General features: G+C 40.7%; 1 protein-coding gene across 1 annotated transcript; it reads right to left on the reverse strand.

The window, feature by feature from the left end:
- Positions 1–3,496: 3,496 nt before the first annotated feature.
- Positions 3,497–30,278, reverse strand: STRBP (spermatid perinuclear RNA binding protein; the record flags this gene model as incomplete). The annotated part of the gene is made up of 16 exons (XM_079544619.1): positions 30,067–30,278; positions 26,184–26,349; positions 23,602–23,746; positions 18,279–18,370; positions 17,768–17,863; positions 16,839–16,950; positions 16,001–16,098; positions 15,450–15,561; positions 14,795–14,887; positions 13,776–13,975; positions 12,030–12,188; positions 10,925–11,059; positions 9,985–10,125; positions 7,882–8,005; positions 6,195–6,239; positions 3,497–3,573 (listed from the first exon to the last, which is right to left on the reverse strand). The coding sequence occupies exons 1-16, from the start codon at positions 30,243–30,245 to the stop codon at positions 3,497–3,499; spliced, it is 1,974 nt and encodes a 657-aa protein (XP_079400745.1). The 5' UTR covers positions 30,246–30,278.
- Between the last annotated feature and the right edge of the window lie 41,811 nt (positions 30,279–72,089).

A 72,089-nucleotide genomic window follows, 5' to 3' on the forward strand; every position in this document is an offset into this window, starting at 1 on the left:
TTAACTGCAATATATAGATATTCCAATACCATTTATATAAGCAAAGACATTTACCTTTCAGTTATTGCTGATTACTGATTCACAATCTTAGAGTATCAATAAACAAATACTTAGAAGGAAAAAACCCAACTAGTAAATAATAGCAGCAAAGATCCTGATCTGGAGATTGACCAGATACTACATTTTCCTATCATTTGGTGATAATTTTCAGAGACACAAAAGCAACTATTTCAAAGTCAAGTTCAGGCCTACCCTTTTTGTGCCTCACATTAATGATGTGGTAAAGAAAGAGAGAGAGAGAGAGAGAAAGAATAACTTTTAGTTATATTTTGGAGAAAAATATACTACATTTTCCTGGCTTTTTGCTACATTTCATGTGTGCTGACATGTACAATGGTACAAAGCACTACTGCTTCAGAATTGACCACTGTAAGTCTTTGTAGCAATTTGTATAGGAAACATGCAAATAACCATAGTATTAAAATTCTAAAATACTGAAGTGTGGAAAGTCAATGCAGGATTCACTGCTTAAAGCGAGCGCCCTGCTGGGTCTTGTTTTGTTTTTCCCTCCCCCTTAAGCCCACCCCTTCTAGACCAATCTTTCTCTCCTAATGTAAAGAAAATAACCAGAAGTATATACACATCTATTGCTATGTACCCAAAGAAAGGACTGTGGCTTGGAGTATTGCTTTTCATTAAATGGAACAAAGTTCAAGAAGTGAGAAAAGCACTTTGGAAGGAAAAAAAAAAAGGAAAAATTCAGATTCCATGTCTGAAGTTGAGAAACCTCAAAACGAGCCACTTTTGTTCTTGCTTTTAAGACATGTACAAAATGCCATTTCGAGCCACACAACCTGATGGTTCTAGAAGTCAGAGAAGAAATCTTGAGGGCCCAAGTGAATAATAAAAGGTGCGATGCTGAGAGGCTGGCAATAGGGACTGTCAATGAAAAAACCACCTACAGTGGGAAAAGAGCAGAGAAGCAAAACTTCATGTTAATTTCAGAGAGTGGCTGAAGCTAAAGCTCCATTTAAATTTCTCTGCTCTTTCAGCTGCAAGTGGAATTTTCATTGTAAAATGGGCACTTTGAATTCTGTGAAGGTATTGAAATATCTAACACTGTCCAAGGTTACCACTTTCTAAACAAAGAACTGACAGCTCATTCATATTTCCAGTAAAGCAGAGAAATGTAAAATATGCAGCAAGGGGGGCAAGTTTACAATGTGGTTAGTAACTCCCAACAAATGACAAAAAAAAAAAAGACTTTTATCAATTGTCTGAAATGACTGCCATCATGTTGGAAAAGAGCATAGCGCCCTCCTTGTTTTGAAATAAGGAACAAGTTCTTTGGTATACAAATGTTTATTGTATACAATTGGTTCAGACATTATTTTGTTAGAAAATTTTACAAATCTGGGGATTATTGAAAAAGAGAACAGTTGCCAATTGGGAACTCCAAAACGGGCCGGGGGGAGGAGGGGCGGGAGGGAAAGGGGAAAAACGTGTGCAGAGGAAATATTCCTTTAATGAATATTTGATTAACAAAAATGGGCTCTTATCAGCCATGCTTTTTCTGCTCCGTGATGGCTTCCTTTCATCCATAGGCCAGCAAAATGTGTTGGTGATTTATGAGCACCACTCAATTTGGTTACATCCTCCAGACCCTGCTCTTTATTTCAACACTAATGCGTGTATGACAACAGCAGGCTCATCGCTGCTTGTCAGTAGATCTTCATTTTTTATTAAAGTACCACCAGCACCAAACAAAAGTGAGAGCTACAGCAGAAGAAAAAACATTTAAAGATAGAAATATTTCTAAGCACAAATACTTAGCTTCACAGCTGCAGTTAATTCTAAGAAGAGCAGCTTGTTATATAAGCCACCCCTTATTAAGCTGTTGTGTAATTTCTTTCCCTGTAATGGAGGGGATGGAGAAAAGGAGGAACTTTACATTGCTTTAAGCAGTTCTTAGATCCTCTTCATAAATAAAGCACCCCTCTGCCTCAACAGCAAAGTCTGTTGGGGAGCAGTGCATAAGACAGTCTTGAAAAGAGCATGACCTAAAGCAAACCTCTGGAAGAACAACTGGTGAGGTCTGAGAAGTACGACCGCAGTGCTGCTTATTTTGTGGGGGTGATACCTTAATAAAGACTGCTTGAAGCCTACAGCAGGTTTTGTGCATAATTCTAAAATACATGGAGACAGCATGGAGCTGGGACCTGTCTGGGATCCCAGGACACGTGTGCATGCTCCTTAATCTGAAAAGAATTCATTTGGTTTGAGCACTAACTTAAGAAAAGTACTGGCCTATGGCTGAAGTGTGTCACTTTCCACAGCAGCACTCAACAAGAACTGGGACAATTAAATAGCAAGTTTTCATGGGGACCTTGTTGCTGCTTTAGATTCTTGTAAATGTAAGGGGAAAAAGGAGAACCTTTTGTTTTCATAAGAAATTAACAAATAAAACCCTTACTGAAAAAATAGTGAATGGAAAATCAAGGGTGGGCAGACAATCTTAAGAGTGAAGAAGGCCACAAGAACAATTGCATTTTTTTCTTTTTTCTTTTTTTTTTGTAAAAAACGAAAGGAAAACAAGCAGTTTTTGAATTCTAAAGAATCTGACTGTAATGTTATCGTTGTCCTTTCTCTGGGCAATACGGACTTAATTGTGTATAGCTGTAATTACATAATGAGTCCTTTTGTGGGAAATTCCATTGTTGTTTTTCACAGAATGTAACCTAACACAAAGAGACAGTCTAAGATTAATTCCCTTTGTTTGTTTTTCAGTATTCTGTATACAAATGAAAAATCTTGGATAATTAAGACTGAAGTCACTGAGAATTTCAGTATGCTGACTTTAAAGGTTCTAAGGAAACTCAGGTACTGATGCTTAGCTCTATAAAATAAAACAATATCTAACCCGTATTTTACTAAGTTTATTACAGACCATAATATTTACAAACTTGTATTTTAACTGTGAAGTTTCTGTTGTGTGGTTGTTGGTTTTTTTTAATTTATTATTATTTTTTAAAGAACTACGCCCTACTTTAAGACTTTAAGGAACCCTACAACAAGTACAGGTCATTAACTGAATCTGTGCGACTGCATTAGGAAACAGGCAGTACTCTTGTGTTACAACAAAACAGTTTATTTGTGATCAGTGTTTTATATTCTATACATCCTTCACAAATTTAATTTTACATAATTGGATACTTCATTTAAAACGTAAGGTTTAAGCTTCTAGTTCTTCCCTATAACAGAAGGCTGGTATAAGTTATTTGAAAATGAGGTAACATTTCACAGAACATTTTTTTTCAAGTTTTAGAGAACTAAATTTGCATTTTGTTAAAATCAAAAAGTAGGAAAAAGATGTTTCTTTACAAATGACTTTGCTCAAGTATGTGTTCAAAGGAAACAGGATAAAAAGGCTTTTTTCTTCTAACATTCTGTACTGTACTGTGTTGTTCAATCAATAGGAATTAGCTTCTGCCATTTGCTAAAAGAATGAGTAGTGGGGAACAGGATAAGTTGGGAATTTCATAACTGGTAACAGAACCATTCTCTTGGGTAAACCTACAGAGAGAAAAAAGGGAGAGGACTCCAAATAAGTTCAGTGATCCAAGAAAGTCAGATAAGAGCTTATAATCACGTTTGCATTAACCTTTTTCCAAATCAATCAGTGTCATTTTAGGGTGCAGAGTCTCAGACAGTAACATTTCAACACTTTGTGCTATTTCAAACAGATGGTTAGCATTAAGTTTGCTTTTATTTTTGTCCCTGTATTTTGTAAAATTAAGCAGTATTCTCAAAAGAGAATGTGTTTTGTTGAAAAGAGATTGAATTTTAACTCTCATTTTGAAATAGCTTCATCTCTACTACCTCATTCTGTTTTCTAACTTCATAGCCCAGTTACAGCTGCAGATATTCTAGACAGGAACTGCTATGCATAGAAGAAAATTCACAGGGAAACTGCATTTCTGATAAGCATCTGTGTAGATCAGTCAGAAATCAAGCACCTACAGTAAATTCTGTATCTTCTTTGTTTTGCATTTGCTATCCTGTATTGAAGTTGCAAGTCTGGAAAGATTAATATATGCCTGATTTCATGATTATTATAGAGTTCTTGTGGCCTCACAAGCTTCTGCACAATTAAATGCTTTTTAAAAATATTCTTTCCTATTTATATACTAGTTTTTAACCTACGTATCCATTTAGAAATCACAAAGCAGCAACAGCAGGTATTCCAGAGCATCAAATGATCAAAGTGAAGTTTCCCAACATGCAACAGCTTACAAAGGCAGAGAGACGTTTACCTTACAGCCAAAAAGCATTATCCCAGTACTTTGCATCACAGTCATCAGACATTAAAAACAGAAACTCTTTATGTGAAAAATGGGGGCATCCAATTCCACAACGCTTTGAAGTCAGTGATATGTCACATATACACAAATAAGTGATTAAATCCAGCTCCCAAAATAAGCATCATGAGAAAAACATGAAACAGAAGGAATGAAGTAAGGAATATAAGAAGCCGCAAGTGAAAGTCACTGCAGAACATTGGTAACAGTTCTGTCTTCAGCTGGGAAAGGATTTGTGTTATGTCACTATATGCTCTGGCTTGTAAAAATACATATGGGCAGTTATCTAGTGATGTAGGCTACAGCCAGTCACTACAGGTTGGAAAGAAGTAAAGGGATTCTTTTTTTAAATGCATGCCATGAAATAAGCTATAAACTTAATTCCCTTTTATTTTCCCTTGAAAAAACATGAAAAAAAGGTCAGTGTACAGAACACACCAATAGGAAAGCACAGCTGTCAGCTGCCATTTTTCAAAGCACTTGGCCAGTCAGTGAGACAGGATTTGCAGAGCTAGAGAGGTTTACTTGAATTTACAAGGGAGAATTCCACACTTGTAAGTGCAGCCCACTGTCCACTGTACTTCCCCTTTCCACTGTAGAAGTATAGAATAGGACCAGCCAGTCTTAGTCAAGCAAAGTGAATATTTTCAATAAAGCAGCACCATTTTTCCGATGCTTATAGCTCATACCTCTAAAAGGAAGTGATGAAATAAATATTTGAAACTGTTTCTAACTTTTACAATGCTATCTGGGGAGTTGGTATTTTCCAAGCTATACAAATTGGAAAGGAACAACTATTATAAATATGACAAAAGCTAGGAAACAGGAATGCAAGTGTGGTTTCCCATGTGAAAAAAAAACTGCAGGCCTTGAAATGTACCCAGCTTGTCATCTGAGTAGCAGGATTTCCCTCCTGCTCTGTGACAAGTGAGGACACTGGTACCAGTTCTAGTAGATGCAGGGTTTGTTTTTTTGTGTGCCAGGACATATCACTGACTCCAAACTCCTTTGCTCCCATTACCACATAAACCTCATTCAAAGTAACCAAAAGGGCCAGATAGAGATAAATCTGCTATGTTAGTCTAGCATTAAAAAAAAAACAAAACACAGGTGAGTAGGGAGAAGTTGAAGTAAGAAAAACCGTACCCATCATTGCTAAATTTTAGTTTATTTTACTGTCTTCATGAAACCAATCCTTTACCAGCCTGATTTTACTGCACTTCTTAGTAAAAAGCATTGTGGCAAATGACCATATACTACCATCCTTGCAGCCTAATCACAGTATAAGCTACACAGAATCATTCTGTTTGTCCCAAGTAGCAGTGGTTTTAGCCTGCAGCAAGGGGGTGTGCTTGTTGGGGATTGGCTTGTGTATGCACACAGACTGTACTGGATATTTCATGGAGTTGCCTATAGTATGGGAGCTTAGTCCACAAGCCAGTTAAACTTGTAGACAAATATTTTGCCAATGATTTTAATGTCACTTAGATAAATATTGCTCAGAGATGCTGACATAGGCCCTTCGGTAGTCTTTGAATGGAGCACAGATTGGCTGTAAAAAGTAAGAAAACTACTTCAGTTTCAGTATGAGAGGGAACAGGCAATTAGAACAAGCAGTCCTTCCACAAGATCAGGCAAAGCATAGGCAAAAAAGCTACTCCAACCAAAAAAGAACCACAAGGTTATGGCATAGAAGTGTTCTTGTAGTCACAGTTTAAGAGCTTTAATCTCTTAAATTTCTACTGTAAACCCTAAGCCAGCTTGGACTGCCACATTTGGACTGGCACAAGAATTTCTGTGTATTTTCTAATTTGTTAATTACTGGGCTGTACGTACCGTAAGCTGGTGCAGCTGTACTGTACCCATACGGTGCTCCATAGCCTGCAATACAAACAGATGAGGGATGCATTTCATTTCCCCTGGTAACTGCAGACAGTTGGTATTTGCACACCAGAACACATGTACCCTTTCTGGTACATAGCTTTTCTTCAACTTCCACAAGAAGGAAGGTAGTGCTAGATGCCTGTGGCAGATGCTGTGTCATTATCAGTGAAGTTCCTATGTGAATTCAGCACTTTCTGATACTTGACAGCCAAAAGAAAGTTTCAGAAAGAACATCTGAACATCTAGATGCAAACAGAACAGGAACCTTTTTCCAAAGAGGTAGGCGTTACTGCGGAGTGAGATACAGAAACAGTGCATAACACCGATCTTATAACAACATCTCAATAATTGAGGCTTTACAGGCTGTGTCCCTCACCTGCTTTATCTGGTGGGATTACTTGTCCATCACAAAAAGCAACAGATTTCTGAGAAGAGGATGAAGAGAAATATTGTGTGTCGGCCAAGACCAATAAAAGCTTAAAACTGCAATGACTGGGAAATTAAACCTATTCCTGGAGTAATTCCATGCTGGCAAAGAACATGCCCCTGACAGGTTCAAGTGTCTCATAAATGACTCCTCAGGCAGAAAGACAGTTCCAAAACCAATGTTAACAGCCATTAAAAATGAATTACTGTTTTTTTAATATTTATGATTACATCAACATGCAGGAACAATGAAGACATCATGCTGTTTTACTGCGTTCTACTGTGCCAAGAAGGAGGTCTACCAAACAACAGGGCTTTGCTATTGGTTTGTGTGAATAGCTGAAATTAGAACTCATACTGTAATCTGAAAAGGAGAAAGTGAATATTAAAATTTTCTTGCAGTTCTGTAACACTTTACACTGCGTGTCTTTCAAACCTACTTGCAATCTTGCAAACAAACAAACAACCATCCGTCACTATATTAGATGGGTCTAGTGAGTCTAGTAGCTGAGCAGCTAACCTTTCCAGCTTAAACAATTTTGCTTCTGATGGTTGCAAACCTGCCCTGAAGAATCAGCAGTAAGGTAACCTGATTAACAACTCAGTTTCTCTATACAGTAAGTATGACACACAGATGTGAACTGCGAGGCCTCTACATTCCAAAAGATCCAGTGCTCACCGCTAACCAGAACAGTACAACCAAGATGATAAATTAACATCAGCCAGGGTACAAATGGAAATTCTTTTAATTATTTTTTAATCACTACAGAAGGTAATGCTAGAGGCTGTGCTTGTATGCCAGATTTCTATGGACAACTTCTGGGATCACAGTGACTCCTAATCGTGCCAGATTTATCCCTGCAAGAAGTTCTTAAGAGGGCCACTCATAATGCTAAAGGTCCATGTCCAAGAGATTCCTTACTTAGGAAAAAAGCTTTGCGAATTGTGCCATAGCAGAGAACGACGGAAAAAAAAACAACAGAATAAAGCCCAGAAAGCTATTGTGGGGATAGCTGTTTTCTCTTACTCTGTGTACATGGAGTTCCAGGTTGCAGACTTGTGAAGGATAAAGTACTGCCAGTTTTGGAGCTCTGATTTATTTAAAACCCCAAGAATTCTCTCTTTTGCTTTATCTCAGATGACTGAAGCTGAATAGGTGACTAACACACAGAATGGAAGACACCAGCAGGCAGAATTGAGTGCCATGCCTTACCTGGTGTTAAGTATCCAGTAGCAGCAGCTGCCCCAACAAATGCACCTCTTGTTAAAGCACCTCGTCCTCTACCTCGCACAGCCTGGACTGCTGCAGAAACAGCTGTATTGACAACTCCTTTAGCCTGCTTGGAGTAATAATAATACCAATTCAGAATGTTAAACACTGCTGGAAATACAGGACCATCTACATTAAATCACTATCTTTCTTGAATGTCTTTAACCATGCATGATGCACTGTCCTTGCTTAAGGCAGAGTACAGAATGGAAAAGTTATGTCAAAAGAATGACTGACAGAAACTGAGTCCCTTCAGCAAACACTTTCTTGTTCTAAATCAGGATCGTGTTCACCTTACTCAGACCTTGTAGTCAGCATGATCAGGCTGTGTTTCATTTTCCAGAGTTCTGGTTGTGTGGTCTTGACCTACCCCAGTCGTTTCTGCACCTTTCTTTGGTATGCCTCTCTGCTGTCTTTCCCTACAAACTGCCTCTTGCTGATTCACAAAAAGGCCTTTGCTTTTCTCCTACCACCCTGAATCCATGTATCTTCAGCAGGGTCAGGACTTCACTGCAAAGACAAATCACCACCTCACAAACACTAGACTGCTTTAGATCAGCATTTTCTTTTCCACTGTCAAAAGATCTCAGAATACTGCAAGGAGTTGCAGAAACTGTTACTGCTTACTGCATCAGAGCAGAGCTTAGTGTTACTAGATGCCCCCTTGGCTGTCTTCTAGAAACACTGTAAAATCCTGCATATCCTGTCTGTGGAACATTATCCTATGAGGTAGTGTTTTTCTGATCTTGTAAACTTTCAGCACAGTAATGAAAATTGAAATACTCCTAACCAAAAGTCTTAGTAAAACAAGGAGGATTGTGATTAGTAATAGAACGAAGACAAAAAGAGTTGACTTGTCATTTAAGTCTATTCTATGATACATTCTGCTCCTGAAATGACAAGAAAATCCTAATGTTAATGTATTTGTACAAAAGAGACCCAGATGGTAGTTGGTAATCCTCATGGTTTGTTTGGTTTTTTGTTTTTTTTTTCTCCTCTGTCAGCAGTTCTCTGTAGGAAAGACACTTGATAGTTTCTGCTCTGTTCAACCTTAAACTTGAGTGATCACTGGGGGCTGTTAAACCTAATGGACAAGACCAAGATTACTTTTTGTTTGTTTTCTTAAATTTTAGAAGTGTTCTTCACTAAATGAAATCTCATTTGCAAAGTCTTGTACAGAAATCTCGGCCTACTCCAGAAGCTAGAATCATAGAATTACCAAGGTTGGAAAAGACCTAAAAGATCATCCAGTCCAACCGTTCACCTATTCCCAATAGCTCCCACTAAACCATGTCCCTCAACACAACATCCAGCCTTTCCTTGAACACCCCCAGGCTCGGTGACTCCACCACCTCCCTGGCATCCATTCCAGTGCCTGACCACCCTTTCTGAAAAGAAATACTTCCTCATGTCCAGCCTGAATCTCCCCTGCCGTAGCTTGAAGCCATTCCCTCTGGTCCTATCACTGATGACACGAGAGAAGAGGCCGACCCCCAGCTCACTACAACCTCCCTTCAGGAAGTTATAGAGAGCCATGAGGTCTCCCCTGAGCCTCCTCTTCTCCAGGCTGAACATTCCCAGCTCCTTCAGCCTCTCCTCATATGGCCTGTGTTCCAGACCCCTCACTAGAAATAATGCCTTTGCCAAACTACACATGATTTATTCTCTAAGTCTATGTATGTAAGTGATGGAGGAGCACAGTATGCTCTGACAAAGTGTAGACTTCCATGTTATCACTCAACCACTGAACTTACTGTATTTTCTCCAGCTCATCACCACCTCTTTATGCCACCTTTTCTACTGTATTTCTTTCAGTTTAAACTCCTTAATAATATGAAAACATTTCACAGTGGCAATTAGTACTGTGTGGTCCCAAATATCATACTGTGTTGTTACGCTACTGTAGTTACAATCAAAGAATAAAAGTCAGAAGCCTTACTGTGAGCCCATAAGACAAAACACTGAAATTACTTCCTGTAGAGACTCCTGTATCATAAAAGACACAGAGCTGTGGTAACAGAATGCAAAGCAAGCAACAGTTCTTACCTGGGGAAGAATTTTCTTCTTCTTGTTGTTTGCTGCATTAGGTCCAGAAAACAGTTTCTCAAGTGCTGCTAATGCAGCGCTTGCTTTTGCTACTTTCTTATTTGGGCCTGCACCTCTGAATTTCTGGCCATCTACTTCTACCTGAAAATCGAGATAAGAGTTTATGTCTGTTATATACCCTTGGGAATATCACGCTATACCTGCTGGTCAGCGATGAGACAGCTTCAGTAGTTAAAAACAAGAACTCTGTTGCTTCTGAAACATAATAAAGAATACTGAAGTGATCACATGAACCACTGTTATCACTGAATCAGGAACCTAGAAACTACAACTAGAAGTAAAAGAGGACCAATGTATCTACTCGATAATAAATTTAACCGATATGCTTTAAGTTCAACAAATAAGTGATGCTGCTTGGAAATGGGATTTTGGAGTCAAATTTTGATGCCTCCCTCATCTTTAACAGTGCCTCATATACCAACATCTTTGCTTACACTATACTCATACTATTTATCTGAAGTGCTACCTCATACCTCTTCTAAGGCTCAATGCTACTTCAAATATAGCAGAAGTAGGTGAAGACAAACAAATTTAATCTCTCCCAGTCATTTCAAATGATACTGATGACAACAGAAGATGCAGACTGTAAGGTTACCAAGCATGTTTGTAATGCTTGCTAATCAGATTTTTTTTTTTCCAGGCTGTGGATCTTTTCTCCTACTTATGTCAAGATATGATATGGTTTAGGGCTTTCGAAGTTCAGCTTTAATTCTCATTTTGTTTTCCTAGAGCACAAGAGATTCTTCTGCAAGTCAGGGGAGCAGTAAGAGATACAAAAAGCAAAATAAAAGCAAATCTAAACTGTTGCAACAAGCAACTCCAAGAACTGAAGCAGTGTTAGTAAAATCGCTTACCAACTCTCCAATTCTGTTTTGCTCACCTCCATCACAAAGCGCTTGTCGTGGCTTCCCCCTGTTTCAGAGATGAGCTCGTACTTCAGACCTCTTCTTTTTTCATTGAGCTCCATCACTGGATTTTTGCCACTTGCTGTCAGTATAGGACCCTGAGTTCTTACCTAGAGAGACATTCATGGGGTTGATTTAGAGCCTTATGTCCTCAAACAGTGGACAGATATCTGCAGCATTATAGCACACAGTGTCAAGCGGTCAGCCATTTGGCAGCATTTTCAATTTTTAATGCCTTTGCAGTAGCATTTTGTTCCCAATACACGTCTCACCAGAATTTCCAGGAGCAGACTTGTATCAAAGGTAACACTGCCTTGATAACATGATGCACTAGAACAGGAGATAGAAACTCTCTTTTCTAGCACGATAGCAAGGTAGTGGTTTCAGAGCCTAGTCTGGTATCTACATATCACCAAGCATCACACCAGCTGCACTCAGAATTTAAACCCCCAAGGTATCCAGGACTGAAGTCATGGTGTCAAGTTCCTTGAAATCAAATGCTGATACAGGGGATGCTTGCCTTCACAACCTTGCACACTTCTCTGCTGCTTGATCTAATTACTTTCTGGTGCTACTGAGAGCTCTGACTGAGGAAGTTTCAGCACAGGTCACATGTTGAAACAAATATATCTGGAAGCAAGGAGGGTTGTGTTTAGATCTAAGTGCACCAGCATGTGAGCCTGCATTATAGTGCACTCAGCTACAGGAGCAGATGACCACTCACGAGTAAAGAGTGATGGATTGAGAGAAATTTCCAAACACAAGTTCTAATTTTAAGGATCAAGAGTTCTAGTGCTAGGAACTGTCCTTTGAAAGTAAATTAATATACTAGAGGCCCATACCACCATGATTTCAGAGATGTTCAGTCAGGACTGCTAAAATTTCTGGTAATTTGAGGAATACTGTATTTAAATTCAAATAATCAGCCTGCAGCCTATGGCAGGACAGGTCTGAGCCTGGAAATTCTTCAATTTCTCAACCACTGCTGTAATTAATAAGTCATCCTCTTCCAGGAAGGAAAGAAAGAAACAAAAACCACTGTATCTCTTCATCACTTTGACTTTTCTATGGACTACTCACCTCTAGGGTAGCAGAGGTGTCAGCTGTAGAATTTCCAGTATTATTGCTTGAGATTGAAGACACTGTTTCATTTTTACCTTCGTTATCTGATTTTTCATCAGAACTCACGCACTCAACATCTGCATCAAAACCAGTTGGATAACCCATTGCTTGTAAAACCTACAACAAAAATACAGGTAATTGGCTGTAAAATAGGTACTAGTACAGAAACAAAAACAAACATAGAAGGCTGATCACAAAGGAAGAATGGCCACCAGACTCTCAGTAAAGGCACAATGCTTAGAAAATGTATCTTTCACACTGAAATGGAGAAAAGCAGAGTAGCTATAGGAAAAATAGTCCCAGGTTTCCAGAAGTAGAATCAACACAAACAGAAATTTTTGTCTCTTTGTGCTGTACATTTAGCTGAATTTTCAGGGCTCCCAGTTTTCAGAAAGGTCAGATCTAGAAACTGAAACGTTAAGAGTAAGCTCCCTTTTCAGTATGGGAAACCAAGGCCCAGATTTGCCTGGGGTGTAGGGGGAATAGTGAGAGTGGGGTGCTGGCCAGGGAAAGCTAGTCTGTCACACCATCCATTTGTCCTTGGCTTGAATCAGGGATGTTTTTAAATGCAGCCCAGGATATGTGTGTGGAGATAGGGAACAGAGCTGGGTAGGTACCAGCAAAGATCTGTCAAACACGGAGAAGTTCATGGGCAGAGAAGTTACAGCCCTTCAGAGCAAGCCTTAGCTCCCCTTCCCCACTCCCTCTCTTTTACTTCCCTGCAAACAGCTGCAGGGAGTGAGGTAAAATAAAGGCATGAGGAAGAAAGTCAGGAAGGACACACATGCAGAGCTGCCTTTCCTGAGGAACAACACATTCGCTCAGATACTTTTGGACACTTTGAACTTGAAAGCACAAAGGACAATGGGATTTTCAATACTGAAATCAAAAGAAAGCACAAAGTTGCCAGATGAAGCTTCTGAAAAATGCAGTTCTTCTTAAAAACGCACAGAATGACAGATGCACTTGTTTTTACCATAATTGCAGTTAAGAGGTTCTCCTACAGATAATTCATGTGAAAGAAACTTCCCTTTTTCCAGAAACCCAAGACTTGGTCTGCTTTAGTATCTCAGCTACCTCCTTGTCATGCAGTAAAGGTGCTCACATTGGGCATTCCAGTCTACTAATGTTTAAAATACAAGAGCTCTGACAATGTGCAGCACCTACAAGAAGTCAACCAGTGACTGTGTTTCAGTCTCTTACTGAAAAACTGACTGGAGACCAACCAATGTGCATTGTGTTTACCACTGTGCATGAAGGTATTCCAATACTGAAGACAAAAAACATCTCCTTGTTTCAGGGAGTTTAACTGTCTGTGAACGGAGAGATTTGGAGAAGAAAGGGGTCTAAGAAGGAGCCACCAACATACTGTCTTCTAATCAACAAGAGCAAGAAGTAAAACGAAACTGACACACAGACACCCCTCCCACCGCTGATGCAGAACTTCAATACCACATTCAGTCCATGAGCTGACATGTAGAGCCATGGGAGATTTTCCTTCCACACTGTTTCTAAACTATTTCCACTATTCTAAAATCAGTGATGCTTTTTCATCCAATTGCCCAACCACGTTCTGAGTACATAGGTAGTAACTCACCCTCACTCAGATAACTTCATTTCACTAGCATTACTGGTTGTGACAACCATGTTCCATGCTCTGTGTTCCAAGATCTGAGGTTAGCTGATTACTTTAGGCTGCCTTACCTTCACTGCCACGTGGAGCTTGGCTGTTTTCTTAGAAGGTCCTGATGCTTCATATGTTGTACCATCAACATCTACAGACATTGTGAAGACTGGGGCATGGACTGGACCAGACTGGGACAGCAGCTTATACTGAAGCCCCGGCCTGATTTGGTTCAGCCTCATCAGAGCATTCATGAGATCTATTGCTTTACTATCTAGTACTAAGTGGGGGGAGAAGAAAGGAGGGAGATTAACAGGATAAATGAAGAAATGAAACAGTTTGTATCAGTTTGCATTTAAGTGCATTGTTGGTATAAAGGTGAAAACAACCTCCCAGTCTCTTGAAGATTAAGGGTAATCACAACATTTATGTCTGCAATAAGCTATTTCATGTTTGGGTAACTATAATTATCCATATTTTAAAATGAATTCAACTCTCTTACAGCTAACTGTATTCTTCCTGGCCTTTATAATAACAGCTTTGTAAGTAGTGAAGAACCAGACACAGAACTGGCACCAGTGGTAGCACAATCAAAATATCCTTTAGATGTACCTAGATATCCTCTAGATATAGATATCCTCAACGCTGAGATCTTTTTATTCTGTGCATAAATTCAATGTCAATGTTTTGTAGATGAAGCATTTTATGTTTTTCTTGTGGGAGGCTATTGAGAGACCAGTAGCTATCTCAAGAAGGGAGTGCAACAAGGCAAACCTTCACACTGCAGTATTACTGGAGAAAAAACAGTAGAGTGAAGCAATCAATAAAATACTTTAATCATTTAGGAAACCTAAATTTTTCCATGACCTGACAGACTATTCCATTTAAAACACAAGTGACTGGGTTATTAATACATGTCGGGAGACATCCAAATACACAGTAAGAACTGTGTAACACTTGCAGTGCTGGACAATAGCAACACCATTTTTTGTTCCACAGACTGTTTCACACACTATTCCACTCCACCACAGAGAAGCTCTTACACCAGTTCCTATGTATGGTGTATCTTTGAAAACAGAATGGAGAAGTGTTCACTTACTTTTCCTCAGATTACGCTTCATCTTTTTATTTGGATCTTTATCATCCCCAACACCATCTTCAAATGGTCTCTTGAGAGCAGATGAGCCTGTACCTAGGGTATCATGAATGTACTATTAGAAAAAGAAAATTCTGAAACAGGATTCACAGCAGTCCCATACTGTTCTTTCCATGTTTATAACTATGAAAACAACCCTCAGCCTTCAGTCAAAGCTTTCTTACTTGTACATGTGGGCCAAAAGTAGTTTATTACTCATTGTACTAAGCCATGGAAGATATCTGTTTCCAATATTATGTACCATATAAGTAATGAAATTCTTGTTACGGACATTCATTATATGCTTTTTCATCAGTCTAAATTCTCCCCTTCCCCATCATAAGAATCATAACTACTATTTATCTTTAGGTCCCAAAATGACTTTGTGCTTAAGGAAAACTGTCCATACCCTAGCTATACTGCTACTACTCTGTTGGTAGTCTGGAGAAGACAACTTCCACAACAAATAATTAAGTAAAAGACAAAAACAAACAGAAATTTAACATAAAGAAGAGCTTTTGCCTTACGTTCATAGCATGTAACTCAGAAATTTTGTTCATTCTACATTAATTCCTAGTTTACTTCCAAATTAGTAACTTTTGAAGCAAACAATACTTACCTTCTTTGTCAGCTACTGACCAGGAGTATTTCTGAAATGACTTATTTGATGGGAGAGGATCCATTTCCAAAACCTTATAAATCTGACCAAAGGCTGATAATCTGAGGGCATGCTACAAAGTGACAGTAGAAATAAAAGTTACATCACAGCGCTGCTTTTTCCACAGTTGTCTACATTTCTAGCTAGGTTTGCAAACAGTCTTTTCCTTTATGTGGAATGACAGGTGTAGAAAAATGTTTATTTATAAAAATCTAAAACTCTTTTCCATAATAGAAAGTGCAGGCCACATTGACAGGGTGCCTACTCTAGGACTCTGGGCTGTGAGCACTTGAGATAGGATGCAGAAGGTGTGCACACAGTGGGCTGCTAAAGGATTTACTTCATCTCTGCTAAACTCTTGCACTCATATCATTTCATCTTCTCATTGTAGGGCACTAGAAGAACCATTGGGACTGCTTTTAAAATATGCCACCCTGTCAGAGAATAAATTGAATTAATCAGTTGAAATCTTCAGTATTATAGCATCTAGCTCTTGAGTATGAGTTCTGTACCTGAGCACTGTGCGTAATGGCTTCTTTTTGCTGAACTGTCATATCAGACAAAGCATCTGTTGGCTCCCGTTCACAGGGGTCATGCAGACCAGGGCCTCCTGTGAAGGAAGATAAAAGGAGATTATTGGGAGTAAACATGAAACAATATGAAAATAGTGACTGTTGGATTTTGCATGTGCTGGTCTCTATCTTCAGCAGCGCTCCTTTTCCAAGAAAGGATTCAAATATCATAGAAAGCAAGCTAACCCTTGAAGCAGGAGGCCGTGGTACTAATCCTTGTAAAAATAAATGCATACGTACAGCTGTGTGAACTAGAAGTAGGAGGTTTAACAACAGTAATGATTTGGGTACATATGCTGATTTCAGTTTAACAATAGAAAGCAGGTAGTCATTAGGTCAGTATTTATACGTAACCCCTTAATGAAATAGAAGTTTATTTGTAAGCAAACCTAGCATTTCCCTAGAGATGTTCATGGCCAGGTTGGATGGGGGCCTGGGCAACCTGATCTAGTGCCTGATTTAGTGTTTGGAAACCCAGCCCATGGCAGGGGGTTGAAAGCTGATGACCTTTGAGGTCCTTCCCAACCCAGGTCATTCTGAGATTCCCTATGAACTCCTAACTGCATTGGAAGTACTTCATTCAAGCAGTTATGACTGTGCAACCTTCCTTTTGTCTTTCAATTTTAAACAAGAAGTCATTAATTTAGCTCCACAGCAGGCAGGGAGCACAAGGTAGACATTTTTCACCTAATCATACAGCAAGCAGCAGCATGCTGTTAGAAGGGTGAGGGCTGCCTGATACGTCTTTTGTATTGCTGAAGTTAATCCAGCCCCTTACCAGGAAGCAGAATTCCAGATGCCAAGCACTCCATCACTCGTCGTAATGCTTCCCCAGCGCCCAAAGGTCTATTACAAGTACCTATAGATTTTTCACATATAAGCTCGAGTGGCTAGAAGACATTAAATTACGATTAGTATGGACACAAGGGTAACTGTATCTGTAGTTAAAAAACGAGAGGTTGAGGGGAAGAACATTCACATCAGTTTACTCCAATTTTAATGCACTACGGTCCTAACTGCAGATACTGCCATTCCAGCACATGTAATATTCCCTGCTCTGAGTTTGTTACCTTCTGAGGAGACGAATGCTCTCCATTAACTGAATAGGAAAGTCTGAAAGGATGAGCCTTTTACAGCCAAATCAGGAATATTCTTCTCCTGTCTAAGGGATATTCAAGGGGGTTGGACTTGATGACCTCTTCGAATCCATACAATTCTTTGATTCTGTGATATCAGTTCTACATGAGAGAAAACACTGCCTTCTGTGAGCCCTTAAGTGTTCCTTTCTGGACGTGCAGAGTACCTGGCCCTCTCCAAACCTGCTAACATGGAATAATGTGGTCTGATAGGACCACCATCGCCGTTGTAGCAGGGGAATCTGAATAGCTGAAGTTGGACGTAACATGGGGAGTTCTGTTGTAAACCCGTAACGGTGTGCAGTTCCCCACAGTGTCATTCCTCCTTCCCTAATAATGGCACACCTAATAGACTGAACAAATATTCATACTCTTTTTCTTCCTGTAAGCACATTCCTATGCAGGCAGCAGTTAGTGGAAAGTTCAGAGAGTTGGGAGAGAAGCTAAAGGGAGAGAAGCTAAAGGGAGATACGTCATACAGCGCACTGCTTCCCCCAGTTCAGACACTGCTACAGCCCTTAAAAGAAGTCTGAGATCTGAGCAGGTTGCCTTCAGCTCTTTTTGTACTTACCCATCCTTTCAGTGGTGCCCATGTGGGGACTCTGTTGCACAGATCCCGCAGAATACGCAGCACAATTACACATGATTTTAGTCCATTTGCCCTGGCCTAAAACAAACAAAATGGTTCCAGTATACCTGCAAAAAACCTTGCCTTCACTTTTGCTTTTCTTTTTAAATGCACAGAGTCCCAGGATAGGCTTTTTTTTTAAAATCATAACTATTTAATGCTTAATCAGACTCATGCAAAACAAGAACAGTTATAGAAAATAAAATATTTCAATTTATAGAGAGATAAAAAGGAAGCAAAACGTCAAGATTGCTTTCGTAGTCTCACAACAACTCTAGACCAGTTGGCTGTGTACCTGTCATGCCTGCCCTTATACAGTACAGCACTGAATTCCAAATTGCAGACCTTTGCTCTACTAGGGACTAATCAGAAATTAAAGAGGCATTAAAATTAAATATCTCAAATTAAACCTCGTAAGGCTACAGTAACAACAAGGTAAGAACAAATAGCCAACCTGAAACCATTTGGCGTGCCGCAGAGACGCCAAGGCCTCCAGGCATTTCTGCCTGTCCAATAAGTCCGGAGGATCTTTCATCGCAACACTGTCTACTGGTAAAAATGGGATAAAAAGAGACAGATACAATTTGACCAAGGGGTTTCTGTCACAATACAAAAAGAGCGGCAGCATCTCAAAGAGGTAATAAGACTCCCAGAATTTAAGTGCACTGTTATTTAATTTAAACAAGCTCTTAAAGGTAGTAAATGTGCACGTGTGCAACAGAAGCAAAGGCATTCGCTCCTTATAATAGTAATAATAAAGATGGCCACTGCTATAGACAATCTGGGATCTTATTAAAAATGTAGAACACATTTCAGGGCAGAAAACAGCTATATAGCACTTTTTTTGGTTGTTCTTTCCCTTCTTTGTGACTTTTAAGTGCACAAAAATGGCACAGGATTTAGGAGACAAGCTTCTTTTGACAAGGGGAAGATTTTCGTGAGAGGGGTAGAATATAAAAAACAGTACAGAGTGCTCTGAGGTTATTGCTGTGCAAGCGTTGGTGATTTTTAAGAAATTGAATTTATTTGAAATATTTTTTATTGAACAGTATTAGCAGTATTGAACAGTAATTCACTGACAGAAATATGTAAGAAATGCTAATGAGAAATTTCTGCAGTTTGATTAATTTCTCATATAACCAAAACATAGGAAAGAAAGAAGTTCGGTAAATTACAGATACATTTTGAGAAGTAGCCCCCACTTGTAAAAATCTTCACTCTCAACAGCAACCAAAAACAAACAGATGAAATTCAAAGAAGGATTTTAGAGACAAGACATTTTCTGTTGAGCTTTACACTTTCCTCGCATCTCTTCCTCTTTTTTTGATGCAGCGTGCAAAAGACTGCTCTTAGCAGTCACATCCAATTCTGAACAAGGAATGTTGTAACAGCCCTTTCCTCCCTCGTTTTTATTTTTTCTTAAAAGGAGCAATCAGCTTCCAGACTTTCTGGAAACTACAAATGACAGATTGTACATATCGGAGAGCACGTAGATTCAGATTTTCTGTGACAGGAGAACATCAGAGTGGAAGAAAAATGAATTCATGGCTCAGCTGTAACTTGAACATGTTGTTTTCCCATGAATACACAACTATTCTTCAAAGTAAATATTTTGGAAAAACTAAAACAACCTTTTCATCATTGCTAATGGACAACTCTACAGCCTGCAAGAGAGATTATGAATGTCTGGATGAAATAAAACATCCAGTCCAAAATCTATGCTGGATTCAGTATCCAGAAAGACTTTTAAAATATCAGGATGTTAGGAGAAAAAGTACAGTGGGTTTGTACGTTGCAGTAGGTACTTTTCCATAGGCTTCTTTCAGTGGCATTGTTTGTAAGTGGAATCACACCTTTAACGTTAAGCTGCTCCACCTCCTGTGCCCCCAATGGGAAGGTTACTCTGCTTAAAGCACATTATGTTACAACGGATAAAAGAGCCCAAGGCCCAAAAAAAGTGTAAAACTGAACAGAACCAGGTGTCTTGTCTGATAGTTCATAGCTGCATCTTGCACCTGCTTGTTCTGCTGTCAGCAGAAGACTTAAGTGCTATAAGCTTATTTTCTGACCCTGATGAACTTCACAGCAGATATTTGCATTGTTTCTTATTGCCCTCAACAACACCATTATAATATTGAGATTAATCACTTCTCTTGCACGTTCTCCAAATAAAAGCTGCAGTCTCAAGGTACTTGATTGCTATGAGAATACAAGGTCACTTACGAACACAAAGCTTGCTTCTAAATTTTGCAGTTTCATTTATTTTCAGGAGTAGTTTCATGGCACGGTTACTAAATATACATCTGTGCAGTTGCATAAAAAGATCCTTTATTTTGGACAATAAAAACATCTGCTTAAAGCTCACATATTTTATAAAACAACTACTGTCAATGAATGATCAGAATCTTATTTTAAAACGTTAGAAATAGCAAAGATGACTGACTGCAAACTCATTAGATTTTGTCAAGATACAGTTCATCGCCAAGCTAGTCTACTGCACAAGACTGCTACAGCACGTTGCATCAGGTGGCAAAGAAGTTTGTTTGCCTTAGAACTATAAGGCCACAGACAGAATACGTCAGTCATTCCGGTGAATGAAAAGGCTTTTCTATTCTCTTAAGATCAGTTTTCAGCAAACTGAAATCTTAATTCTGCAGTAGGAATAAGACCATTTCAAAAGGCCTACATCAGAAATAACTTGGGGAATTTTGCTGATTACAGTTTCAGTACTGGTGTTCTGAGTACTTTGTGCAGATGCTGCAGTCAGCCAACTTCTGGTGCTATTAAACAGGAGGATGAAGAGAACAGGCAGTGAAGAGGGTGAGCAGCTTGTAGCAGACTGCCTTTCAACATCCTCAGGAGAATGGCATGTTTCTTCATGCTCTGCCAGTCAGCAAAGTGAGACCCAATCAAAATTTTTCAGGTGTGGTTGCAAAGCTTTCCTTTTTTTTTTTTTCCTTCTGGTTTTAACAAAAGCAACGACACAAGGAGTTTAAACAAGTAGATAATAATAAAGCCCTGACATCAGCTCACACACTGCAACATAGAACCAATCTTCAGTAAATCTCTCCCCACTTGCTGTATTTACTCCCTCCTTACAGCGGCTGCCAACTTCATTCACTTAAGTCAGCCACACAAGGAGTGTTGTGTTCTCCACAGAGGCAAGGTTCCTCTGTTCTGGAGCATCACTGGCTGCCAGCTAAGGCAGGTTGTTTATGTAGAAGGTGCTCAGTTACAGAGCAGGGTTGATTCCAGCACCACTTTGGTAACTGAACTGGTTTATTATTACATAAAATTAAGCGACTATTGCTCAGTAGCAGGAACTGATTTGCCAGGTACAGCATTCTGGTTTGGAGAGCTTAATTTATATTTGATGTTATGGCTAGAAATTAGTTTCAGTTTAATCTGAAGCAAAATGCAAGCATTTAGATGCTTATCTTCTTAACATGAGAAAGCAGAGCTTTATGGATAGCCATTTGAGAAACACTGAAATGCACGCGCGCACACATACACACAGTAGTCCACTATTTATTTTTGCTAACAAGCAGCAAAAACAAATAGGGAAACACCACAGTTTAAACATGAACACTTTTCCAAAGAGGTGGGGACTGAAGAGAAATCCAGAAATGTTTTTGATACATTCTGACATCAGGGCATGAAGGTACACACAGCATTCCTACAGAACAGATGGGAGCACTGAGAAGGAGGCCCATTGCCCTAACCTCACTGATTTGGTTAGAGGAGGATTAGTGGCTCACCACCGAACAGTGAAACCTTGGTCAGTTTCGTGCGGGCTCTGCACCCCGGCGGAGGCTTGCAGGACGCCTGGATGCAGGCAGCCTGTCTTACACTAAAGATGAAAGGCAAAATGACAAGCATTTAATTCCTTCATCAAAAATACAGCATGGAATAAACTTGGATCAGGTTTTAAAATTGCACAAGGTTGTAATTAAGTTTGGTTGGCATTTTTTCCAGGAGTATTGAGGAAAAAAAAAAAAAAGGCACTATTTTCTTTGGAGATCAAAGTATTTTTAGATGCAAATTTCTCTGAATATTTTCACTTGGTAAAAGGGACTCAAAGAATTGCAAATATTGTGAAAAAATATGAATTTATATTTTCCACTTAATTTACACATCCGTATTTGCATACCTTTTATACAGGGAGACAATACATTTGCTTCACTTGGGATGAATCAGTGTCAAAGAACCTGCGCTTCAAAACAAGATCCATTTACCCACCTATTCTTATCAGCTTTACAGAAATAACAGTGTAACACTGCTGCAGAGGCAGTAACACAGTTTTATGTTTTGAAAAAATAGAGTAGTTAAGATAGGAAGCTATTAAAATTAAAATCCTCGTTCATTTTGGGATGAATTCCGGAGTCATAAGAGTTCACTGCCACAACAGCATCCCTTACTTTTTTTGCAAGAACATATTTGGATGGAAGTCTTTGCAGAAAACCATCACCTTGTGGGCATATTACAAATGCCTTGTCATTAAAACTTGTTCTGCACTTTGTGCATCTCCTCATAAACATCCATCAGCTGCAGAAACAACAAGCCTGACCAATGTCTTGTGGAAAGCTGAAGAACAACTGAAGTAATATGCAGTTTCTTTTTAGTGGTCTTGCAAAAGAGCATAATTACTAATTTGAGAATAAACAGACACTGCGATTAGGAAATCTTTGCCGTTCATCTGTTTTGTAAGATGTTTCTGCATCCAACTGCTGCCAGAGTGCTGAGTTTCCTTTCAAAATGAGCCTTCCTGCCCTTGCCTCAAAAGAAAATGAAGAGAAACTGACCAACATTTCATATTGTATCGGTAGTTTATGTGGGAGAGGGGAGGAAGCAAAGGACTTGTGGCAAGTCTAGAATGGGAAGAGAGCAACAGGGAGTTCCCTAGCCCACATGGGCCCAGCTGCCTCAGTTGTCATGACAGAGAATGGCCAGTTGGTCAAAGGTCTGACATCATCCAGTGGCAAAGTCTCTAGGGATTGGCTTGGGAAGCGAAGCAGAAATTACTGACATGATTTAAAAAAAATAGAATGGCTACATTTGCTCTTCTCTATTTCTCTGTTTCCAGCCTCATTGATGCTACCAGTCAACAGTTCTTGAAAAAGGGGCTTATGACTAGATTGGAGGTCAGGCAGTTAGGGAGAAGGAGTAGAAAGAAACTAAGTTACAGTTTTCTAAATCTATTTTGCACCAAGGATGTGAGGTACAACATTTAATTCAGAAGCAAAAGTACTCCATTATAGCACCCTAACTTCAATTGAATCCAAGTTAGGAAACTCTTAAATCTAGAAACACACATATGTATCAAGAACAAAAATCGAGGGTCAGGGGAATATGCTTGCAAGCTTTGCAGGAAAGTTATTGTATATAAGAAGAGAAACAGTTTAATGAGTTTTTCAAGATACTGGGAACCAATCCCACTTGACTGACTGAATTTAAAAAAGGACTGTGCAGCGCTGGGGTGCTCAAGAATCAACTAGCAAGACTGAAAGAAAGGAGAACTAAGATATCATTCTGTATCAAGTTAACACTACCAGTATTGCTTGCACATGAAAGCTAATGCATAGTTACATGACAATTAAGTGACTGTTGTCTTCTTAAGGCATAAGTAACGTAACCAACTGTGGCAATAGCCAGTCTGGTTAGTACAAAATACACAATCAAAAACCTACTTGCTAATTAACCCTGTGCTGCACAGTCAGGGTATTTAGATAGAATTCAGATAGAACACTCTTAAAAACAAGTTAAAACGCTCCGTGTACCTCCTTCCTTCTTCTCTGCTTCATCTCGAATGAGAGGGGACGTAAGTATCACCTTCAAGGTTAGCTTGGGCTCCTTTGTGTTACGAATAATAATAGCTGCCTCATTTACATGCTCCTCCACGAGATACTTCTCTTCTGTAAGTTTCTGAAAGTCACCAAGAAAGATTTCAAGAATCTCCTAGTCAACTGAAAAACTGTGGTTTCTGTACCTGCAACACACCTCTGGAATTAACGAGAAGGCTACAAAAGATTGCAGTAACAAGTATGGCCCTGCCTCCCTCAGTGAAAACAAACTGAAAAACCCAGTAACATGCTTGAAAACAAATATTCTGCAGTAATTTAATTACAATGCTAAGTAGCTTCCCTATCAATATATTGTATACAATCGTGTATTATCACATCCCTATCAATATATTGTATACAATCGTGTATTACCACATCTTTATTTTAATCAGAAACAGAAGCCAACTTTTGTAGCTGCTATTATGGGAAATAGTAACATCTACTATTAGTCTTAGAAAGTGCATGCCTGTCCAGTACTGCTTCCTCTAACTGTAGAAGCTCTTGTGTGCAGTATGACCAACACAACCGTAACTGTCAGCACACACGGACAAGAGCCTCCAGAACAGGATTGGCTGACAAAGTCCATTTCTTACCAACTCTAAGCCACTCTTCAAATCCCAACGGATAGTTTGGAGAGGTGCTGAAATCTCTGCTGATTCTTATCCGCACGCAATTCTGACGGCCTGTTTTGCAACAAAACTGCCCCTTGCTACACTTCACACTACTTTTGGTAGCCATGGGAGGTACTGAATCCCTGTCCCTTTATAAATAACCACTGACATCTTTTAGAAACTCACAGTTGCATTTCCATCTTGCATTTTTCCAAACACAAATATATTAATCTTTCTTCAGAGGTTTAAGGTGCTCACTCTTCTGATTTTGTCTCTTGATCTCTTCTTCACACAGCACTTGAAACTGAATGCAAGACTCTGCTGTTATCCAGTGCACTCACTGACACCAGCCCCAGAAGAGACTCCTGAGAATGCCTAGAAAACCTGACCTTCCTCTCCTGACAGCACATCAGTAAGTCAAGAGTGTCTTTCAAACTGATGTATTTTCAGACATTTTTCTCTTGCTTAATTACTACCTACAAAAGAATTTAATGTAAGTTGCCTAATAATTTGTCCTAACTAACATCAAAATTATCTCAACTGATCTGTATCTCTCACCCTTAAGACCTGCACAGAAAACTACAAATTAATTCTAAAGCTAACTCCTAGTATTTGTATGTTTCAGCAAGATTATGAGGTTAGAACATTAGTAATTGGAACATATCTAACTACTTTTCCTGTTGAGACTTGCACCCCAACTCCAGTAGTGTTGAGATGAAATCACTTAGGCATCTGCTCATGGTTAGCCTACAAGGCAAAATAAAGCAGAAGCTAATATCTCTGTACATCAAGTGCAGGTTTTGCCCACTAACAAACCTACATCTTCCTTGTCTGTCCTTGTCTGGCATGTCTGCAAAACCTCCTTATTGTCGTGATAGTTGTAAGCTGGTTTCATGATTTAGATCCCTCTTACCTCAACTTTAAAATAAAACCAACAACAACAAAAAAAGCAAACCAAAAATCCCAAGCGTACACCAGCTTTTCTTATCACTTTCAACCTTTCTCAACTCACATCATCTGTGGACAGGGAACAAACATAGTATTTACTATCTCATATCTCTTTATGCGAACAAAGGAGCAGTGAGAACCAACAGCTGTCAGAAGTGGCAGAACACATATAGTCTATGTGGAAATAAGCAAGGCAGAAAAACAGATCAGGAGAGAAACGAATCCTCTTTGGATCTGGTTTGGAGAGAGGCACTTGCTGTGGAGTATTTTGGGGCACAGTTTCTCAGTAACAGCGTATGTTTCAATCTGGATTGGACTTAAAGGTATCTGGATTGGACTTAAAGGTATTAGCTTTTTAGCTGCTTTGAAGAGACCAGTGTTAACTCTTAAGTGCTGGATGCCAAAATTAAAATGAAATAGCCATAAATAAAAACAGTTATAAGCTCATGAATAAAATAAGCTAAAATGAGCGACCATCTAAATTGACTTTTTTCTCACTTCAGATGTACAGTGGCACTTATTTTGGGGAAGCCTAAGGAAAGCAAAGCTACTACAGTGTAGAACTCAAGAAGTTCAGGCAGGGAAGCGGAGAACAACAAGGACCGCATGCTTGAGCAGGGAGTTATTTCTGAGACTACTGTTAGCTCACATTACTGATTGGAGCAGAGAACAAAAACCAGCAATATTAGTTACTAAATAGAAAGGTTAGCTATCAGAATGGGAAAACTGACATCATAAAAAGGGATTAGGACAGCACCATGAGCAAGACATTAAATTCTGTGAATAGCTACTTCATAACAACGCACTGGAGATGTGGTCTAGAGGTGCTGTCCTAGATTCAAAGTATGCTTTTTAATCTTTAACACATTTCTCTTCTCCTGGAAGGAATTACAGTCTTTACCCAAACACATCTTGCAGTGCTATCATTCACTGCTACAGGACTACCCTGAATTAACTCACCTGAATTTGAATGGGGAGATTGTCTTTGACTATACATAATAAGGTCTTTGTGGGTTTTTCTTTGCACATGAGAACCAGCTCCAAATCCATATCATCTTTAATCAGCAAACCCTTTGCAACCAAGCCAATTCTCATAACACCACACAAGGTCCGACCACTCTGATCCCTGGAAATGAAATAATTCTGAGTAATTAAAATGGTATTTTTACATATTCAAAATACTTGTATTATGCTATAACAGTGAGGAGACAAATGGATGGGACTGATTACAGTGCTGAAGTGGCATATTACTTATCAGAAAATTAAGCATAGAATGCTTTTATAAAAGTGGTTCCTATGAAAAAAAATAATCAAAGCATTGATTTGCAATTCACATGAGTGCAGAAGATGCCTAGCTCAAGTCACGAAGCACAAAAAAAAGCAAAATTAACTGTCTGCAAATCTGCCAAAAGAATACAGTAATTATGATCTAGACAAGCTCTGACAGAGTTCCCATTAGCAGAAGTGATCTGAGCTGTCTTTTAGCAATGCTCCAAGTTTAAACACGGCCGTAGCCCTTCATAATGTTTTGTTTAATTCATATAGTCAAACCTTTACCTTAAAATTTATATCAAAAATTATTATTATTATTTTAATTGTAGCACCTCCTGGAAACTGATTTTTCAATAAAAGTCCTGGTTCCAGAAAATCTTCCAGGCCTAATTCCTTCAACAGGTCTCACCAGTGAAACCTACAGCAACAGAGGTTTGAGTACTAGGCACTAGATTCCAGTCCCCAGTAACGCTTAGGGAACATTTAAGGACCACAGCAGACAACTTGCAAAGCGATGTGAGAACATTTTAGTTCTGAGTATTGAGAAGAAAACTGCAACAAAAACCAGTTTAGTAGGCTAAAGAAAAACCATAAAACTTGCATAATAAACAGCGAGGAAAATGCAAGAAATGCACCTTTGACAGTTCAAAACCAGCTACTGCCATGACTCATCTCACATACTGTGGCACCAACTAGCGGCACATCCCCCTTACAAAAACAACAGAAAGCACATAATCAGTAAAAGCAGTAAATCATCTCAGCCAGTAAGGCAGCATCCCTGTTCCTGTCATTGTTACCATCCAGTAGGTTAGACTGGATAAAAAAAAAAAGCAACAAAGCATATCACATTGTAATCCAAGATCATCAAATAGATCTTAAGAGATCCTACGCTTTACTCGATCAATAACATCATCCAACCATCCCACAGACTTTGCGCAAGTACTTTAAGTGGAAATGCTGCAACAGGTGTCTGCACAAACAGAAGAAAGGAAGGTCAGTCAGCAATCCCACTATCCCAGGAACAGTCAGAAGCAAACAAGCTTCGGCTTTTTTTAACTACTGTTACAAAAGCAAACAGTATCTCAACTTCTAGCCTGAAACTGTGCTACTTAACCAGTATCTGGACGCAGATAATTCCTTTGAATATGGATTGCAGCTAGCAATGAAGATAATTCACATCGTAGGGAAATATGCTTCAGCCCCTTTTAGCTTGTAAGTGATCAGTAAAATAATCTGCCCCCAAACAAATGCATAAATAAGCAAATTGTTCTATATGTATAAATAATGCATGGATGTTTGCAGTAACTGTACTCCAGATTTGTAATAGAGCAGAAGCACAAAACCACATGCAAAGGTGTGAATAGCAAGGCTGTCCAATTGTCTCAAAAGCGCTTAATGCAAGCCTGGAACTTTACTTTTTTAAATTTTATTTTTAGAGAATCCATTCCACGGCCTGTGTTGTCCACATCAGAAGACATGTGGAGACACTGCCAGTAATTCTAAAAAATAACCAGCAAAGTGTGTAGTGCACTTAGAAAGACTTTTTCTGTGGGAATCGGAACTTAAACACCTTCTTCAATAAGATGACAACATTAAATTGTCCATCTGTAGAAAAGCAGCCTTTCAGTACAGCACAGTTATTCTGCAGTGGTAATACAATTGGCTAAAATAATTTTTTACATTAGTTTATGTAACAATATTCATGAATTTACATGTCTTGCTATTTCTGTTTGAATACATTTCACACCAAACAAGTGATACATCACAGCTCGTGTGCCTGTTAAATATTTATTACAGAAAACATAAAGCCACAGGAATTGAGTAAATCTGTACATTTACTTTTCAAAGCTATTCTGTTATGGTCTTCATATGGCTGAACATTTCCTATTAGAAACTATATCTGAAGAAGGGGGTGCCCCATTGGAACTTCACACAGAACAAGCAGTTCTTATAACAGTTCCCAGGCCCATAACTTTGTATTTGACAAAGTCGAATACGAGTATAAATACTAAAAAAAAAATCTGCAGAAAAATGCTATTAATACTTGAGGCATTTTCTGTAGAACCAACAATGCTATTTGGAAATAGCAAGATACCAAGTCATGAATGCTTGCTGCTCCTCCCACCCATGAAGGATTTTTCCTAGTTAATACAGAAGCAGATTTCTTGTTTCTAAATTGGAGTACATTCAGATGGTGAGGCACAGCAGAGCTTCATACTGCATTTCCTGAATGCTTTATGAGACCTGGGAAGAGCTAAGAACCACATTACAACAACAAAACAAGAAGCAGCATTTCATTTTTAAAATTCCAAAGATACCCCACTATGAATTTAGGAATAACTGATAAATATAATGGTTATCAGTGTCTCTTCCACCTTAAGCAAGTATACTGTATTTTCTGTTCACAAACTGATATAACTCTGAATTAGGAAGACTGTGTCTTCTTCCATTATCCACACTGAATTGTATCTCACTCCAGAAGTACATAGTTCAGTGCGTTAGTATTTCTACTGCTGCTAGAGTAGTTTGTATTGCACCCTGACCCCACATATAAACAATTTTAAATAACACCAAGCACACCAAAAAAAGGCCTCGCAATAGAACTTTCACTGGCATAAAAGGTGTCAGAAAACATAAGGAATACATATGGATAAAGAATACACCATTTATCAGTTTTAAGAACAGAACTTACTGGGCAAAGCCCATGTAGCTGCAGACTTTCTTAATATTCCACACAGCATAGGAAAGGAAATTGGAAGAGTCCTTTGACTACATCTCTAGTGCAGGTTACGTTACGGATGTAACCAGATTAGAGTCCCGAGAAGTTCAATGGAGAAGTATTATCTAACAGGAAGAGCAGAGAACTGGAAATCAGGTTTTTCAGGTCATGACATATTTGCTGTTCGCCTCCTAGTGCTTCACTTCCTCATCTGCAAACTGGAGAGAATACTTACCAGAGCTGGAGAGCATATGAAACAGGAAGCCCAAGTTCTGGTTCTAAGTGCCCGAGTTAAAAACTTATACACCAAGAAACCTAAAATAAGGAGCCAGTTGTTTCAGTCTCTTCTTCAACTACTGGAGTTATGCTAGAACAAGAAAACTTGGCACCATGTCAAGGAGCAGACTGGGACATACAGCAAACAGATGTTTCACTCAGAGCACAATATAACAGAAGGAAATGGATCCTTAGAAAAGCTGGTTTTCTAAGTAAACAGTAAGTTTATAAAAATCTTTTGTTTCTTAAATGGAAGGAGTCCCTAAGCTACATGACTGCGGATTTGCATTCACGTGCTACAGGTACCTATATTCACTTATTGCTGAAACATTTAACTGCTAAAATGCAGTTTCACATTACATGAAAATAAGAGAGCAACTGCTGCCTAAATCTTGCTTATTCCTATTCCTTGCACTCGCTCTGTATGTTCCCACCTCAAGCAGTGCAAATATATTCACTGTGTCCCATGAATATTTGTACACAACAGAATCAAAGCACACTACAACTCTTATTTAGTAGGAAAGGAACCTGCACAGTAACTGCACAGTAACATATTATGAGGCTCAACTCACTCACTTGGCATTGCTTTCTGCAGCTTCCTCCTTTGCTTCCACATCACCCTCACATTTTACAGACTTGTTCTTTTCATCCATCCAGTCAGACACGTGCTTAAGGGCACATTCTACTGTTGATACCATGTTCTGGACAGCTTCAAGTTCTTCTGGAGATGGATAAATGGTTGAATGTTTCACCATAACATGGCGGTCATCGTTAGCAAAAGATCGGATAGATCTCTGTTACAGAGTGGGAAAGGAGAGGAAAAAGAACAAAATTATTCAGTTATCAATAGAAAGACACTACCTGAATGGCAGTCCTCACTGATAGATGTAAGAAAAGGTTTTATGATGACCATGTGTTGCAATCTGGCAGGACTGATTTCTTATCAGAGAGATACACAGACACCAAAGACTATCATGGAATCCGCATTAAGCTGGCAAAATGTATAAGCCTTAAGGTGGGGTTTCTTTTTGACACCTAGCATTGGATGCCTAGAAGCCTTTACTGGCCAGTAATACTGGCTGCTAACACTGGCACATCTGGAGCACAATTTATGTCCACAGTAGGATGAGATAACTGTGCTCTGGAGGTACATCCCTTGGGTCCTGGGCAACTCATTTCACTTTCAAACGTCTTTAACTTCCCTTGTTCTTTGACTCGCTTGTTAACTAAGATCAGGTTTTCAAAGTCAGTGAAAGAACACCTAGACCCCAATCTTGTCCAAAGCATCTACATGTAAAGGAGAAACAAATTGTGAGTAACAGCACTGAAGGAAACACCCTACCCAGCAATACCTGCAGGAACTTAGATCCTGAATTTCAGTGACCTTTCCTGACTGTCTGAAGCTTCAGTAGCTGCATAGCTCAAAGCAAAGGGAAAAGCTTAGGCACCTTGATGCCAAAAGGTAACCACATTTTAAAGTAGGCAAATTCAAAATGTAAGTAGCCCAGGATGAAAGCAAAGGGCTGACAAGGATAATATGGAGACAACTCTCTAAATACAACTTTGTATATTCTTGATGCATGGAGTGCAGCTGTCTGTCCTCAATTTCTGTTAGAGACAGTGGCAACCCCTTTAGAACCAATCAAGTAAATAGCCACTCCCCTATGGCTTTGTTGCTGCTGCAGACAAAGTCACAGACACTACGTATTGGTAAGTGCAGCTTAGCAAAATGCACTGGGATTTACAAAGGCACGAATGAAAATGAGGATAGGGATAAGCTGGTAAGGAATGCAGAAATTATTTCTTAAAAATATGATAAGTTTGCAATGAAACTTCAAGACCTGAGCGATACTGCTGAAGGAGGTAAACATGATTAAATGACTTGTGCCAAGAGGTTATAGTTTGCTACGCTCTAGCCCATTGAAACTCAGCTGATCTAAACAGCGACCTGGACCAGCTACACAGCACAGACCTCCAGCAAGTACACCTCTGAACATTCTCTAGACACATGCCAGTCACTACTGAAAGTCCCCTGGAACTTAGAATCATCAACCAGAACTCCATCCTCCTACACATTAAACACTGCAAATGCTTTAGTTTTTACCCCTAGTTGGTGGGTTTGTTAACAGCACATACTCTGCAATAGCACACGTTTTTCAGGTCATAGAAAATCATAGAACTGCTCAGGTTGGAAAAGACCTTGAAGATCATCAAGTCCAACCACAAAATGGGCCTGTGAAGGATGTGGAAGGCTTTTGGGTCTAATACTTGTAGATCAACAGGTCGTGGCTTCCTAGGTTATTACATTCAAAGATCAGCACTACAGTTACTTCCTTAACTTCTTCATGCCTCCCCACAGCAACAATTCAAGTAGTAAAAACTCATCAGCCAGGGGTCTGGTGTTACTCCAGTGCTTTTTACAGTTGCAAAAATATTTCCAGAAGCTTCCTCCTGAGGTTAATCTGCAGCTTGGGTGTATAGAGAAGCTGCAGTTCTGCAGTGAAAATTGACAAGCTGGATTTATTCATTCATCTTTACCGTCTCAAATATCATGAAATATCAATCAGGAAAAACAGTCAAACAACAACAAACTATTAACTCAGATATGAAGACTTTTCTGTTCTTTTCTAATAGATAAGCATTGGCAAGATCAATTATTCCTTACAATTTAGGCCAAAAACAATAGGAAAAGAAGACTTCATGTTGATAACTCTGCTGTGTCAAGTGTTCTTCCTCCCTTTGTGCTCTATAACAGGTAAAAATCTTATCTTGGATCATATATGTGTGTAAGTAGTTATTTAAATATAAACATACATCCTGGCTATCATCAGCCACAGCTATACAAGAATTAGAGAACAGAATTTAACATTTACTGCATTTATTCTCATTTCCCTTCTCTCAGCAGTAACACTTAAGAGGACTTACAATCTATACTTAAACTGCTCTCCACTGTATTTTTCAGAACTGGGTAGGTTTACTGCCCTTTTGTGAACACATCTTCAGAATCTTACCATCACAATCCTTCACATTTATACAGCTTGATAATGTAATCATCTCTGATGTTCCCAATTTGCGAGCAGCACCAGGTAGACTAGAAATGACTCCTTATTTAGTTCAATACACTTGGTGCATATCCTTTACTTACATCTCATCTACACTGTTAATGAAAAGTGCATAGGACCACATGCATTCAGCTTTTAATACATGTGTACAAAAATACAAATAATTTTACACTTGCTGTTGTGAGCAAGGAGTGAAAGGGGAACAGCAGCATTTGGTTGTACAGTTTGCAAGTTCATGGTCACTCACACTGTTTGCTACAGCTTGCTAATGCTAGTTTTATTAGAAAAACTAGGAGCATCCCCTTCATTCACATTTAATAATTCATGTAATGCAACTCTCTGGTTTGAAATGGCTGACAAAATATCAAACCTCATCTGCTTTACTCAAAGTATGCCCTACCATCTCCAATTTAGTGCGAGGTCAGAATATCTCCTTGCTTGTTTCATCAGGCCCCATGCAAGACCATCAGAGAATATTATTAATGTGACCCTATGAAAGATAGGGATACCTACCATGATTTGTTACTGTTTCAGCTCTCTCTTTCTTTCTCCTTTTCCCTCCTCCTTGGTGTCTTTGCTAAGAGCTGTTTTGCTTGACAGAACCTCTTCATAAGCCTCTCAGTCCCTTGACAGCTCAAGAGTTCATAGAGCTAAGATGCTATAAGAGTCACTTTCTGTAACTCACCTGCAAAAAAGAAAGAGAAAACCAACTTGAATCCAGAAGAAACATGTTAATTCCAATAAGTGCTCAATGCAGAACACTGAGTCAAACCACCGACTAAAGCTTCACAGCAGAGAAGAGCTCGCCAAATCATCCTTCCCAGAACAATAGCAGATGTCACTACAGGAAGCAGCTTCATGCCATGTGCCCACACCTATTAACTGCTTTCCCATGCCAGTCAGAGCTTCTCTCAGTGCACTGTCAGCCAACTGGCAATCTACATTTCTGATGCAAGGAAGATTGGAAATCCAAAGTCTCAAATACATATGAAACCAGCTTGAACAGATAGCTATTGTTAACACTAATTTAATCATTAAAAAGTAAGTAGCAGCTGAAATCCTCTGTGCGGCCTTTGATTCTGAATGTCAGATGCTGTACTTCGGGTGGCAATAACTAATCTCTTATTTAAAAAGAGGGATGTACGTTATAATAAACTGAAGAGACGAGAATTGTGATCATGTCTGCCTGAAATCATTCATGATGATTTTTCTGCCCTTGCACTGCTTTTTGCAGTACATAACAGCTAAAAAAGCCTCTACAGCAGCCCTCTTGTACTAAACTAGAAGAATGACAGAGCAGGTAGTGCTAGAGAGGAAAGTAAAAGCTTACTGCATAGTTCTTGGAGAAAACTCCTGTTTTCCTTTCATTGTATATATTTTTGCATCAGCTTTCTGGCAACATTCTGAAGTAACTGGAAAACCCAGTCAAAATTTCTGCAGGGTGACACACACACACACACAGAATGTTTTCCTTTTTGCCTGTATGTCAGTCTTTACTTCTCCAGCAGTATGTTACACGTTGCCTGTCAAAAAATCCTGATGGTTTTGGAGATTAAAAGCAAGTTTGGCAGCAACACAGGGACAGGTGAGATGGCTTATGCTCATACTAAAAATACCTGGGAAAAGCAAGCTAATAAAAGCCCTGAAGGACCTCTTTTCTTATCACAGAGGCTATGTATTGTACCAAGTTACCTTAACGCTCTACCATATTGCTTTCCAGAAGCAATCAAATAAGATGTTCTTTAGTGGGACCAGATTCCTACCTTAGGTGATCTTGAAAGGCAAGCAGGGACAGCTGGAAGCACAAGCAATCACCAAGATTACTGCTTCAGCACTATCTAATACATGAGCTAGTCATAAGCTCATTCAAACTTAAAAGCTATTCACCATCTCTAGAACCAGACTCTTTATCAGGATTTTTGCTTAGCTTTTCCTATAATAGTCATAATAATAATAATAATAATAATAATAATAAAAAATAATATGCTTTAGAGTCGGCAGATGGCAAGCTAGAGATACTTATCAGACATGTTTCCAGATCATCTCTTTCAAATTAGATGGATTCAGTTTGAAGAGAAAACCACCTTGAGATAATCATTCTTCCCTGTGACTCCAGCACTTCACATTTTCAGTTTGCTGTCTTCTCTGTAATTTGGCAGATCAAGGCAGAGGACACTGGAATGTGTTGCTGAGTTTAGCGTGCGCCCAGCATGACATCTCCAGACTCCAAGCAACACCCCAGCCTGGACTCCCTCCTAAGTCTACTGCAAGCTGTTGCTTATCAGCTCGTACAGTATATTGAAAGCAGATGGACAAGGATAGCTGGCTGAGCAAATTCTGGTGCTTCAGAAAAACTGCAAGCAGACTGTTGTCTAGAGGGCAAGCCTGCAGTCTACCTCACAAGTTCTGAAAACAGCCGTACCCCAGGGTGCAATTGTAGATATATTCAGTGCTTTTCAGTGCTCTTTGAAAATACAGAGCAGCTGTGAAACATTTGTTTTCAGTCTATAATTTAGACAGTTAAAGCAAAATCACCAAAACCTCTCAGAAGTCTGCTTTAAAAGGGTAGTAACCATCTTATCTTAAAAGAGGTTCAAGTTTCAACAACATGCAATAGATCCAGACGAAGATATTTATTTATGAGTTTGATTCTACCTGCCCTTTTTCTCATCTATGAGTGGCTGAGGTCTGAGCATCATTTTATTTCTAGATTACAGCAGGATGCTTGTCCCTGTGCACTCATGGAAGTAACAGCTGAGGTCCAGGCTAAAGGTACAAGGATATTACGCGTGATTGCCCTAAGCACGGGTTTCCACCTACTCTTGTAACAAAATTCTAGAAAAAGCTACCAGCAATAATGAGACCTTGGTGTCCTTGAGAAAGTCACTTTACCTCTGTATCATGTGGCCCTGAAGTGTAAAACAGGGCCAATACTTGCTCCAAACCATGCTAGCAGTTGCATAGAGCCTGCAGTGTGGTTTAATGTCACTGGGGATTTGACACAGTAGAAATGTTATTGAAACACCATGACAGTCTAACAGTGTTTCCATTAAACATCCCATCCTTCACAGAGGAAGTTTATGCTTTGGTGCAAGACAAACAAGGAAAAGAATTTCAAATGAGGCCTTTGTAGTAGGGCATATTCCTGCATCTGGCCGTTCTGTTCCCAAGAGAGACATTTCAACAGCCAGAAATAATGAATATGCTTATGTACCTTCAGGTGCTTGGGAACAGCACAGAGAAAAGCAGGAGAAACAGGTACTTGTCTTCCTTAAGGAGTGTTGTAACATCCAAACCTGAGAGCTGTGACCTTCTAGAATGCAGAACTGCTCTGGTCTTCTGAAGCCTCTCACAGCACACAGCAGTACTTGCACAGAGCGCTGCAGAAATGGCTTAACAGAGGAGGAAACTGGGGTCACTGTGCTCCATGTCCTCACTTCAGTGTGCTGCTGTTAAAGGCACAGATGCCATGCCATTTATTACAGTGTAGAAACTGGTCTTAAATGCGACAGCAAAAGGCACAGGCCAGAAATATTTATCTTGAGGAAAAATAACCTCCACCCTCATTATCTACCCTTACACCAACATCTGCTCACAAGAGCTCCGTTTACAGCATTCGTACACCACCCTGATATCCCTCTGAGTTTGTGTTACCAGAGCAGCAAGGGCAGCTACAGTTGCTGATAGCAAATGAGCGAACATCTACAGCCTGAGGTGCATCAGACAATAACAGAAACAACTCGAATTTGCACAGAAGGGGTAAGAAAAAGTGGGATTTGTATCATTTTTTGATACTTTCAAAAAATCATAATAAGAGGACTGTAGCTTTAAATTGCAACTTTATTTTAACTTCTGCTTTGCATCCAGGGGACAGGTAATTTTCCGTCACACCGTATATAGAGCTGCTGAAAATACGCTGCTTTTTTCTGTAGTATAATTTTATTGCTGGCCTCCTGCCAAGAGCCTTTCTGGCAGCATCTTCCACAGTTGGAAACTGTGTATCTGGGTCAGAAAAGACAAGTTGCTTTTCAGAACAGCTCAATACATTTGGCAGAGATGCTGATATTATAATTGAACTCTTTCAGCAACTCTTTTTGTGATGTACGCAGACATCAAACAAAACAAGATCTGCAAAGTTGATTAGTGTCAGAATAACTGACAGCGAAACAGCGAAATAGTTTTCTCTCATGTTAAAAGTATCAACAAACCAAGAGATATAGAGAAAAATGCAATTCAAAAGGATGCTGTGAGGAGCATGGGGCAGAGAAACCTGCAGAGTATGATCAACCTTTGTGCACATGTTTGCTGTTTTAAATGCAAACTCCCTGTGTGCTGTACAGAACTGGTTTACTCATTCTGCATCACCAAAAAAGAGAAACTCTTGCCCAGTGCAACCATAAAAACAATCTGTAAAGAAATGCAACCATAACACTGGGATATGTATTTACTGAGACTCAGGTTGCTCGCAACAATATTCTCAGCAACCATCCAGTTTCACCTGTACATCCACATGAGTTTTATTGTTTTCAAAGTTCCTGGCAAAGCTGCATCTGGCTTAGCCTTTAGAAGTCTGCAATTTTCCAGCCAGACAGAAAATTGTAAAGCAACACTACACTGAGAGCTGGAAAGGTTCTTCCTCTGACATTCTTACCCTACACACAATAAATACTGACCTAGTATCACTCCTGCTTGTTCAGTTCTTAAGACAGTTTGACAAGAAGCTCCTGTGCTCAGATTTCTTCTGAGTAGATAGGCCCAGCACCCCACTGTTATGGTTGCCAGACAGGTTAGGCACTCATTTGATAAACAGAATAGAAGAATCATCCAAGTCATTCTTCTGGGAGCCTGGGAGAACTTTTGGCTCTTAAATAACAAATTGACATATGAACACAAAGTACAATCAACTTAATTAACATTCAGCCTGTCAGTAACATCCAGAACAGAACTGTCCGTAAAACAGCACTATAATAATATATATACATATATAAATAACAAAGGGAGAACTTGTTGGCACAGCCTTAAAAAAACAATACAAAAAACCCACGGTTACATACTACATAAATAAATAAAAGCAAAGTATTCATCTTCAGACTAGCCAGAAACCATGACTAGACTCTCCATGTCTGAAATGTTCAACTGATTTCCAGCTTCCAGCACCAAACACAGGCATTCCTGCTCTTCTCGCTAAACTGGACACTGGAAACCTGGAGCTACTTTGCAGTACAGACCTGCTGGTGAAGCAGTCATAATCTGATACCAACATTCAAAAAAGAAAAAATCACAATAAATTTGAAAACTGACTGCGTTCATTTACAGTTGAAGAATTAACTAAATTAATAAAAAGGATCACATTACTAAAAAGACTCCATCTGTACTGTCAGTTTTCCCAGAGACATGCACTACTTAAGCAAATGCCTGGATCTAAGTCTGAAGTAATATCCAGCTCTCCAAAACAGAACATGTTCTGCCCCCTCAAGTACACAGTGCAGTTTGGCACCATGCTGGGCTTCCTGCTGCCTAAGCCATGCCACGCTCTCCGATCTCAGTACCACAGTTCTGTAGACCTTCAAACTTTTGGACATTTTCCATCCCCATATCATTTCTGTCCACATCCTTACCTTTGTGTTTTTCTTTGCTCCAGAACCATAGTGGGAAGCAGTCACAGTGAAGGAGAGGATAAGAACTGGGACATTCTTTCCCCAGCATCCTTCAACTTAACTCAAAAAGCTGCAGTGCCCCAGTTTCCTTCCTGCTATGATTCATATCCCATTGACTGCAGGTTAGCCTAAGCTACAGATTTTGTTCCTCTCAAGACAAAAGCAGCTAAACACCATAGGAAACACCTATGCAGTTTGGATTCCTAGAGGACAGTCTCTGCAGGTACCATTTAGCACACAGGCTTATTGCAATGAAGTATCACCAGACACTTCCTGGGCACTCCAGAAGGTCAGTCTTACGTGACCACTCACCAACACAGAAGAAAATGTTTTTAAAATTCTCATGTAAAAGAGGAAGGCCTTTTTCCTTCAAGGTATCAGGATCAGCGTCTCCCCTAGAATTCCTTCCTTGATGTCCCCAGCGGCAGGCATGAAGAACCTGGCATTTTCAACACTGCAGATTCACTCTGGATGGCACGCACATCAGCCAGTTTAAACATTCATGACTCTCCACTTAAGTGCATTTTGTGATATGTCAGTCTTGCTGCCTCACTGACTTTTTTTTTTTTTTAAGAGAGAACATTCACAAGGATTTGGAAGACTATCAGTGTACAGAGGTGCTGTGCAAAGAGCTCTTCTGTTCTCTGCCAGTACACATCCACCATCAGACTTGACCACGTTCTAGTTCCACTCTGATGACCAAACAAGATTTTGTTTTCAGTTTCTGTATCATTCGTATTTCCCAAGTTGAGAACTGAATTCCTTAACTGCTTATTTATAACAGGATGGCAAAGTTTTACGTACCAAAATATCTGTAGCATCATATTCTAATTTCTTTAGAAAACACAGTTACGTAATTGATCTTGAACTTGAGAAGCTACATTAAAATTCAAATAAATAAGTATATTATCTGGGGAAAAACAAACAAACCCCAAGGAGCTGTCAGCATAAATCCACCAGCCTCACCTGGCTGTGATTTTAAGGACACAAACACAACTTTGTTGCTTTGGTTCATTTCCCTTAAATTTCACAAATTGCCACAAATTTGTTTAATCTCTCTTTACAGCTAATGATACCATCTCTACTGTGCCACTTTACTCAGAACAGCATAAAATATACCAATGGTTCTTCAGTCTTTGTCATTCACCGTTTTCTCTCCATCATGTAATTACCATCTCAGTTTGCTCTCTCAACATAAAGCAATACATGTCTAAACAACAAAACAGAAGGCTATGATGAACACCAGTGCCTTGGAGGCAACCTGCTTGCACAATCCAAAGGCACCAGCATTTCAGTAAACGTGTGAAAGTAAGATGTCATCCAGGTTAGGAAGCAGAAGTGCATGACAGCAAGCTGTTGCAACTCCAGTGTAAAAGAAGGTGTGTACCCATTTTCCCTCAAAGGAAGCAAATAAACCATGGAATCAACAGCAGCATTCAGAATGCTCTTGGCTTTGCAGGGAGATTGATTTACAGCAACCACCACCACCTCACTTTCTGCCCAAAGCTCCTCCATACACTGCAGTTGCTAGAAGTAACACTTGAAATTGCTGTCAGGGAAGGACTGGAGAAAAGCCGAGTTTGTTTATTTGGGGCCATTAACTGTATTTTACGTCTAGACTTTTCAATTTCCCCTGATCACAGGAAACCTGCTATTCCTGAAAGCAATAGTGAAGGGATTTCTGTTTTTATTTTTTTTTTAAAGAAGGCACGCTGGGAAAGCTACAGTACATCAGGGTAGGAGCGCACAGTTCAAAATGCAGGGCACAGGATCAAAACCAGAATAAAAAACAGCTACTTTATAAACCAACAGCATCGCTGCTAAGCTGGGAAGCAGTACGTGTAAGCTTTCATCTCTCAGTCAGAATTTCTGATGCAGCTACATCACATGACAGTCTTACTGGCTTTCTTACCTGCTTAGCCATCAGTGTAAATCTGTGCCATGTCACAACATCATCATTATTAAAGGATATGGCAAAGAGAACAAGAACCAGAGAAAAGCAAACACTGAACTCTAGTCTTAAGAGCACCAAAAAACTCCTTAGTCTTTACAGTCAAAAACCATATTTTAGTGTTAAAAGAATTTCAGGTTCTCACGTAGTCGAAATGGCTTCTTCCACCTATGCAGAAGCCTCAATGACAGAACAGTGAGTGCCTGGAATGCAGTGGACAAACACTACCAGACAGTTTTGTGCTTTACTGAGACAAAATCTGAGAGTTATATTTAGACTGATGACTTCTGCAGGCACTCAGATGTTTCTGCTTTAAGTTTTCTAGAAATTGCAAATGAGAACTTGGCAGAGTTTAAATTGACCCAGCATGTTTCTTCTGGAATCCAAATCATATTCTGTCCTATTACTCTGCAAAACTGTTAAGAAAAAAAAATCATGCTTTTCAACACATGGCTTCAGACAACTGACAGAGACATTCCATTTATTTTTGCGCTGAGAAGAAAACCACAGGTACCGTTTTTTTCTTCTTCAAAAGTCACTACGAAAATTAATAGAGGAATCAAAGTTAGCTCCATGGCAGCATAAGCACAGTTTGCTGAACAACACTACTTACGTAACTGCATTAATTCAAATATGGCTACGGTAATTTCTTTCCATTTACCATGGGAAAATACATTGCACTTGGAGACTCTGATCTCATTCTTAAATACTAGACACTTAGCAGAGCATGCAGGTGTCACCAAGCTGTTTTGTGGATGCAGCTGGTAATCCTTGCAAACTTATTTGCAATCTTTGAATGGCAGCAGAGACACTGTGTTGTTTTCTGTTTGTTTGTTTTGCAATACCATGAACAGTTGATTCAATGAAAAAGCTCAGAGGTTACAAACTGAAGAAATATAGGTCGTTACTTCTCCATCTACTGGTAAACAGACAGCACTACCCAGTGTCCCCCTGCTAACCTACAGGATATTGTAATACTCAGAGCAGCTTAACAGCAAACACTACCATGTAATAAGCTCTTCCCTTTTGTTTGCAGTATGAAGTTTCAGTGTGCTGTTATCACAGAGAGCACAACGCTGTCAGACTGAGCCGTACACACAAGAGTTTCACAGCACTTTCACAAACATTACTTTTCTAATCCCTACAGTAGGAATAAATCTGATAGTTTCCACATAGAAGAGACCCTATCCACCAAAGTCTAAAGTAAATTTCCTAATATCATAGTAAATCTATGGTAAGACTTGGAAAATAAATTAATTTTCCAATTCCCATACATATTAAGTTGCAGAATACACCACCGCCCTCAGCTTTTATTAGACTTTTTTAGTTCAATTTTAACAGACTGCTGTTGGCTGCTTCTGCTATTCCATTTCTTCTTCACAGGACCAGAGCCATCCTTCAAAGGCCAACTTGGCAAAAAGTCACAGTAAATGCTTGACAACAATTACCTCTAGACTCATGAGATTCAAATTAGCAATTCTGTATCTGAGTATGGTGTGATTAAACTCCAGAATTTAATTCAGAATGTGTCCTATTTTCAGACATTACATTTTTTAACCACTCTCTTTGGAACGTCAGATGGACATGGACTCAGACACCTCGTGTCTTTTGAAAACGAGCGCAGTGGAGTCCTTTTGTTAGCCAGCACCAGGCACAGGGTCTGTTCTCGGGAAGAATAGAAGCCAGAGAAATGAGAACATTTCAGGACACTGGTAAGGGACCTGTGCCATTCTGGAAGGTAAGGAGAAGCCACACAGCCCCACTGTGCAAAAGCAGTCCTTCAGCATGGAGTTTCTTTCTCTGGGAACCAAGTTGTAGCATATTGTTTTGGCTTTGAATGTTGAATTTCAGGCATACTCCACAGTTTGGAGTCCAAGTCAGCATTAACATTAGACACAAGCCACAGAGAAACTTCCTGTCATTCAAGACCCATTGTCCTGCTTTCTCACAGATACTGAGCTCCAAAAGATGTCCTCTGATAACTGCAAATATGAACTTTTCCCAGTTCTAGGGTGTTTAACTCTTAGATTTTCAGTTATTGCTTATAAATGCTGCTTCTTCTGAGAATGGACAAACATTTATGGCTTCACTGCATAAGCCCTCCAAAAATAACTTGAAAGTCAGTAGTTAAAACCCATCAGTGCATCATGTTTATTTTGCAGATCTGTTACCCACTCCTAGTATAGAAACTTTGCCAAAAATGAAACTTCTAAGAATTTTTTCACTATTGACTCCTGCTCTTAAAGGCTCTCCAAATTCCTCTTACAGCTCCACTGCTGGGAAAAGGAGGGAAAAAAAAAAAACAACTGCTGCTTTTTTTTTTTTAATTACTGGCCTGTTTTTGTCACCTGGAAAACCACACGTGAAGCTGGTGCACTGACAGGCAACCGCTTTTCAACATATGGAAGCATTTGGCCATTGAATTTTTTCTTCAATGGTTTCTTCAAGATTCTGATGCCAATTTACATTCAAAATAGCAATAGGTGACGCACCAATATCACCTGGTTGGACAGTCCCCTATTCCAGGGGCATGGGTGAGGAGATTTTTGAGCTCACAGCACCATCTCTCAATGCAGTTTTCCTCGACCAGAAGTGTCATATCCGCAAGTGTCCATCTGGGATAGAAAGCAGTGAGAAAAAAATGATGCATGCATTCAAGGACCAAGAGACACACTGAGACCCACCAGACAAGAAAAAGATGTAACTTCTCAAAAGGCACTCAGGCACTATAGGTTAACTTGAAACAATCCCAAACAACTGATTGGCAGGCTACATTCCAGAATAAAATTGTGGACATGTTTGCACTGGGTCTTGTTGGGAGACACTTTTCTGCCATGAACCTCTGGATGGTTTCATCAAGTTTTTTTTCCCCCTCTTACAAAGATTCACTGAAAACTCAGCATGCAAGAGGTAAAACAAGAGGTTAATCAAGATAAATGAACACAGAAGTTGGATAGTTGCCTCCTTTAAAACAATAAAGCAATTGTGTCCCATAGATATAAATAATTGTTGTAAAAACTCCAATCTGCACAATTGCAAAACCACCAACTACTCAGTTGGGAAAGAGTGATTGAAAGTAGCTTAATTACCAATTAATTGCAGAAGGAATAAACACTTTTTCAAGAAGTGCATTATTGAGAAAATAGAGACACTGTATACAATGTCAGGTTTTACCCCATCACCAGACCCACTGCTAGCAGTCCCAGAACAGCGACAGCTCACCGTGAAGCATCCACCGTTTGACAGAAACAATGCAGGACTGTCAAAAGCTCACGTAATGAACTGCAGTGGTACACCGTGAACTCTGCACATAAGGTTTTCTCTCCTGTACTGCAGAGAAACAGAGTGCTCCAGGAGCTTCTCTCTCCTCTCCCCACACAGCAGGCTGTACAGCTGCCCTGTTCCATCGCTGCTGTGCTGAGTGCCTGCAAGCTGCTCCCGTGCTGCAGTGCTGGACAGCCGCAGCCCAGCAGGGGAAGCGGTTTGGAGCTCCTGCAGCTCACAGGAGCACAGCAGGCGGCCTGGCCACACCAGCCAGCTCTGCCCCACATTCTGCCTCCCCATCCTCCAGCCTCCCATTCTTTACACATGAGGATAACAGCAAGCTTTTGCAACCACATGACAGTCTTAAGAGAGATTTTTCTTTCCCAACAAGAGTAGCCAAAAAGCACTTTTAAAAAATCTTTTCCACACCACCAACCTTCTCTTTAAACGCTGCTGTAAAGAACGCTGCAGTCCTTTCACAGCATAAAGGATGACAGTTTTCTGATCTCCAAAATTCTGAAACATGAAGAAAACTTAGGACTACATTTTGTGGACAGTATGCATGCAGTCAACCAAGTACACACACAGTTTTTACAGGAAATATTCTGAGCTTTGTAAATACGAGGAGCACAAATAGAAACAGAACAAGGAAAAGAAAAGAGGGGAAGTACAACAAATCCCTGCACTCCTCAGCTCTCAGCCAAAATTCAGTCTTCTATGTACTGAGCATGAGACTTGCTAGTGTATGTACTGTGCAGTGAGGGTAAAGAGACTCATTGAGACACAGCACACCTGCTAAAATTGGCAGTAAAATCAGTCAACTCCTGCAAATCAGTAGTGCCCAGTGCAAACAGAAAGCAAGTCTTCATTTCTCTGGCACAAGATTATGGCCAGTACCACATACAGGTCAAACATTTATGAACAAAAGTAAAGAATCTAGTCAAGGCATTTACATTAAAATAAAGATTGCATTTCACTGTGTGGGAAAAAAACAACCAGTAAGTGTACCAGAGTCCTAAGCTCAGATGAGCTCTCCTCAAGCAGTTCTTCCTAGGAAAAACAGCATGGAGACAGCCTGAGCCAACTACACCCACTGCAGAAGCACCAGGATGATATTCAGGCATTGCAGTAATTGCTACAGCATCCACAGTAAAAGGATACAGGAAATAAGGAGTGAACTTTTGACACTTTCATCTGGACTTCGCCCACCTGTGGGCAACTCATTGATCCAAATTAACTCAACTCCGTATTTGAGTGTTTCTACTCTGAATCCTTTCCTGCCTTAGCATTCTTTCAGTACACATGGTCTCCACCAAATATCATTAAACTTGACAGAGTCAGAGAAAGTTTTGTAGACATAATGCTGGAAGGATGACCAACATCATTCTGTAAGGAAGAGACCAGTGGCACCTTTGCACGGTACTGCTGCAACTTCTCACCAAGGATGGAATTCTGTTATGACAATGCTGTGTTTGTGCTGCATTACTAAAAGCACATTTGGAAACATCTCAACAGAAACCAAAACAGAGGTATGTTACTACCCAACTACACAGGAAAAGATTCATTTGTAACATGCAGCCAGTTTAACAATTGCAGATTCCACATTAAAGAGCACAAAATGTTCCACCTTTGCACTAGTTAAGTTTGACTAAGAACTGCAACTTACTGAGCAATGCTCAAAGCAGGCTGTACTGTTCCCCTTTTAAGATTCTCCTTTAGCACGTCACAATTCCTCAGAGCTGAAGCTCTATCAGTAGTTCTGTTCAAGCCCTCTCTGCAAGTTTTCTCAGCTCTGCTATCCCATTTTGTTTCTCGCTGAAACTGAACTTGAAGCTCAGGCTCCAGACCCATAGCAAGAAATTAAACAACAGAACTTTGTTCATTTGTTTATGAAAGAACCAGGAGGTCTCCAATTTTAGGTTCTTCAGTGTTCTGGTTAGGGTGGAAACAACGTAGCGTGGTTGAAATTTAGGAGCATTCAGTTTTTAATCAGAGACCTGCTCGAGATGCACGCTGCCTTTTACTATAATTACCTCAAATAGCGTCATCACTATTTAGATAGCAACAGATTATTTTCTCTAAAACACATTGTACTGTGAAATGTAAACTGGACAAGCATCACACTGATTAGCTGCTACAGCATAAGCATGCAAAGAATTGTTCTAAATCAAATTTATTCCTTAGCAGGATAGTTTTGAAAGGAACAGTCCAGCCCCAGTCAGTCATCTCTAAGTACAAAAGAACGTAAAATGTATTTAGAAGCTACAGTGTCAGGATTAGCATAATTTACTAGGACTGAAAATTCAACTAAACTTTTTAAATTTGGTTGAAATACTTGAGTTACAAGAGGTTCTTATGCACTTTCAAGGTGGGAGTAGTGATTCTTTTCTCTTACACAAATTTAGACAACTGTGTTCTCTTTTCAGCCTCCTGGCCATCTGTAGAGATAGGGAGGTGTGTGCAGATGTGGGCTCAGAGCAGAATGAGCTACTTGTCTCAGCTTGTATTTTTGGCAGCCACCAATTTCACCCTCACCCACCAGAAGCAGAGCAGTTACCAGCCTTGTCTTCAACCCCTTTTCTAAGTATCTGCCTTTCTTCCTGGCTTTGCTGGAACACTTGTCACCATATTTGCCCAGATACATTAATTAGTGGCTTTAAACTAACAGTTTTTGCAATGGAAATATTTCAGGTCTTTAAAGAGGGAAAAGACTGAGATTGAAAGTGGAAGAGGAGTAGGTGTCCAAGTTCTCTAAGTTCATACCATATACATTTGACAAATAACTCCAGAAGATATCAGAGATTACATCTGAAATCTCCTTTCCCTATCTAATGCTGTCCTAAGCCTTCATAAGGCAACTAAGATGAGCTCAACTTCCTTTGCTTTACTTAGGATCCAGCTGCTAGCTCCAACAGGGACTTAGGTAGAACTTCAGTCTAGATTAATTAAAGAACTGGAGGAAACCTCCATTCTCACTGCACTTGTTTTTCAGGAAAGGAACTGGAGCCATAGAAATTTCTTCTTTCAGTTCACTTCAAGGTAAAGAGTCGAGCAACTGACATTCACCTACAGTATTTCTGACTTTAATTAACAGCACACCCCTACCAGGCACACTTGTTGCGCCTTTATACAAAAAGCCAAGAAGCCATAGAATCATATAGCATGTGCTGGAATAAAGATACCACACAGAAGTTTCTAAAGCTTTACCCATTTCAACAGTGACAACCAAATTCAGTGGGGTGCGCCACGCTGCCTGGTTTCCAATGCCCTGCAACAAATGGCAACATTTTTCATGTCTCCTCCAAGATCAGCTCTGTGACTCAACAAAATCCAGTGCTAAAGATCCATCCCCTAACAAAAATAACAATTCATAGTCTCATTGCCAGTAGGATAGATCACTTCATACTGAAGTCTCACCAGACAAGATCAGCAGCCCATGAAGATCCTGATCCCAAGCCTCAAGTCTCCTCATCTTCTGTGACTGCTGAGCTAAAGCTCATTTCTAGAAACAGGCAATTCTTGTTCCCAAACCAGCTCCACATAGCTGCATGCTCACTTGTAGTCCCTTAATGCTTTTCCAGGAAGGCAGACGCTGCCAGCTGAGAACTATGATTAGGGGAAGACTCTGCTTAGGGTTATAGACACCTGAATTAACACAGTGGCTTGGGAGAAACATTTCCGTGTGTAACATCGTATTTGTACCTCAGAGGATACTTAAGGACACCTCAGGGCCCAAGGCTTTAAACACTACACTGATACTCAGATTTGCTGTGCTACAAGTCAAACAAGAAATGCATTTAGTGAAAGTGTCTCCCCTTCCAAGAATAAAAGGAAGGAGAGAAATAAAGGCCTTCCAAATCAACTTGCTCTTTGCTGCTCCTCCTGTGGGGCAGCGTATGAGGGGTAACGGCAGTTCCTCACCGCTGAGTTTGTTTGCTCTTAGGTCAAACAGCCAGTTCAGCTTCAACCATTGCTTCACTTCTAACTACATCAGGAGCTTTAAGGTCTAAAACCTTAATGGGTGCTGTTTTCTAAGATTTCTCCAGGTTCTGACATCTCATGATTACCCACTAATGACAGTGTTGTTCTCAATCAGATATTCAAACATTTAATTTTTCAATAAAGTCAATTTAAAGTAAATGGGCAGTAAGAATGTGAAGTAGCAAAATTTAATTTAATGTGCTAGCCAGACATGCCCCAAATTTATTTTTAAGGATACAATTAAGAGTAATTTAATTCCCTTATGCAGATATTACATAGAAGAGAAACACTGCTGTAAAAAGAATTTACTACTATTGTACACAAACCTTACGACAGATAAATTAGAGCCTAGTAACAAAACGTAAAGAATATGCTGCTTTATGCCAATCACAAGCAGCATTTCGGGGCTATTCAATAGTTTGCCAAGCCACAGTATGAGAGAACTGCTTTAAATCAATCCATGCAACAGGATCACTTCAGTTGCCACAATCCAAGAGATCTCCTAAAATAGTTAGCAAATGGATTTCATAAGACGATTCCTCTTCGGCATCCACCAGCACCTCCAGTTTGCCAGCATATTAAGAAAGCATTTTACTATGAAAAGAGAAAAATTTTGCATAGCTGTGGAAAAATTCCATGAAGTGAAACAATGAGGGCATGGCTTTTAATAATCCATGGTCTTTACTACTTGAGAAACCAATCAGCAAAGGTGCAGATGGCCCAGTAACAGAGCAGCTCCGGTTGGCTGCACAGAAAATCCACACATAGGATTAGTCTCAATTCTTGGTTTTAGCTGGCAGAGGACAGACACAGCAGTCCAGTACCATGCTTTACATACCTTTCAGTAGCAGCAGAACAAACCACATGCTCTGAATTTTTTCTTACGTTTCCCCTATAACTAGCACCTTGCCTACATTCCTGTGCTGCATAGGAAATTAACAGAAAGGTCAGAATATGCATTGCAAAGCAAAACTATGAATATGGGGCAACAGACCAACATGGAGCGGGGTCCAAAAATTCTCAGTCCTCCTTCATTCCGTGACACTTAAAGGTCCAGAAACATGAGGCAATCTTGCTACAAAATAAAGTAAAAAAAAAAAAAGTGCAAGCAGTTTAACTTACCCGTATGATTTGTAACAATTCCTACACACACTTTTTCTTAAAGAGACATAAATTTAATGTTATTCAAAGAAGTGGAACACGATCTGTGTGAGCTGACACAGTGCACCACTGTCTGCATTTTCTGTCGTCATTGCTCTGTGAAAGGCTCACACGTAAGAATGAAAAACTTCACAAGTGCCAAGAAATGCAGAAGAACAACTGAAAAAATATTGTCTCTGGTCTTGTCATTTTTATTAACCACTGCTTTAAATAGAAATAGAAGCAAATGTTTTCAGGTAGGGCATCTTAGGCCTTTTTTTCCAGAAACTTTGCACAACAAAATTATATTTGTCACATGCATACTTCAAGTACAACATCTGTACTAAAACAATTATTTTCTTAGAAATGTTTGAGATCTGCATTTTTCTGCTATTTAAATGTGTAATTGTAATGTTCATGTTGCTTTTAACAGGATTTTTCCCTTTAATTTCATGGCTGCTGCATATATAGCAGTAAAATAACCTTCACTTGCCAATACTGCTCATTTTATAGGAAATCCAGGACACTACATCAGCCAAGCTTTCCTCACGCATATGTTGTTAGAACAGAAGAGCCTTCTCTCCCTGACCTCAATACAAACTAAGTTACAGAAATGTGATGCTGAAGTCCTCTGTTGGCATGGCTACACTTATCTTAAGCCCTAACTCACCAACAGCTGCCAGTTAGCATAGCAGGGCACAGACTGAAGCCTGGCACCTCCCTCAGACAGCAGGACTGCCTCTCACAGTTGCCCAGGGATGCTCCCTCATCCAGCCCAGTACAGATACTCAAACTGCCACCTTCTTCAGTTTTCTTTTACATCTAGAAGCGCCAGCATGTCCACATGCATTACCCATAACCAAGGACAAGACTCTGAAAACTTTACAGTTTTTAACAGATATGTAATGCCAATCACAGTGGCTTTTTCCACACATAAGCTTGTTAGCCAGCCAGGGCATCTCCCCCTCCCTTCTTTCCAGCCATGGACATGCTCTTCAAAGAGCTCTATTTATATGCCAAGTTACAAAGTTCAGCTGCTTCCAGAGCAACATGGAAAAAGTGCAGCTTTTATGGTTCTACAGTGAGGCTTTTTCACAACTCGAAGCAGCCTGGACTAGTTTCTTTTCTCCCACAGCCTTCTTCCCTCCCCACCTCAACAGGATTCACTTCATAAATGAGAGACAGCTTAAAAGAAAAAAAAATCTGCCAAGACAGACCCTTGAGGAACACCAAAAAGCTTCCAAAGAAAAGAGCTCCGCAACCTTAAGCATCACTGTTACTGAATGAACATTCAAGGCAAATACTGCTTACAAGCTAGAAACGGGTTCCCAAGATCTGCAAGTCTACCACAATTTAAACTGCTTCACAAACACATACAGAAGGCATGCCCTCTGCCCTCATTGCTCTGCTCCTCTTTTCCCAATGGCCTTCTATACAACTGCTCGGCTAAGTTCAGACTCTGCTTTAAGAATAAGGATCAGCACACATGGCACCGATCTTCTGCAATCACCTTCCATTTGCCTACGCTTTCTTCTTAGTTCCTTCTGAACCTCTGCTATGAAACCAATTGCATCTGCAGTGCCATCTCAGAGCAGAAGCCATGAGGCTGGATTCAGCCACTTACTCACCTGGGGTTTCCCCAACACACAAGGATTTCTAGAAAAAAACCTTCCTCAGTTTCCTCAAGAAATTCAGTCCTGGATTCCTTCCTTGCATTTAAGCTCCTGAACCCTCTGGAGCAAGAACTGGTGCTTCATCAGCATCCTTTTTGTGGAGAGACAATATTGTCAGTAGCTCAATAATAATGATTCATGTGGAAGAACAGCCCCCCCCACCCCTCCCTTATTATTATTATTTTTTTAATTTACAAACAGGCATAAAAATTCTGCAAGGACAAAAGATTCTACACGGAATGTGAGAACAAGCACTGGACTTGCATTATCAATGACAAGATAATGAGAAGCAGAAACCTGAAAGTATTAAAACCATACCATTAGCAATCCGTACCCACTCTTTTCCCCATTCCTCCCCTTCTGCACCAACGTGAAGCAGAGAAAAACTGGAAAGTTCCAGAGAGCAAAAAAAAAGACACGTGCATCCTAAACACAACCAAGAACGTAGCACAGGTTACAGGCAGCCCCAGCTGCTCTCACGGCCTTCCTCTCCCTCCCAAACCTGCAGGAATAACTGCAGCCCATCTTTTCTGATGGATCGTCTCAGAGGCAGACTGTCCACCTTCTGGGGGAATGCAGAGAGCAACCACCACGCACACACAAAGGACTACACCAACAGTCCCAATAGGCACCACAGGCCTTCCTCCCAGCCCATCCCAAAAGCCTTTTCCCTGTTACGTACCAAAGGCCTCCCTCACAGCCCCTGTATGTCTCCATCTCCCTTCCTTCCTGCCAACACCAGGCCCTCCCTGCCTCCTCCACTGCTTCCTTCGGGTGCTCCAAAAACAGTTACAGCATTCTCAAAAAGAAAATCCGCTAAGACCAATTCTTCAGAGAGCCCTGCCTTCTCCTTTCTTTCCAAATTACTCTGCACGAATGAAGGAGAGAATTTTAATTTTCTTTTTCTTTGTCCCCAGAGCACACAGCCACATTTCTTACACGAGATGTGGAACACTTGACAGCTACAACATCCACCCAAGTCTTGCACCACGTTAGCTGCACTTCTTTACAGGAGGCGTAAAAATCCCATTTTAAACTTTACAGAAGAAGTCAAAGGGCGGCAGCAGGCAGCCGAGAGCCCGGCGCAGGCAGGACTGCTCCATTTCACGCCCGTTTCCAGCGCTCCACTCGGTGCCATCGGGCGCAGCTCTCGGCGCAGGACATTTTCTTACTTTCCGCAAATCACACAGCGCCATTTGCAGGGGCGTGTAAATAAATAATGCCATTTCGCCAGGTAACGCGCGTTTCTACTTCAATTCGAAACTCAGGACCTCGTTCGTCCTCCCGGCTCGCTACCGCCATAGGAACCCTCGGCTTCGCGATCCTCAGAGGGCAGCCGGCGCCGGGGGACGCAAACCACAAACCGATGGCGCCCCGCTCCGCGCGGCGGGCAGCGGAGCGGGGGCCAACTTCGCGGAGGACCCCCGGCACCCGCCCGGCACCTGCCCGCCTCCTCCGCCTCTCCGTCCCCGTCCGAGGACGCTTCCGCCCCGCCGCCCGTCCGCGCCCGGCCCCGGCCGCCCCGCACCTGTGCCCGCCGCCAGGTACGGCCGCACCTCACGGAGCGGAACCCCCAACGGCCGCCGCGCGCCGCGACCCTCCGCGCGCGCACCGGCGTCCCCCCGCCCCGCGCCGCCTCCCCTCCCCCGCCCTGCCCTTGCCTCCTGCCCGCAGTGCCCGGTGCAGTGGGAGGAGCGGTGCCCGGCGCCCGCCTCCCCTCGGGATCGTTCGGGGACCGCCGGCGGCCGCCTCCGGCCCTCCCCGCCGCCCACCCGTCTCACCCCGCTCGCCGCCGGCCCCGCCGCAGCCCCCGGCCCCGGCCCGGCTCCGCGGCCCCGTCCGGATCCTCCGGCTCCGCAGCGGCGAGCGGGGCTCCGGCACGTGACAGCGCCCGGCGCCCCCATAGGCTGCGGCTGCCGGGCAACGTGAGCCCGCCCCCTCCCTGCACCTGAGAGAGAGCCTTACGCCAACGACGTAGGAAGATGCCGGCCCGCCGCGCCAAGTGCGTAGCGGCGCCCCGCCGGCCGTTTCCTCCCTCCTCGCGGCAGCGCAGCGCAGCCTTGCGGAATTGACGTAAAGGTTCCCGGCCCGGCCTGGCCGATTTCCTACCTGCAGCTGCTACTCCTTGCGTAGCCTGCGTAATCCTACCCGTCCCCTGAGGAGAGCGCTCTCTGCAGCTCGGACGGCTCCTGCGGATGTGCGGGTGAGGAGCGGCCAGGCCCGCACCAAAGAACGTCACTTACGTAAAGCCCCTCAAAGCGGTCGGTGTTCTTACGGATTCTCCGTAATGTCGTCAGCGCGAGCACTGCACCTGAGAGGGTTCCTGGTGCGCAAATGCCGTAGGTGCTAGCGCGCCGGGCGCAGAGTACGTAAGCAGCGCGGTAGGGTCCTCCCCATCCCTGTGGGCCTGGTGCGAGGCGAAGGCGGGAAGCAGGTGTGTGCGAGGCGTGTGAGCGCGGCTCCAGCGCTCCTCAGGGCGCCAGGAGCCGCCGACCCACCCCGGGCTTCTCTAGCCGCCAGATCTCACTGCTACCCGCCCGCCACGAACGCCCCAAGGCCGTGAGGGTAATCCTCACCGCGGGCCTCGTGACCCCGTGAGGCGATGGGCACGGCCTGGCCTGAGGGAGAGAGGAGCTGAGGGGCGAGGTGGGGTCCCAATGCCCTTTCATCAGTGTGCGTGCTTCACGGATTTTATACCCTGCTTCGAAATCTGAAGCAGTGCAGAAAGAGAGCAGCTGCCCGAATTGAGCTGAGAAGCAATGTTTCCTGGTGGGTTTCTGTTCTCCATCTGGGTTCCTCAGTTGTTGCCGGAGGGCTTAAAATCGATGCTTTCCTGTGGTGAACGTGGCAGGTTGGGCTGCGCGAGGGGTATGGCAGGCAGCAATTACCTCTTTCCCTTCTAGGGATGGGGACAAAGAGCCGTTCTGTGGTTAGGTGTAAATTCTGCCACTGAGAGCTCTGGAGCTCCGTCCACCACCAGCAGTGGGGTGGGAATGCTCAGCAACGCTTTTCAGACCCTTCAGAGAAGCCTCTTGCAGCCTTTTGATGAGAGGGGGCTGAATCTGATGGTTGGTGGTTTTTTGTTTCCTTTGTGTGCGTGCTGCAGAGCATCTCTGTGCTTCTACTTCAACATCCAAATGGCCAATAGCTTCACATTTCATGCCTTAAATGATATTTGACTTGTAATTTGTGTTTAAAAAAAAGTTTTTTTTCTTCAGACTTAGCAGCCTTGGCATCAGTGTAAGGGATGAGTGCCCCCAGAGCTGACTGCATGAGTGCATCTAAATTTCCACAAGGTTTTCCAGTTTAAGTGCTTTTTTCAACGTTGAACATGGCATCTATACTGTATGGTATCACTTTTCAGAACTAATCCTATATAGGCTGTAAGATGAAAGAAATTGACTGGGGAGCTCCTTGCTAGCATAATCAATGCATAGCATGCTGTGTTAAAGCAGCCTGTGAGGAACTTTGGCAAAGGCAGTAGGTTCGGGAATTCTGCAGTGCCGAAGATAAGCAGTAAGTTTCATTCAGAACAGCAATTTGCAGCATTGCAGTGGAAGAAGAAAACACATGCACGGAAACATGACCTGTAGTGGGAGGTTCAAACTGAGCTGCTGATGGTTGGTATGCTTCTTCACAAGGCTTGTCTAAGCTGTCACCCTAGTCCTGAAGAAAGACAGCTCTACTTCTGTAATGGTGCATAAGGAGTATTAAAAGGGAAAGCATGTCTAATGACTCTCAATTACTGCTTTCCAGTCTAGAATTGAGAACTTTTGAAGCAATAAATGAATTTACCGGAATGTCCTGTTGCCTTGTAGCGTAGGCCTTTGAGAAGGGGCAAGAAAGTAACAGCTAGATAATCAAGGGACATTCCAAGGACTTGATGTAAGGACACTTTTGTTTGAAATTGATTGCAGCAAATGATGACGTACCAATGTAGCCTGAACAAAGGCTGATGGAGGAGACAGAGGAACGGTGAGCTGTGGAAGAATGGTGACTGCAGTGCAGCTGGAAATGTAACAAGGAGAGAGAAACATACAGGAGACTGCATCTCAGATAATGAAGAAAGGTATTTTCAGGTAAGGCATGAGTTGTATGTTTTCTTGAATTTTAAGATTTTCCATGGAGTTATCATTTGGGCTAGTTGTTTGCCAAGGGCTAGGGGAAAAAAAGAGAGGAAAGAGGAATGGTGGATTAATTTAGAATACAGGGAATTAGAATAGCTTTGGCACTGCAGCACAAGGTTATCTGTTTAACACTGAAAAGAACATCTGATGTTTGAAGAAAGTTTACCAATTTTCTTTAGAATTCATTAAATAAAATGGAAGAAATAGGAATGTATATTCTAGGTGTAGTCAGTAAGTGATGAGGACTTGAATTGTGCCAAAGATCAGCCAGTTATATGGAAGCAGTATACAGATCTGAGATGTTAATACAGAGAATACTTGTGGTAAGTGACTGAAGTCTTCTAAGACTGTTTATTTCACTGAGATTTACTGAGACATTAAATGTAGTTTGTAAAAATCTCAGTGCCTGGACTGATTTTACAGCTTGCAGATCTTATTGTGGTTATCTTGCATTCCATAAATCTGATAAAGAAATTTTATTGCCAGTATTAAATGAAAAATAGAAGCAAAGCAGGAGTTGCTGTGTGACCAACGTACGCAAGCAGTTTTCATGGAGACCAAAAAAAAATCCCTGGAAAAATGGAGGAACTCTTTACAAGAAGCTGTTGAAAGTTACTGATTTGAAGGTTGGCATGAATGAGGCACTGCAACCTGCAGCAGGGCACCTCGTGGGAGGATGTCCTTGGATGCTTCGCATCAGCCACAAATGCTGCATTGAGGACTAAGTGACTGTTAGCTACAGTAAAGAGAAAAAAATCCTACCTGAGCAAGGATAAAACGTAACTTATCAAATTTCAAGTGTTTGGCATTGTTTGTGGACAAATGGGATTGTTCATATAGAGCCTGAGGGAAGAGATACTCTTGTAATAGCTCAGAAAAGAGATCTCTGTTTGAGGCTTGCCTTTGTCCAGTGACCCAGTTCTTTACAGGTTTCAAATTCTGCCTTTAGGCATAAATACTAAAGTTAATGGGATTTGTGCAAAACTATCTGAGGACAGACTGAATTAGGGGAAAAAAGAAGTGTCATATTAGACACATATTTCACAAATCTTCATGGAAAAGCTACCTCCACATGTGAAAACAATCTCATGACTCCAAGAACTAAAAAATAACACACAAAAAACACAGAATTTGAAAAAGAAACTTGCTTGATTCTCTTTTTAATCTATAAAACCAAATAATTCCGTGTTCTGTACTTAATTTTAAGCAAGGCTGATGATGCGCTTATTGTCACTGTTTGCATGCTTTGAAGTTTGGCAGTGCTTGATTACTTTCCACAAAGGAGGTTTGGATTTAGAAGGGTGATAAGTTAAGATGGGGATTTGCAAATGTGAATTATTCTGAAGGAAGTGTCACCGTTAATGGCAAGAATGAAGTTGGAAACAGTTTCGTATAACATAGAACAATGTCCAGCCACTTTCACATCTTGTGTATTTACTTAGTGAGCAGTAAATAATGAAAGGAAGTAGAATGTCAAAGGACACAAAAGGGAAAAAAATGGAAGATCACAACATTGTCTGGTTTCTAAAGGAAAAAAAAAAAAAGCAGCAATGGCTGGAGGTGAAAATTAAAGAGCTATAATACATACAACATAAAAATAGGTGGAGAGTAGATTAAAGCTGTGCTCAGGACAGGTAAACACATGAATAACAAAACCAGCCTGTTACAATTGGAAAGATTAACGTGTTGGAAGGGTGATTCAGGAGTAGAACAGCAAAGGGACCAGCATAGATAGAACGGTGTTACAAAGGAAAATGAAAGTTCTCACCCATCTCTGAACATCTTGGCTCACAGGAAAGACTCCGCAAGGGAGGGATCCCCAACCAGAGATCCTTCTGCAGTGGCAGTCAGCCCTCAAATGAGGTCTAAGAGAGGTGCAGCCAGGCTCCATCCCTTTCTGTCACACAGCTGAATTGCCTTCACATGTGCTCCCAGGACTGATGGGGGTCCTTTCCCCAGGTGCTCAATCAGTAGTTCAGTTCCCATATGCAGCTGGGTAACTGTGCATGTATTAAAACCCCAGATCACTAAAAATATTTCTGCAACTTGCATTGAAATCAAAAGCTAAAAGTGCATGTAGTCAATTTAATGGGGTGGTCCGAGAGTGAGGGAAAGGAAACTAACGCTGAAAACCTGGCAAATTTTAAGTCTGTTTTTCTGCAGTGTGCGGATGGAAGATCTGCAGAGAAGCATGGGATGATACCAGCACTGGAAAGCTCTTTTCTAGGGCAGATAAACGTTGGTTTTGGTGTTTTGGTACATAGGTGTTCATCTTCTGAAAGTATAACTGAGCCTTAACTGAGCAGCTCTTCTTTTAACGCTGTCTTATGTGACTTAAGCCTGGGTTCTCACCGCATGGTTAGGAGCTGTTATGTGCTTTAACACGGCTGTGACGTGTCTGTTTTCATGTGAGCATCCTGTGAAAGCTGAGTTTCTGTTTGATACTACTCAAATGCCATCTCACTCTTCCTCAGGCATCCTGCTTTGCTCCTAGCTGTCAGAATCAACTTTCTTTTTTGTATCTACCTGACCTTGGGTTTAATTGTCTTGTACCCTTTTGCCTTCATTTTTGTTTCGCCCACAGTGACAACCTGGTTAATTAGTGAGATTGTGTAGCATAGAGTTTTATTCTGACAAAAGCTTGTAAGATCTATACTCATTCAAAAACAAAAACATCAGGAAAAGAAAAGAAGCAGATGACTCTGGGTAGAGGGTAAGAATAAAAAATCTGTGCTGCAAAACAAGGGATTGTATGCGTAAATCTGGCAGTTCTTTGTGTACCTTCTTTGTTGCTGAGTTTGACAGTACTTGCTAGTGTGTCCTGAATGGTACTTGTTTTGCTTTGAACTGGAAGAAAAGGTGATAGAATTGTATTGGAGGAAAATTAGACGGTGAAAAAGAGAAATGATACATTTCATGGTATGATAGTGCTCATCAAATCTCAAAGCAGTCTCTGTGGGGTAACATTTCAGAGTTCCTTTCATCAATAGGGATGAGGATCAACCTGAAAAGCGAGCAAAATTGAACCAAGTAAGTAGGAAACACTTTCAGGTTATGACTAATGCAGTTATTAGAGACTACTGCATGCACTGAGGTGGATTTAGCTTCAAGTAAGAACAGAAGTTATGCATGTGTGATTGATTCCAGGTTGGATTACAATTCAGAAGTGCAATTAGTGAGTCATTTGCTATTTTATATCAATTATTAAGAACAAAGGTCTAGGTTTAAAAAAAAAAAAAAAAAAAAAAAAAAAAGTGCCTATTCCAGTATGTGCTGTTCTACCTGTTAGTCTTCTGACTTCATGTTTTGTCTGATGTGCCTTAGCTTTCCTGAGTGTGGTGGTGTGGAATGTTTCTCACACTAGCAAGTGAATTTCTATGCATCACAGCAGCACTCAGCATTGCAGTCCCTCAGCTGTGACCCCATCTCTGCATCCTTTACTTCCTTTGTTTGGCTAGAACCAGCCCAAGTACAGCTGTCTCATGTAAGTGCTCATGTAAGTTGGTGGAATTTACTAAATTCTTGCTGGTGTTATGATGTCAGTGCCTACAGAAAGGGAAGTGAGAAGCAGCAGTAATTTCTGACTTCATACCCTCTAACATCACTAATCAACAACTGCAGACTGAGGATAAAACAGAGAACGTGCCCTAGGAGGTGCCCAGGCTCCCATGCTTTCTCCAGGCGACATCTCCTGCTATTGCTTTCAGACACAGTGCCACACGAGGGTGATCTGACCCAGCAGAGCATTTCTTATGTGATAGGCTGTGCTGGAAACAAACAATATTGCTAACCTTAAAAAAGCCTTTAATTAAATCTGTAATAATAGTGGGGCCCTAAATGATCACCTGAAATGTCCTGATCTTTAACATCTCTCCTTTGGGAAATGGAGCATTATGTGACCCAAGTTTAACGTTTGTCTTTTCTTGTGAAAGGAAGTGCTTTCACCTACTGCATACAGGGAGAAACCCTTCCATGTGTACGTGAAGGAGTTGTTTATGGCTCTCTAGAAGAACGATTATACATTTGTGAGGGACATTGCATGAGGGAAGGGTATGATGGAACAGGAGGAAGGAAGACAGCAGCGCAGTGCTGGTCCTTGGTTTGATGCTGGTTTTGATTTTGTTTTTGTTTTCCTTTGAAGTTTAGGATTCAAAACCTGTCATTGTTCCAAAGTAGCAACAGCTTGGGTGGCCTTTTTATCACTGATAGTCAGAGTAACGAGACAGGACTGTGACTCCACTGAAAAGAGGCCCTGTCATAGAAAAGGTTTTCCAGGTCAAGATTAAAAGCAAAATATCTCTCATTGCACAAGCCTTTGTACTGCACCCATATTTGTCTGAATACTTTTGGGCTATCTTTAATGTTTGTGCTCCTATCAAGAATAAACCCAGCTTCCATCTCTGCGGGTGTTGTACAGAACATCAACAGCAAATAGGATTTTTCGTTTTTAAGTGCTGGTTTTCTTTCTGCTTTCAGTCTGTTTCTGGTACAAAAAGTTTTAGTTTCGCTCTTTTGTTTTGTAACTGCATGTTTTCTCCTGCCTGTATCTGGTTTTGACTATGGTCTGTATTTTGATGAAAGCAATAGCTGAGTGTCCATCAGTGACCCTGAAGCCTAGAATGGGAGTCAGAGTTCATGTGACTGCAGCTGGTGAGATAGTCATAAATAAAAAAAAAAAAAAAAAAAAAAGGAGTGAAAATCTTCTGCCAAGATTCATTTTCATTGGCAGAAAATGAGGAACTCTTAGGAATAAAAGTAGTTGTCAGGTAGAAATAAAAAGCTTTGAACCATGGTCATAAATCTAGTCTAAAAATTTTGCTGAAATGAGAACTGTGGTTATAAAGCAGTAGTTTTGTAACACTATTTAAAACAATTGTGAGACCATTACAAAAACTCACTGGCGTTTTGGAAAATGTACCTGAGCTGTATCCTTAGCATGAAGTCCTGCCCTCAGCGAAGCTGGTCTGAGTGCTCCCTGAACGTGGTGCTGCCCAAATCAGCGTGGGGACGGAGCAGTCGTTAGTTCTGATGTGTGTTTGTTTCTGAGTAGCTGAACAGATGTGGTCCAGGATGCTGAAAACTGTATCTAACAAATGGATGTTGGCAGAGCCTCCAACCAGAACCACAGGAGAAGACCTTGTACTCTATTTTGTCCCTTTGGCACTAACCTGCTCCATTCCTTGTGCTGTATGAACTCAAAGCAAGCTTTCAAAGTGGTAGAATATTTACCCCAACTACTTTGTATGCTGCTTCTTAACTAGTGCTGTTGTCAGATGGAGGTGGTAAATGGGAAACAGATCTGCGGCATGTACAGATCATACTCCTGGCATTAGGTGTATACCTTCAATTTTTAAAAACTTTGTTATGCCAAGGCATTATGCAGGATATGCAGTAACTGCAGGTGTCATTAGGCCTCTTCTAGCCAGTGAGCTGTTGTGCTGATGCAACAGCTCTGATCTGTGTGTCTGTGCCATATGAGTTATGTAGACTGAAGTGCTGACTATCAATTTTGAAGTGTATCAGATTTCCCCTTTGAGGGAAAGTTGAGCCCAGTCTGTAAAGATGATCCCCTCAGCAGCCCAAAGTGTTTCGTAGAAAAAAATACTCTCGTGGCAATCTTGGAGAAGCAAAGGAACTCCGAGGGTTTACCTGCCCAAGTGTGCAGGCCTGAAGTGGCCATGTTGTCATTAGTTTCAGAAGACTGTAATCAGGTGTTGTGTAGAGTCTTTCAACAAGAAATGGGTTGAGAAAGTGTTTGGAGGAAGCAGATGCCTATTACAGATGTGGAGTGTGGAGCCGTTGTGTAAGATTTGGGGGTAAGTAGGAGTCTAGAAATAAGTGAATGAAATACTTCACAAACAGAAGGCCAATTTCCCTGCTGAGGCTGAGGAAGCTGCAACTGAAGGCCAACCTGAGAAAAGAGAGCAAAAGATTTTAAGGTAAGACAAGTTGTCTTTGTAATGGGGTAAAGCAGGGAGGCAGGTGCCTGCTGTTCTGCATCTTATGTTTCATCTGTGGCCTATCATTTAACTCAACAAAAAAAATGAAATTTACATATAAAAATCTGTATTAAATGTACATGTTAATGGAGCTGTGTCTCTTTATTTGTCCCACTTGCTATTTGATAATCTAAATGATGTTAGCTCCTCTAATTACTTATTTAAGAACTATTGATGTCTCATGTTGCAGAGTCTGTACAGAACAGTGAATTACACAGACAGCGTTACAGTTGCTGGCAAATGATTGAGTTTCATTACAGAAATCACTGCTCTGTGGTTGAGGTAATCTGTACTGCAGGATTGAGAACGAGACCAGTAACTAAGAATTTACTCAAGATTAGTTGGAGATGAGATTCCATTGCCTGAGATAAATCACTTCAGTAGACTTGCAAAACACTAGCTACCATTTTTCCTAGCTTCTGAAGCTTCAGAAAGTCTCTCTTCTTTTCTATGTGGTCTTTTATTTGTGGTGTAAAACAAACAAAACAGCAGCTTTTGATAGGTGCAGAGGCAACATCTAACTCTGGTTCTTCCAGATTCTCTGCTTTGGAATCTCCTGTCTGAAAGAGAAATCGTAACATAGAGGTTGCTGTGGGTGCAGGAGCTCTGAAGTGGATTCAAGAGCTGTGTGTCAGCACGTGTGGTGGTTTGGACACGTGTGACTGGTTGGTGGCACAGGGAAAATCTCCAGATCATTCTGGGTTTTGGTTCATCCTATCTAGGAATAGGGGCACTGGTGATCTGAGAGTTCACACGCCCTGCTTGCAAATGCTTTTGGTACCTCTTTGGGTTACAAATTCCCACAAAATCCATATAATGGAGAAGAATCACGATCTGCTTAGCTTCAGTGCTTCAGCACTACTAGAACAAATTAGGTTGGCTGTTGGTTGATTGGTGGTTGGCAGTGATGGTTTGCTATTGTGTTACTTGTATTTTTTTTGTTTAAAGAATTCCATCCCTTATAAGGCGTATTTCTCTTTCAAGGCAGAGCAACGTCCTTTTTAAAGTGTGATTGGTGTTTCAATCATGCTTAAATGTTGCTGATAATGTTTCTCTTCCTTTGCTAATAAAACCCAGGGAAGCTGCTCTTAGATTCGTTAAAGATTTCTTTTAATTTCTGTCTGTGTATTCACAACTAATCTTTACAGACTAACTTTTCCTAAGTTTTATAAGTGGGATGTGTGAAGGGCCCACTTGAAAAGGATGATTTCTTATGGGCACAACTAATACTCTTAACTTTTATGTTTGAAAGCAGCATGGTGTTCTGTTGTATTACGCTGGATGTCTGCATTTTCACTGTATGTAAAATTAAACTATTTTCAGATTACTGAAAGTTTTAAATGGTGACACAAAGGAAAAAGGAGATTTTCCTGTTTCCTTTCAGTCCTGCTGCTTTTTGCATCTCGCAGTTAGTAAGCAGCCTGCGTATCAGCACTCCAACTGGATAACAATCTTCCAGGTTTATGCTGCTTTTACCCTGAAGCATAGCTGCTCTTCCCAGGGGACAAGCAGAATGCAGGCAGCGCTGCTTCTCTGTTCTGTGCTCGCTAATTGATCTCTGGCTTGGTGACTTCCAGCAAGGTCACAGAATTAGCAGCTAAAAAAACAATGTCCTGTGGAAAATTTAAAGGGAAAGAGTGAAAGTACGTAGCATGGGCTGATTTCACTTTTTTAATTAACTTTTTTTTCCTCTGTAGAATCTTCTGGTTTTATTTTTGTAGTGCTCTAAAACTTGGAAAGATCTGGTTCCAGAGGTTTGCCCTTTGTGAGTTTCTCTATCCTGAAAGCTGTTCTGTTCTCTCTATAATCCTACTTTGGTCTCCATTCTGACAGGTCGTCAACATTCTAATTATAGTTCAAATCCTATAAAGGTAAAATGATTTCTAAGCAAGTATAGATGGATCTTCTCAGTTCTTCTTTTTAGAAGGTTTGTCATCACGTTGGTCTTCAGAGGCACCCATGCATGCTTTTTGCAAAAAGACTTGAAATCATATACTCAGAAACGACTCTCCAATCAATGCAGGCATTCTGTTATTCGAAGGGTGATGAAATTTGGTTAAAAAACACAAAATACCTGAACTGTCAGTCTCCAAATTCCATAGTATGTGTTGCTCGTTTAGACACTGTGCAAGTAGTGCTCAGTCTTTGTCATTGTTACAGTAATGCCCTTTTTATAATACTCTGAATGCTGGTGGCTGTGCTCAGCAGGTAGCATTACAATGAGCAGGGCCTGTGTTCCAGGGCCACATACCATCTGGTGTGCAGTTGAGCCATTCTAAGGGCATTTACTGCTTTTTTTTTTAAAGCTGCATAGCATGCTTTATGTGTGTGATACAGCAAAAACCAGGGAGAAATGGAAATCAAAAGATGCTTTAGCAAAACTTAAGTGTTTAAGCATGTGAAAAGCAGAAGAGTCCACAGTGTAGGAAATGAATGTAAGAAATAGTCCAAACTAATGAATACAGGCCTGGAATACTCAGAGCAGAATTAAAGCATACTGTATTATAGGGAGTTTTATCAGTGCTGTAGCAGAAACTGGAAAATCAGTTTGGCTGATCTGGTGAAACTACTGGTACAAAAACACAGGGATGTTCTGCAGTTTTTGTGGAGGTCTGTTGAAGGAAGGAGCTACAGCAACTCACGAAGGAACTTTTACAGATGGCCAGACTATCAAATGCCTCCACAGAACCTAAATTCTACTGGGCAGAGCACCGACTGCTACTGAGTCGTATCAGGGCGGTGGAGTCCGCAGGGCTGCAGTGTTGTCACTGCGCTGGTATCTGCGTTTTGCTGCAGCATTTACTTACTGTCATAGTTTTTCAATAACAATAGCAGGCTGCCTCTTGACATCTTGTGTTCACAATAGCAGAATGTTATTGTCTATGTACAGAAAGTGCAGAAAGTGTATGTATGAAATGTGCAAAATGTATTGAGGAGAAACAGCGTTGAGTGCATGCATGAGATGTACAAAGTGTGTTGTACAGAGGGAATGAGCATGTGCCCGTGAAGCATTACAGGAAGTAAGGGAAGCAGGCAAAGATGGTCCAGACTGATATTCGATGGTTCTCTACTTTTTTGCAGTAGGTAGTGGTCTGACATTGATGTTTATTTTTTTAGGGACTTCTTTAGGAAATGTAGGTCTGCAAAATTTATCAAATAGTACCTATGAAAAAAGCGCAGAGGTGTTGAGATTGTAGTTAAGTTTGTGAGTGTAATGATCAGGATGTATTTGTCTGGACTTCTTCAAACTGAATGAAGACTCTGGGATGTCTCATTTACACCAACAGTGTTGGTGTAAAAGATTACTTTGAAGACTCCTGAGTGGGGGAGGAGGAATTCTAGAACTAGATGTGTTTCTGGAAACAGGAGTAGATGTATGGGCTGGAAAACTCAAATATAAGTAGGGCTGGGTATGTAATGGGATACCAGCTAAGTAACTCCTCACCTGTACTGAAAGAAGAGGTGAATGGGGATTTCACCACTCTGATGTGACTTAGATTTGGAAAATATTAATGTAATGGTTGAAAAAGTAATGTTCCAAGTGAGATAGCTCTGAATTAATGGAAGTTAGATATTTAATATATTTAACCTCTGCAGTAACTACTTCTGTTGAGAATTTGTAAGGTATGCAAAACAGTTGGTTTCTCTCTTATGTGTGCACAGTTACTGTCTGCTCTGACATTTTCAAACTCATATTTATTTGGAAAGCTAATAAATCTTCAGTAGTAGCAATAATTGCTCTAGAGCCTGAAAGTTGCCCCTACCAAAGCATCTCGATGCATTTGTGCTCTGCCCTGTGATCGCTTGGTGTGTCAGAGAGACCCAGAATATTTGGATTAATACAGGCTTTGTAAATAGAGTGCTCCTATTTGATGACTTGCAGCTGGTGTGCATAGAGCCAGCCTGGCTAACCTGCTAAGCCTGCTAGATGAAGTTCAATCTATGTTTTATGAAATTGTTTATTCTGAGATAATCTTTAATTATGCCAGTGTTTCCAGATTAGAGTTTTTTGTGTGGGCTAAACAAACAGTAACTGTTATGGGTAGGTGAAATGATCATTTTTCAGGGGGTTGAGATATTTATTGCTGAGGTTAAATGCCTGTGGTTTATAAACTCTGTCCTAAATTTCAACTTGTACAATCTGTACCAAGTTTCTTGTCAGAAAAAAACAGCTGATAAAAGTTACTTGCCCTTAAAGAGCCTCGTTCCTAATCCTACTCCACTAAATATTGTCTAGTGGGAAGCGTTGTGGTTTGGAGTGTGGCAGCAGGAATGTTCTGCAACTGTGTGTGCAGCTTTCTCTGACTGACATTAGAATTCTGAATTAGAATTCATTAGATCTCAGAGCATCTGTTTGTGGACCAAACACGTTTCTTCACGTTTCTTCACGTTGTGGAAGAAACCACACAACGTAATATGTGCTGTATTTAGAGTTGCTCTAAATAAAATAGTAATTGAGTTATCTGCTAAAGACTTAAAGATTAGACATGATGTCTTTAGAAGAGGAGTGTAGAACAAGCTTAATTTGATTACTGCAGTAAATTCATTTTTGCTTCAAGCAAGTAGCTTGGTAGGTCAGAACTCCTTATGCTCTTTCTTTTAAAAAGGTAGCTGCTAGTGTTTGGTGTTCTACCTCGTGAGACATGATGCCATAGAGAGGAAACAGAAAATAAACGTGTTGAATTCACAAACCCCCAAGCTAATTCTACTTATTCTACTAAAACTCAAAGTGATTTATTGGAAAAAAAAGTTTGTTTGTATCTTTAATTTGTCAATAAATGTGTAATAATTAATGAGGTAGCAAGATGTGATCTTCAGAATCACCTTGAGCAGAGAATAAGTGTGCGTGATGCGTTCTTGGGATCTAGAAATGCGATTCTGGCATTTAGCCTCTGCCACCAAGTGGCAGTGAGATCGCACTGCCTGCCACTGGCAGCCAGCAGAGCCTGCCTGCGTGGTCCTCATCTCAAGGGAAGGAGGACATTGTGCAAAGTAAAAGACAAAAGCAGAAAGGTTCTTAATACAAAAGTAGGTCTGGATTTTCAGAATATTTTTCCAAAATATAGAAATATTTTTAATATAGAAATAAATAAATAGAAATATTTATAGAAATATAGAAATACTTTTCTGAAATTCAGAACAAAATCTGCATTTCTCCTGATACAAGGTGCAGACCTAATCTAAAGAGGCAGCAGGGTGGGGAGCACATTTCTTGTTGATGTGTGCTTGCTGAAATGAGTAAGGCAAACCTACCTTAGAAACTATCTCGAGAATTACTCATTTATCTACTACCAATTCTCTAAAAAGTATTTATGTATGATATACAACTATATGTTTAAAATGAAGAACACTTAAGAAAAAAGAAAGAAGGGGACAGGATTAAGGATGGAATGGATATAGGAGTCTTTATCTAAATGAACCATTTGTGTGAATATATTCCTTATAGGCAGAACTTGATATCATCTCCCCCCCACCTCCTTTCAGGAGCTGTAGAGAGCAGTGACGTCTCCCCTGAGCCTCCTCTTCTCCACACTGTGACCAATCCCAGCTCCCTCAGCTGCTCCCCATCACACTTGTGCTCCAGACCCCCCACAGCTCTGCTGCCCTTCTCTGGACACACTTCAGGGCTGTGATGTCTGTCTTGTAGTGGGGCGCCCAGTGCTGAACACAGTACTCAAGTACCAATCTATTATGTTATTCTTTAACAGTCCTTCGTCCAAAAAGGTGTTCAGTAGGATGCAGGAGGCAGTTTTTGCTCACTAGCAGTGTAAATGTTCTTCTGAGAGAGCTATGGTGCATTTCTTGCAGTGAGAATGGATGTGCAGGCTGTGTCTGGGAATGGTAGCGCTCATTTCAACTAGAGTGAACCTCTGTAGGGCACATTTATGTCTTATCCTGGGTGAGGAAACGTTACTGCACGGTGCTGTTTCTTTCCACCAGAATTCCTGTATGCTCTCTGTTCAATTCATAATTCAGATGCAATGCATAATTAAAGGAGTATAAAGCCACATTTACTTTTGTGTATTTAAAATACCTGGGGAGCCTGAGATGGTGTTTGCCTTGCCTGTGCCTTTGTTTGCCTTTTCCTTCAGAGCATTGAAAAAGTAGGGACTGTTTTTAATAAGAGCTTGTATGACATCTGTTTTCTCATACTGCTCTACAACTAAGGTTGTCTTACATGTGAAGTAAAAAGTTTTTTAAAAAGGAAAGTTTTACCTCTTGAACTTTCTTACAATTCTTTTCCATTCTGGTTTTCTTCTCTTTAGAGCAGTGGCTTGTGACTGGGTGCCATTAGAGTACTTCTGATTGGTCTGGGAACAGTGCTCTATAAGGATAGCTTTTCTTAGGTGCCTTAGGCCTTTTTGTTTCAAACACTGGGTGAATAGCATTTTATGCATTTAATCACCATCAAGCAAAGTGATTGGATACAGACTATTTTGAGCAACTACTGTCTGTGCTATCACAACCCACTCAGGGCCCCAAGAGACACTGATGAACAGAAAAAGATTCACATTTTGAAGATCTGTTCAAAGAACACTGTGTTTTAAAACAAGCAAAAGTGTTCAGAGACTTCATGGAAATGTGGAAAATGCTGCCTCTCTCTGCTTTGAGCACCAGAAGAAGATTAGTAGCCATGAAGAAAGCATCAATTATGTTGAGCATGAGGTAAAATCAATACCTGAAACATCCTTCAAAAGCAGAATTGAAAAATTAATGTCCTTTTTATATCACGTGGCAGAAAGAGCTTCTGCTTTAGCTGAACAGGTGACCATTTAGAGTGGTTTAGCGAAGGACATCCTGTCAAAAAGACTAAATTTTACCATATTGTTAACATTTTTAGTAGATAAAGCAGTACTTCCCTCAGAGTCTGTAGTTCTCAGTTAAAACTTGTTTGTGTATTTCATGATGGTGATCCATAGCCTTTGATAGTTCACATGCTTATGATTAAGCCTTTTCCATTGTGTGTTGATAACATCTAATTATTTCATTCCTTCTGCTTGTGGGACATTGATCTTCTGTACTTTCTATACTACTTTGATAAGTGGGGGGGGGGGGAGGGGAGGGGGAAAGGCTAAAATGTTATTTTTGTCACCTGATGGTTCTCAAGAGCTGTGCTACTCAGAATTTGCATGAATGCTCATGTACCCACTGTCACAGCAGAGCTGACTGTGACACCAGGCCATTAATCTACAGGCTGCTGCTCTGCTGCATGCAGTTATTGGCACGTCCAGTTCTGCAGCGTGCCTTGCTTAGTGGTGTGGTGAGCTGGTCCGTCCCTGGGGATCATCTGTCTCTAGGTTAAGGACTTCTGCTTATCCCGTTGCTTATCCCAGCCTGTGGGAGTTGAGCCATGTTTCTGACAGATCGGTACAAGCAGGACTTCGCAGCATGATAATCTCCAGCAGTGGGACTCTCACTTTTTTTCTTTTTCACACTTCACTTCTGACACCTCCATCTGTTTGCTGTACTGTGCTTGTATCGTTACTGTGGAAAAAATGAAATGCAATCACGTCTTTCTTTAAAGATAAAACAGATGAGATTGAAAGTTCCCACAAAGCTTACATTATGTTGTATTTCTAGTGCATTGGGCAAGTCTTGTTCAGGATTTATTCTCTCTCTCTCTAATTTTTACATTGGCAGTATAATGTTTATCATAGTCTTCTGAAACGTGAAAGGACTGAGCTTCCTAGTAGTGTCATCTCGTGGGCCTGAAAACTGTATTTGCTGGAGATATTTAGTTACTAATGGTAAATGTAGAAGACATTCAGCAACAAGCAGGTTTGTTCTGGTATGTTGTCTTCTACCCCTTGTTCTGTGAAAACTTCAATATTTCTTTGTTACTTTTCTTTCAATCTTCTCATTTTAGTATCTCAACTTTATGTTCCACCAGCTGCCAAAGCGTTTTGGTGTGAGTACGGCCTCAGACCTACCTCTGCTTTGAGAATAGTCCTGTGAAGATGGCAAACTGGGTAGCAGCAAAATGTGTACAGCACTTCTACAAGTGCTTCTCTTCTATCAGAAGGTTGTTATTCTCTTACGCGTTTGTTGTTCTTCTCCTTGTTCTAAATAAGATCCCTTACAGATGAAAAAGAGAATACTTGGAAATGAAAGACTGAAGAATGTATAGTAAAAGCCTGTTCCATTTCCATGAGTTCATACTGCCTTTCCCTGTGTCTCTGTTCTTCAGCAGCAGGAACCAAACTTAATGATTCTGCATTAATGGAGAATTTTGTCCATGGGGTTTTATTTTCTGAAGAGGCTTCTGCACTGTAAATGGTGAGAGTTGGACTAGAGAATGCTTTACTTCTCATGTAGTTGCATGCAATTGTTCTTGAGCTGCCTTTTGCCTAAGTAATTATTACCAGTTTACGCACTCTTAATTGTTGAATTAATATTCTTGATCATGTTAATAACATCTGTTTGGGGAGTTACTGCATTTGCAGTTATGCGTGCAGAGAGGGAGTGCTCTTGTGGAACTGTAACAGGGAGCGATTGGTAGCAGCAGGTTACTCTTAACCCGTGGAAATGCTACCATGATAGCATATCTCATCATGTACATGTCAAAGTAGGTTTGTGTGACATGAATGAAAGTTGTATGATGATGAATGGGCATTTCTGTTACATTTAGCACAGTGTAATAAACACCTTTTCCTCAGTTCTTTAATTTACAAAAAATAAGTAGGCTTTTCTTGTCATCATTTTGTACCATATTAATTATGGCTTCCCATGCCAGTACACACAACAGCTGCGCTCTGTTGTGCTCAGCATCTATGCATTCATACATTTTTTGGTAGTCTAGCCAGCCAGGGAAGAAAGCAGGGCTTCATTTGGAGCTGAGTCCAAGTACCTTTTCACAAGTTGTTACCTGATTGCGTATCTACAACTGCCAGTCTCATAGACCAAACACAAAATAGGATTCTGGAAAGAACTGTGTTAGGAAAGGAGATGCCATGATTTTTATCTGTATTACCTTGGAAGGAGTACATTGCTATTACACTGCCACAGATCAGCATATTTCAGAGCATTTTATGAAAAGTGTAATAGTGAGAGGAGGCACAGTAGCAATTGCATCAAATATTGATAAGGAAGATTATTAATTAGAGCAGGGGTGCGGGATTAAAACGTCTCTTGAGTTTCATTCCCCATTTGGTATGAGAGTGCGGTTTTGTGGTCAGAGAATGGGAAGCTCAGGACAACTGGAATCTTTTCTCATCTCTTCAAAGTGTTTGCTTAATGTCCTCAGTGGTTCAGTGGATATATAATGCTATTGACCAGAGCTCTTAGAGTTACGTTATGCTGTTATGGTGGCACTGCTGAGAGTCAATTTACAATGGTCTTTCTGTTAATGCAGCTTAGTCTGTGTAGCTAACAGGAATGAGAAACACCTGTGAACAAGCAGGTGCTGTGCAGTCTGGTCATTGTGGAGTTTCACTCTCCTTCAAAAGCTGTGTCCTTTTGTGAGGTGAAGAAAACAAACTGGGTCAGAACTGTGGAGCAGAGGGTATGTACTGCTGGACCATTTGGCTCTCCAGTGCAAGATGGAGGACAGCATTTCACTTTTGAGAGCGTATGTAATGCTGAACTAATTACCAAAGCAAAGAGAATGAATGAAGTTTTCTGGTTATATAGTCCTAGTTTATAAAGCAGCTTTCAAATGTGTTGCACTTGAAAAAGACACTGTAGGTTAGAAATTAGATTTCCTTTTAGAACAAAGGCCTGATTTGCATTACTAATAACAGTCAAGGTTATTAAAATAGAATTTCCCTATGATTTTGTTTTCAAGCAGCATCTGCCTCATTCTCTGTGTGTTTTCTTGTTTTGTTTGTTGTTGGTTTTTTTTTTTTTCCTCCCCCACAGTTTTGCTCCAGCAGGACTGTGCTGTGTGGATTTTTCCCTCTTTAGGTTCTTCCTGGTTCTAACATAATACCTAGAAGAAATGCTTTAGAGCCATTAGAATCTTATAAATTCTGTAAATTCATTTTTTCCTTTCACATTCGTTGTGTTACTTCAGTATGTGTCTGTATGTGCAGTAGCATGACATTCCCTGTGTGCCCCAGAGCTGTTTTGGCTGATGAAACTATACTGTCTTATAGCACCTTTGCATCCTTTTTTTTTCTTTAGGTCCCCTGAGTGTTTCCCTGCTCCCACTAGAGCTATTAGATGTTCTAACTGTGTGCTTCAGAAGATCAATATGTTTTTGGTGTGCAGAGGCATTATCATTCTGAGACTGTGCAACAAGTATGTATTCATCCTATTAACATCTGCTCAAAATCCCCAGCATCCCACCACAGTTAATAGAGAACGAGCGCTTTGTCCTTGGCTGGGCTCTGTGGCTTGGGCACCTGACACCTAGCAGGTCACTGTTATGTCACTGGCACAACAGATTCCATTTCACTCCTTTGTTCCTACTGACTTCCTTCTACTCATAAAGTCTCAGTTTCAGTTGAGGTGGATGAGTGAGCAGGGAAGCACTGTCTGTTGCTGCTGCAGTGATTCCTGAGTCATTGCCCAAAAAAGTTCTTCTGGTCCCTGAATGGTAGGTACTTGCTCTGGCCTGGCAGTGAGATTCTCTCAGCCCACAGGGTGTGCTCATAACCCACATACTGACTCTGAAAAATTAGAAAGAGACAGGAGACAAAGCCCTCTGCTGGGCAGAATCAGCAGGTCGTGGTTTTTACTGGCTTGTGACATGGCTGGTTGTGTGCTTTTAAAGTAGTGTGAAGAGCTGTGACGTTCACCATAGCTTTAACTGTAGTGGGAACTTTGTGGTGGGAATACAAAGTGTCAACTTTATGATTTTAATGGAAATTGTCTGTAGAGCTTAGTGACTGAGCGGAGGTAAACAAGGAAAATGGGATTCATATACAGCTGCAATGAAGTATTTAATAGCCAAGAATGAATTCACAATTTTAAAATCATATTTGTAGGACATAACCTCTTCCTGCTCTTAATGAAGGAGAGGAAACCGTTCCGGGGTAGAAAAACAACGTGTTGACATTCCTGGTTTTCACCTGTGCCTTTTAGCTTTGATTTTAATTTTTTTTCGTATTGATATATTATTGAAAGGTGGTTGCAGTAGTAAGAGTGCTGGATCATTCACATAAGTGTGAACTCTGGAGTTCTGCTTGGGGTTAAGGCTGTCTGACAAAAAAACTCAAGGTAGTCATTATTTCATTCCAGGTTTCAGGGAAGTCTCTGTTTGCCTTGGGTTACAGGAGGGAATATTGTACAGCTCTTATAGTTGGTAGTGTTGCTGATGGCCTTTGTATCTTTTGAAACCAAATGAATCTGTAAAATCTCAGAAATCCTGGGCGCTGTGTAATGTTTAATCTTCATGTTATGTTTTCTGGTCTGAATAAAAGAAAATACAGAAGGAGAAGGAACCTGTGGTTTAACAAGCTTTGCAGAGAGGTAGAACTGGAATTGAAGATATTCTCATTTAGTCTTACATACCCCAGTGACAGTGATTTTATCTTTTTCTCAGAACACACACATCTAAAAGATTTTCTGCTTGCTTCTCAGATTCCATTTTCACCAAAGTCGTTGCCCTCCTGACCTTCTGGAAGTGAGACTAGCAGAAATATGCAAAGTCCCCTGGTTCAGAGTCATGCATTAAAAAAAGATTTAGGATCAAATGGAGTTTACATTTTCAGCCAAAGGCTTTTTCTGAAAGGCATTGACAGGCTCTTACCAAACATCTGTGACTCACTGAATGTACAAGCTAGCAAAGCAAAAGATGCAGAG

This window comes from Tetrao urogallus (assembly GCF_951394365.1).
Source record: "Tetrao urogallus genome assembly, chromosome: 19".
NCBI lineage: Eukaryota > Metazoa > Chordata > Aves > Galliformes > Phasianidae > Tetrao > Tetrao urogallus.